Source organism: Bubalus bubalis, chromosome 1 (genome assembly GCF_019923935.1).
Source record: "Bubalus bubalis isolate 160015118507 breed Murrah chromosome 1, NDDB_SH_1, whole genome shotgun sequence".
Classification (NCBI taxonomy): domain Eukaryota; kingdom Metazoa; phylum Chordata; class Mammalia; order Artiodactyla; family Bovidae; genus Bubalus; species Bubalus bubalis.
Genome location: NC_059157.1, coordinates 164,307,905 through 164,377,912, shown reverse-complemented (window position 1 = coordinate 164,377,912; position 70,008 = coordinate 164,307,905). Strand labels below are relative to the sequence as shown.

General features: G+C 38.6%; 1 protein-coding gene across 1 annotated transcript; it reads left to right on the top strand.

The window, feature by feature from the left end:
* The first annotated feature begins 9,527 nt into the window (after positions 1-9,527).
* On the top strand, positions 9,528-41,945 carry CPA3 (carboxypeptidase A3). The gene is made up of 11 exons (XM_006063129.4): positions 9,528-9,665; positions 9,763-9,838; positions 12,899-13,023; positions 21,362-21,464; positions 21,574-21,675; positions 23,036-23,137; positions 25,578-25,688; positions 26,759-26,849; positions 28,207-28,409; positions 30,079-30,163; positions 41,397-41,945. The coding sequence occupies exons 1-11, from the start codon at positions 9,598-9,600 to the stop codon at positions 41,582-41,584; spliced, it is 1,254 nt and encodes a 417-aa protein (XP_006063191.3). The 5' UTR covers positions 9,528-9,597; the 3' UTR covers positions 41,585-41,945.
* The last annotated feature ends 28,063 nt before the right edge of the window (positions 41,946-70,008 follow it).

The following is a 70,008-nucleotide window of genomic DNA, read 5'->3' as shown; positions in this document are numbered from 1 at the left end:
GGTTCATGGAGTCGCAAAGGGTCAGACATGACTGAGCGACTGAACTGAACTATTATGTAATAGCTAGTGATTTAATTTATATTATTGATCTAAAGTAGAGGAGAAATCTCAGGAAGTGCTGAAAACTGTAGAATGATTATCTGGATGAATGGAGTATGATTTCTAGGCACTATTAACTATGCAGAAGCTATAAGAAGAAAGCCAGAAAGGGTGGAACTCAGAGAATTGAGGGAAGATGGGGCAGGTGTAAGGGTTGAGGAGAGAGTTAGGGATCATATCAGGCACGTTTAGAGGTCAGGTTAAGGATTTGGAACACTGGTCTAAGAACAAAGAGAAGCATTTTGGATCCTTAGAAGATGGATCCAAAAAATACTGCTGCAATTTGTGTCAAAGAGTGTGTCTATGATTTCCTCTAGGGGTTTTATAGTATCCAGTCTTACATTTAGGTCTTTAATGCATCTTGAGTTTATTTTTGTATATGTTATTAGAGAACGCTCGAATTTCATTCTTTTACAAGTAGCTGTCCAGTTCTCCCAACACCATTTATTGAAAAGACTGTCTTTTCTTCATTGTATATTCTTGCCTCCTTTGCCATAGATTAAATAAGTAAAGGAGAAAGGAACAAATGGGACCTAGCTAAGCTTAAAAGCTTTTGCACAGCAAAGAAAACCATCAAAAAACAAAAAGACATCCAATGAATGGGGGAAGATATTTGCACATCATTTGACTGATGAGGGGCTAATACTGAACATATATAAAACTCAACAACAAAAAAATAAATAAGTGGGTTAAAAATGGGCAGAAGAATGAAACAGACATTTCTCCAAAGTGGAAATGCAGACAGCCAAGAGAAACATGAAAAGATGCTCAACATCGCTAATCATCAGGCAAATGCAAATGAAAACATGAGATAAACCTCACACATATCAGAATGGCTAACATCAGAAAGAACACAAATAACAAATGCTGGCCAGAATGCGGAGAATAGGGAACACTCCCACACTGCTGGTGGGAATGTACACTGGTGCAGACACTGTGGAAAACAGTATGGAGGTTTCTCAAAAAACTGAAAATTGAACTACCATATGACCCAGCAATTCCATCCCTGGGTATATATCCAAACAAATATAAATGTGAAATGATACATGCTACCTCCGTGTTCACAGCAATACAATTTACACTTGCCAATATACTGTAGTGACCTAAGTGTCCACCAACAGATGGAAAAATAAAGAAGATGTGGTACATATATACAACGGAATAGAGCTCATTCATAAACATTAATGAAATTTTGCCATTTGCACCAACATGGTAGATATGGAGGGCATTATGCTAAGTGAAATAAGTCAGACAGAGAAAGACAAATACTGTCCAATATCACTTATATAAAAAATAAATGAAAAAATACAACAAACTAGTGAATAAAACAAAAAACTCATGAATAAAATAATAAAAATACAACAAACTAGTGAATAAAACAAAAAATAAATGAAAAAATACAACAAACTAGTGAATAAAACAAAAAACTCACAACAGACTCACAACAGAGAACAAACCAGTGGTTACTAGTGGGGAGAGGGGAGCGGGGAGGGGTAATATAAATGTAGGAGGAAAAGGCGGTTATTATGGGATGATATGAAATCATGTGTGTGAAACTTCTGAAACCTGTAAAACAGTATAGAATTTAAAGAATTTTTCATTCAATTAAAAAAGAGCAATAAGTGACTATCCTGGTGGTCCAGTGGTTGAATCCATGCTTCCAATGCAGGTACATGGGTTCAATCCCTGGTTGGAGCACTAAGAACCCACATGTCACAGAGCATGGCCAAAAATTAAAAATATAAATAAAAATTTTAAGAGAACAATGAGCAGCCACTGAAGATGTTAAATTGTAAATGACATGATCAGAGTTTTGGGTTTAAAAAAAAAAAAACACCAGTCAGGCTACAGTGTGGAAAGTAAATTGCAAGTGAAATAAGAAGGTGCCAGGGACCCTGACTGAACCAGTTGGGCCTAAAATAAAAGAGGCAAAAATAATTCTTTGACTTGTATATCAAATATGACTTGAAATTTTCCAGAATTAAAACTGAACATGCTAATAATGGAGAGTATTGTTGTCGTTATTCAGTCACTCAGTCGTGTCTGACTATTTGCAACCCCATGGACTGCAGCACACCAGGCTTCCCTGTCCTTTACTATATCTCAGAGTTTGCCCAAACTCATGTCCATTGAGTCAGTGATGCTATTCAACCATCTCATACTCTGCTGCCCGCTTCTCTCGCCCTCAATCTTTCCTAGCAGCAAAATCTTCTCCAGTGAATCAGCTCTTCTCATCAGGTGACCAAAATATTGGAGCTTCAGCATCAGTCCTTCCAATGAATATTCAGAGTTGATTTCTTTTAGGATTAACTGGTTTGACCTCCTTGCTGCCCAACGGACTCTCAAGAGTTTTCTCCAACACCACAGTTCAAAAGTATCAATCCTTCATCACTCAGCCTTCTTTATAGTCTAATTCTCACATCCATACATGACTACTGGAAAAACCATAACTTGGACTATATGGACTTTAGTCAGCAAAGTGATGTCTCTACTTTTTAATACTCTGTCTAGGTTTTTCATAGGTTTTCGTCCAAGGAGCAAGCATACTGTGCAAAGTTCAAATTTTAAAATATAATAATATGTATTTCGATTTTAACTTGGGGGGGCATTGCTTACTTTAAAATCATAAAGCAAAACATGACCTCATTGTTTTCCATGTGGAGTCAAGGAAAACAGGATTCCATATCTAGCATAATAGACTAAAGTAGCTGTGACAGTGTTCTATTCAAAAACAAAATCCACTAGTCACTTGTTCGGAAGTTGTCAAGCCAAAGAATGATTAATTGCATTAATTGTCCACTAGATGGTAGCAGTGCAGCTGCTATAATTTGTGAGGCAATCCTCTTCAAAATAATTTAATAAGATCAATACTTCATTCATTTTTTAAAAAATAAATCATTTAAGTAGGCATAGCAAAGGAGAGACCCTTAAGTGCAAAAATAGAAGTTCCCACAAAGTTTTAGGCAGTACTGATGCTAACTTTAAAAATAGATGTAATTTAGCGAAATTATCTTTCCCCCATTCTATTTAAGTTCTATCCATGTGAACTGCAAGGATAACTCAACCACAGTTACTGGAGTGGAGTTACCTTGATGGAGGTGTATCATTCAATTCATAGACAGCTCCACAGGACACTCCCTCACCTTACCTTTAGCAGATAGCATCAACCTCTGAGGGATGCTGTGGCCCAAAGTTCAGTGCTTTAAAGCAGAAATTAGGAATCTATATGGGCTTTTCTAAAATTCCAAGGAATTTTTAAGAAGAATAAAGCATAGGAAAGCAAATAAAATCCATGTATCTGAGATTTCCTGCACTTGAGACATTTTGGCTCTGTCTCTTGCAACTGAAAGTTAACAGCTGGCAGGTTAGCAGTGTCACTTGCCTGAGCCTTGTAAAGAAGAGTAAAGACTGAGAGAAAAAGAGAAAGAGAAGTTTCTGCATTAAGCCTTCCCAGTGCAATGGTGCTGTATACCCTCCTGCCTGGCTGACCACAGGCTACTGCTTTGGCAGACCGGATGCTGCCCAGCCTTCCCTACACAGGAGCCCCTGACTGTGACTTACTGTGACTTACTCCCACCTGTGACTTACTCCCACCCTCAGGACCTAGGACAGGCTCCAAGCTCTTCCTTCAGTCCCCAGCTCTTACCTCTCCAAAGCAGCAATTAATCAACAGCATAGGAACAGCTCCCTGGCTCTTTCCTATCTCCGATGGTGTTGCCACAAGACTAGCAAGACTGGTTTTCCAGCCTGGACAATGGGAGTTCTGCTAGAATCACATCTCATGTATTCATCTGCTTTGCCAGATAACCTATATGGATTGATCAAAGAGAGAATTTCAGGTGTAGAAGGAAGACAGGAGGAACCATGACAATTAATAAAGTTATTTGGTGGCTATATGGGGCTGTGAGGAGCCTCTTAGGTCATCTCATTTGAGCAGGTAGTCACCCCCCTCTAGCCTGATCTGCCACTGCCTGAATCACACATCCATGTATCTGTCCAGAAACACTGCCTTTTGTGCAACTAGTAAAGACATGTTTCTCTGCAGCACTCTACAGGGCAGTTTCAGTTCCATGTTAAATATACAATATCCATAACTAAAGGTAGCAATTCGTCCTTTCTGACATTTCCTTTATGAGATATTTAAAGGTGGTGGGTATGCAAACTAGTACAGCCACTATGGAGAACAGTGTGGAGATTCCTTAAAAAACTGGAAATAGAACTGCCTTATGATCCAGCAATCCCACTGCTGGGCATACACACTGAGGAAACCAGAAGGGAAAGAGACACGTGTACCCCAATGTTCATCGCAGCACTGTTTACTATATTTGCATCAGTTTACTATATTTGATTTACAGACAGAAAATTATTTGAAGAATTCTAGTAAATCACATGAGAATGTTCACTTCCATTTTCTAGGACATTTCCTTTATGGTGATAATGTTTGAAAAATATGAAGAAAAGCATACTTTAAAAAATAAAGTGATATTTTTAACTGTGTCTAGACACACAAAAACCCTAGGAGTGCAAAGACCAAGAAAGATGGAAAATTACTGTTGTGTGAAGCATTCAACTTTAGATATCTTTTTATTTTTTATTTTTTTTAATTTTATTTTATTTTTAAACTTTACATAATTGTATTAGTTTTGCCAAATATCAAAATGACTCCGCCACAGGTATACATGTGTTCCCCATCCTGAACCCTCCTCCCTCCTCCCTCCCCATTCCATCCCTCTGGGTCGTCCCAGTGCACCAGCCCCAAGCATCCAGTATCGTGCATCGAACCTGGACTGGCAACTCGTTTCATACATGATATTTTACATGTTTCAATGCCATTCTCCCAAATCTTTCCACCCTCTCCCTCTCTCACAGAGTCCATAAGACTGTTCTATACATCAGTGTCTCTTTTGCTGTCTCATACACAGGGTTATTGTTACCATCTTTCTAAATTCCATATATATGCATTAGTATACTGTATTGGTGTTTTTCTTTCTGGCTTACTTCATTCTGTATAACAGGCTCCAGTTTCATCCACCTCATTAGAACTGATTCAAATGTATTCTTTTTAATGGCTGAGTAATACTCCATTGTGTATATGTACCACGGCTTTCTTATCCATTCATCTGCTGATGGGCATCTAAGTTGCTTCCATGTCCTGGCTATTATAAACAGTGCTGCGATGAACATTGGGGTACACGTGTCTCTTTCCCTTCTGGTTTCCTCAGTGTGTATGCCCAGCAGTGGGATTGCTGGATCATAAGGCAGGTCTATTTCCAGTTTTTTAAGGAATCTCCACACTGTTCTCCATAGTGGCTGTACTAGTTTGCATTCCCACCAACAGTGTAAGAGGGTTCCCTTTTCTCCACACCCTCTCCAGCATTTATTACTTGTAGACTTTTGGATCGCAGCCATTCTGACTGGTGTGAAATGGTACCTCATAGTGGTAGATATCTTTTTAAAGAGGTTAATTTAACCTGTGAAACACCACATCACCTTACACAGTTAATCCTAAAATGATACAGTGTCCAACAACTACTCATCCTACTCCATAAATATGCCAGTTCAGTTCAGTTCAGTCTCTCAGTCATGTCCGACTCTCTGCGACCCCATGAATTGCAGCACGCCAGGCCTCCCGGTCCATCACCAACTCCCGGAGTTCACTCAGACTCACATCCATCGAGTCAGTGATGCCATCCAGCCATCTCTTCCTCTGTCGTCCCCTTCTCCTCCTGCCCCCAATCCCTCCCAGCATCAGAGTCTTTTCCAATGAGTCAATTCTTCGCATGAGGTGGCCAAAGTACTGGAGTTTCAGCTTTAGCATCATTCCTTCCAAAGAAATCCCTGTGGTGGATTCATTTTGATATTTGGCAAAACTAATACAATTATGTAAAGTTTAAAAATAAAATTAAAAAAAATATAAAAAAAAAAAGAAAGAAAGAAATCCCAGGGCTGATCTCCTTCAGAATGGACTGGTTGGATCTCCTTGCAGTCCAAGGGACTCTCAAGAGTCTTCTCCAACACTGCAGTTCAAAAGCATCAATTCTTCAGCACTCAGCTTTCTTCACAGTCCAACACTCACATCCATACATGACCACTGGAAAAACCATAGCCTTGACTAGACGGACCTTTGTTGGCAAAGTAATGTCTCTGCTTTTCAATATGCTATCTAGGTTGGTCATAACTTTCCTTCCAAGGAATAAGCGTCTTTTAATTTCACGGCTGCAATCACCACCTGCAGTGATTTTGGAGCCCAAAAAAATAAAGTCTGACACTGTTTCCACTGTTTCCCCATCTAAATATGCCAAGACCTCTCATAAATCTTGATGTAGCAATATAAGGTTGTACTGAACTATGCCTGCCAAGAAATGAAACTGGTTCTGATAAACAGCTCCAAAATATTCTTAAAATCCATAGATTGGGGAGGAATGGGAGGTCTTAAAGCATCACATACCTATGTCCTACTCCAGAAACAAGGAATTGTCAATATGCAACAGACGTTAAGAAGTCAAAGATTGTTTATCACCAAAGTCTTAAGAAAAACCAGGATTCTTCCAACCTTTACTTAGATCCCCAAATAAAAGTGTCCTTCCTAGTTGACCTGAAAAACATACATAGAAGCCTTTTCTCTATAGTTTTGAAATGAATCAAACAGAAAAAGTTTTTAACATAGAAAATATATCAGAATGCTAGAATTAAGAGTGACTTCTATTTTCTTCTTTCAACTTCTCTGTATTTTGATAAATTATTTTTCCATGTGTATTTATTAATTTTAGAATCCAAATAAAATTCCAAAAAGCAAAAGCATTCCAAATAATTCCAAAATAACAAAAAGCAAAGCTAAAACATAAAATATTTTTTACTTGAAGCAATACACACTAAAACAAATACAGAGATATTTTTGCCTTATTGGACATGGCCACCACTTTAACCTTCCACCTGATATATGCTGATACTCATCAGTTCTTCAGCCTGATAATGGCCAGTATGTCTGTTTATAGAACTTGACAATTGTGTTAATACTTAGAGGATGGGCTTCCCAAGTGGCACTAGTTGTAAACAATCCACCTGCTGATGCAGGAAATGTGAGAGATGTGAGTTTGATCTCTGGGTCAAGAAAATCCCCTGGAGGAGGGCATGGCAACCCACTCCAGCATTCTTGCCTGGAGAATCCCATGGACAGTGGAGCCTGGCGGGCTACAGTCCATGTGATCACAAAGAGTCAGACATGACTGAAGTGACTTCGCAGGCATGCACTTGAAGGACACAGGCATGTTTTTTGTCCCTACCATCTACCAAATCCCTTACATATATATTCATCTCATTTGACCCTCATAACCACTTGTTAGGGTCCCATTTGCATGCCCAGGAAACTAAGGTCTGGAAGGCAGCATGCCCAAGGTAAAGTAGCTAGTGTTTGGGAACCACTCTGAGGTTACATTTGTCTAACTTCAAAGTCAAGTTCTTCCTTTTCCTCTGTTCTCTTGCTAAACACATCCTTAGAATCAATGGAGCAAGAATCTGCTCTGGAATTTTCTAGTGCTGATACACTTCTCCAATATCAACAACATGAAGACATTTGTAATCCCCTCTTCTTCTTTACCTGCAGGATCACGGCAAGGGGACCCTCCTGAGTGACAAGTCATACTGTACATCTCTCAGATGGAGAGGAATGAAGCTGTTGCTGCTGTACGTATAACAGGAGTACCTCCCCAACAGAATTATTTTTATAATAAAAATATAAAACTATGACTCTGAGAAGTTTCATTTATGATTGTCTATACATCTGTCAATGTGAAGAGGGAGTTTTAAAAGGAAATTCTAATAAGCTATCTGATCAGACAAATTCATTCACTATATTACCTTACCTATAATTGTGGGTAAAGCTGCTGCCTTCTCCAATCCATAATTAATTGAATTGTCAACCCAGGGATCAATACCAGATCTCTTGCACTGTATGCGGGCTCTTTACCATCTGAGACACCAGACAAGTCATTTGCTAAACAAGAAAATTTGCAAGTTACAAGTGAATATAATTGGAATATTTTCTTTGAATCTTTAAGATCCAGATTCAATTGTCTGACTCCATCACCTGCAATGATAGTTGCTGTTCAGTCACTAAGTTGTGTCCTACTCTTTGTGGTCTCATGGACTGTAGTGTTCCAGAATTCACTGTCCTTCATTATCTCCTGGAGTTTGCTCAGATTCATGTCCATGAAGTCACTGATGCTATCTAACTCTCTCATCCTCTGCTGCCCTCTTCTATTTTTGCCTTCACTCTTTCCCAGCATCAGGGTCTTTTCCAATGAGCCAGTTCTTTGCATCAGGTGGCCAAATTATTGGAGTTTCTGCTTCAGCATCCATCCTTCCAGTGAATATTCAAGGTTGATTTCTTTAGGACAGGCTGGTTTGATCCCCTTGCAGTCCAAGGGACCCTCAAGAGTCTTCTCCAACACAGCAATTCGAAAGCATCAATTCTTCAGCGCTCAGCCTTCTTTACGGTCCAGCTCTCATATCTGTACATTAAATAGTTCACACATTTAATATTTAATATGTCTCTATAGTGTTATATTATCCCCTAAGCAATATGATACAATTGTTTGATTCCCTAGATTATTTAAAAAAATGTAAATATAAAAAGAAGACTATCAATTGTTTTGAAACATTAAAGTTAAGTCATAAACCTAAAAAATAAATAAATAAATAAATAAATAAAAATAAAATTTAGACAGTGAACATAACGCTTTCCAGATTACTTCTAATATTTTAGTATATTCAAAATAATTTGTAATATAAACATTTTTAATTTAACAACTTACAATGGGGCCTCAAAAGCATAGTTTTTGCCATCAAGGTTCTGTGGCCAGATACCCTAATTCCTCCAAGTTTCCAAGTGCAAATTTAAACCGATTTCTTCCATCCTTTACATCAAGCACATGATAGAGCAGTATTTTAGAACAAAGAATTGGATTCAAAGGTCAACTCTGTGAGCTGACTAACTGCTCCCCTGGGCAAAAGTGAAAGTGTGAGTCACTCAGTCATGCCAGACTCTTTGTGACCTCGTGGACTATAGCCTGCCTGGCTCCTTTGTCCAAGGAATTCTCTAGGCAATCATACTGGAGTGGGTAGCCATTCTCTTCTCCAGGGGATCTTTCCAACCCAGGGATCAATACCAGATCTCCTGCACTGTATGCGGGCTCTTTACCATCTGAGACACCAGACAAGTTATTTGCTAAACAAGGAAATTTGCCTCCCATTCCATCTGTACAATGGGAATTCTTAATTGTAAAAGGTATATGAGTAGCATGGAATTCACCTGTCACAAAGAGGGCAATTAGTGTTAACATTGCCACCCTACTCCCCTCCCCAACTAGAAAATGGTGGGGCGAAGGGGTGGGGGGCACATTCTATCCACCAGAACCCAAAGAGGAAACTAGCTGTTCATCCAGATAAGAGTTGAGACATAAAACCAGCAGAGTGTCTTTGGACAGGCAAAGAAGAACCATGAGGTTCCTCCTGCCTGTGGGTTTGATCGCCGCCACCCTTGCAATTGCTCCTGTCCGCTTTGACGGGTAAATCTCATGACCCTGTGTTCCAGACTGTGTTTGGGAAGAAAATGAGGAAATGCTTCTTTCCAGTTCACGAGTTTCACCTTTTGTGTTCTTACAGGGACAAGGTACTCCGTGTGAAGCTCCAGGATGAAAAACAAGCAAACATCATCAAGGACTTAGCCAAAACCAGCCAGGTAAAGCAAGTAAAGGGCTATCTTTATCTTTTCTATTTCCTAAAACCTTCTTCTTTTGCCTTTTATTTTTAACACCCACAGAGCTACCAAAGACAAAGATTGGGGGAAATGGTGATAATTGGATAACTCAACTCACTGCTAATCCTTTCGTTGTTTCTGTTTATTTTTCTCCAAATTACCACTTCTTTTTCCCATCCAAAAACTTTGCAAACAACAGCATTTTCTAGGTGGAATTGTGAAATAGAGAGACATTCCTGACCTTTATCATGGCCTCTTCTTCAACCTTGACAGTTCCTGCCTACTCCATTCTCCTTACTACCATCTGGATCTATACCAGTGGTCTACTTTCTGTGGCATAATCATAATTATGATTACATCAAGGTACTGCTTAACTGATAACATCAATGCACTGTTTGATAATACCAAGAAGTATCCCTTTCTAAGAGCAGATCCATTTTGAAAGAAAACTCTTAAAGTTAGCTCTGTCTTTTAAAATCCAACGGACTAAAGTAATCATTTTATCATTTGTTCAACTGCTCCTCTGTACAAGACACACTGTTCCAGCCACCTTGTTGTTATTCAGTCACTAAGTCGTGTCCAACTCTTTGCAACTCCATGGTCTGCAGCACACTAGGTTTTTCCTGTCCTTCACTGTCTCCCAGAGTTTGCTCAAATACATCATTTCAAATTCATTAGATTTTCAATGTCTGTGTCCCAATTTAACGTGTTCAAAACAGAAGAATTGAAGTTCAAAGACAGTAAATTGAACGACCAAGATGACAAGTCAAATTTAAACCCAGAATGGAAGCCGAGATCTGTCTAGTCAGACACTCCCTTATTTCCACATCAAATCAATCTGCCTATACTAATGCCCAGATCTTTCTTAAATCCATACTTTCCTCTTCATTCCCCTGTCACTGCAAAATTCATGTCTGCTCTATCTTTTTCAGGGACAACTTCAATAGACAATTACAATTTCTCTTATGTTCAGGGTTCTAGTCTTGCCTCCCACGAAGTCAAGTCCATACTGCAACCTGATTGCTCTAAAATTGGATACCTACATTCCTCTGTTTGAAGGTTTTCAGTGAGAGGTGGCCTAGTGTGGAAAGAGCATGGTCTTCAGAGGTTCAAATCCTAGTTTTACACTAGCTCTGTGTCCTTAGGCAAGTTACTTAACCTCTCTGGGCTTCAATTTCCTCCTCTGTGAAGTGGGGACATAATAATCATACCTACTTCCTAAAGCTACTATAAAGACTAAATGAGCTAATATTGGGGTAATGCTCAGCTGGCCTGGTCATAATAAGTACTGTAGAAGCATCTTCTATTGATATCGATGTGGTATTCCAAGAACTTCATAATCTCCAACCTCTGTACTCCACCCTCTTTCTGACCCTTCAAGCACTATTAATTCCAAACACTCACCCACATTGGCCCTATACACCTTTTCTCGGGAGGAATGTATTTTCCTCTTTACTTGGCTAAATGCCACTTATTCTTCAAGATCCAGCTCAGGCAGTATCTCCTGGAGAAAGTCCTTCTCTGTTCATCAACTCTCATGACCCAGATGGGTTGCTTCTTGTGCTCCTAGAAGCAACCTTGTGCTTGCCCCTGGCATGGGTAAGCATGTTGGAAATGCACAGATGGCTCTGTCTTCCACATTAAGCTTCTTGCTTCTCTTTTATTAACTGCCACAACCCTGGCATCCAGCTCTGCACCTGATGCTTATTTAGTTCATGAAAGTCCACTGAGCCCTAAACTCTTGCACTGTGCCTCCCTCGTGGCTCAGTTGTAAAGCATCCACCTGCCAATGCAGGAGACTCATTTTTGATTCCTGGGTCAGGAAGATCCCCTGGAGAAGGGCATGGCAACCCACTTCAGTATTCTTGCCTGGAGAATCCCTTGGAGAGAGGAGCCTGGCAGGCTAGAGTCCATGGGGTTGCAAAAGAGTCGGACGTGACTTCGCAACTAAACAACAACAACAAATTCATGCACCACATAACCCTGTTAGGATAGAGCAATTGCTATTGTGATGGCCTAACTCACCTTTAAATCATTCTTATACCTCACAGATGTCTACTTTATACTGTAGCCTTTTGATCAAAACAAACCACAAATATTAGTTGGTTCCCAGCAGCCTTATACTGGAACAGGACTGACCTAGAAGTAGAGTGGGATTCATCTACATAACAGCCAAGCAGACTCAGCTATGCCCACAAGTTTGGCACGATGGGTGGAAAGTGAGCATTTTCTCTACATTTCCGAGGTTGGGAAATGATACGTTTTTTGGTTTCATGATTGAGTATGATTTTCAAGAATAAGAACTGGGAACTTCTCAAATTATTTTAATCTGAATTCTATCTTTACAGTCCTATTCACCAAATTTCTGAAATTCTCAGCTAGCAGAAAATAAAGAGAACGGAACCAGCAGTTGCTAAATATTGTGTGGCCCAGTTGTCATAGCTGTCTCATAACCTCCACAACACTCCCAATGGAGGGCTGTTAGCTCCATTTCTCAGGAGGAGGACTGAAACTCAAAGAGTTTTAGTAATCTGCCCAAGGACATACTGCTGGGAAAATGACAGGGCTACAGAATATGTCTTCACTGGACACAATCTTTCCAGGAATTCCAGAGTTTACAGGGACATCTGGTTCTGAGGGAGGCCTGACCCAAGAGCAGGGGCAGGGGAGGGAGAAGCCACATATGAATCCATATTCCCAACCAGAGGCAGATGCTGTGGCTAAATCAGTTCTGAAACAACTCTAGCTGGTGGTAGAAGAAAACAGATTAACCAAAAGCTGATCATTCTTTTTGCATCTGAATATATTATGTCCAAAAAAAATGATCATTACAATAGCTTTTTTTTCCCCACTGCCTAATATTCAACAGTTTTTAAATATATTTGCAAAAACTTCATAGGTTTATTAAGAGAAGAGCTCATACTTCAGGCATGTTGAACCCTAAATTCCTTTCATTGCATATGACACATGGTCATTTATTAATAAATATGTGTTGCATGAGCAAATAAACAACTGTGACTAACACTGAACTCATCTGCACAGCTTGACTTCTGGTACCCAGACACCACCCACCATGTAGCTGCTAACATGACGGTGGACTTCCAAATCAGTGCAAAGGAATCCCAGTTTGTTCAGTCTGCGTTGGATCAAAATCAAATGCACTATGAGTAAGTCCTATGAAAATATTCAAATGTGTTAGATACTCAAAGTCTGCTGCTGCTGCTGCTAAGTCGCTTCAGTCATGTCCAACTCTGTGCAACCCCATAGACGGCAGCCCACCAGGCTTCCCCATACCTGGGATTCTCCTGGCAAGAACACTGGAGTGGGTTGCCATTTCCTTCTCCAATGCATGAAAGTGAAAAGTGAAAGTGAAGTCACTCAGTCGTGTCCGACTCCTAGCAACCCCATGGACTGCAGCCTACCAGGCTCCTCTGTCCATGGGATTTTCCAGGCAAGAGTACTGGAGTGGGGTGACATTGCCTTCTCCGACTCAAAGTCTGAGGAGTCTTGAAATTGAAAGGAGAGTATAATTTTATATTGGGGCCCCTCAAAATGAACACTATCTAAGAAATAACACTTATTGTTGCCTCCAAACAGAGTATGGAGGCCTGCTTATAAAAATGATGAGCTCAAACCAGGTACTCAAGTTCTATCTTATGTTTATTATGATCTGCAAGAATGACAGTTATGGTATCTGCCATCCCTAAAACTCAACCCCTGGTGAGGACAAAGAGCATGTGAGCAGGCATGGATGGTCTGGTCACACTCATTACTCCTGACAGGTAATCAGCCCGGAACTCAGCACTACTGATGACTACCAGCATTGCATTTTTTTTTCATTATTTAAACTCTTTATTTTATACTGGAGTATAGCCAAGTAACAATGTTGTGATAGTTTCAGGTACACAGCAAAGCGACCCAGCCATATACACATATGTATCCATTTTCCCGCAAACTCCCCTCCTATCCAGGCTGCCACTCCTATCCACTGCCACGACATTGAACAGAATTCCTTGTGCCCACACCAGATTCTTATATTCAAATTCTCCTGATACATAAAAAGAGACCCAAAGTACATTGTTTATCTTTGAGTCAGAGATGTGGGAATATAAAATTTATAATAAATAATTCTTTTTTTTATTTTATTTTTAAACTTTACATAATTGTATTAGTTTTGCCAAATATCAAAATGAATCCGCCACAGGTATTACTCAGCCATTAAAAAGAATACATTTGAATCAGTTCTAATGAGGTGGATGAAACTGGAGCCTATTATACAGAGTGAAGTAAGCCAGAAAGAAAAACACCAATACAGTATACTAACGCATATATATGGAATTTAGAAAGATGGTAACAATAACCCTGTGTACGAGACAGCAAAAGAGACACTGATGTATAGAACTCATGTATAATAAATAATTCTTTATGAAAGAAATTCTTCCTCAGAGAAAGCAAAACAACACAGTAAAATAAGACTTAAATCTAAGAGGAGAGAATTCTCAAATGGCCTAAGATGCAGAAATGAGTCACTGTGGTCCCATAGAGAAATAAGAGGAAATTAGAAATTATCGAGCACTAGCCATGGGTCATGCACACACAGTCTGGGCCCTAGGGCAACAAATAAGAAGGGAGCTCAGAGATGAATATCACGAATCAACATATACTAGAGAAAATAAAGTGTGTTTTTATACTTTAAAATATTTAGCAGTTTGGTGTACTGAGCGGTCCTGTTTGAACTCCCCCAGCCCTTGTCATTCCAGCAGCACCCTTTACAGGAACCCCATCACTCAAAATTGCTACACCTTAGTTCTTTCTTTTTGATTTAATATTTCATGCCTCTGCTACCTAACAGTGCTGTTAGCTCAAAAAACCTTCTACTTCTGATTCAAAGATCCTACAGTGTCATATTAGAGAGCGGGATTTATTGCTGCTCATCATGACTTGATTGTATTTATTAAATTGCTACAATATCCCTAACAAATTTAAATACTATTAAAGGAAATGCATACATGGACAAGTAAACAAAAAACATTCTTGCCTATGGCTTAGAGTCACAGGTTATTATGTGTGATTATTGTTGGTCACTATCTTTGTTTTTGCCATTGTTTCAAGAAGGCTGTGAAACAAACGTGTAAGTTCATGTATGGTGAGAATATATTCAAAAGTAAGTTATTCCTTGGGGTTTAATCACTGTCATATCTGACTCTTTTGCAACTCCATGGACTATAGCTTGCCAGGCTCCGCTGTCCATGGGATTTTTCAGGTGAGAATACTGGAGTGGGCTGCCATTTCCTTTTCCAGGGGATCTTTCGGACCCAGGGATTGAACCCATGTCTCCTTCATTGGCAGGAGGATTCTTTCCCACTGAACCACCAGGGAAGTTAATATATTGGGAGAACATATTCAAAATTATTCATCTAAACATTTTTAATTAATACATTGATAAGTTTTTCTATAATTTTATAAACTGTACCATTAAAATTAGAAGCAGACACTTTATAAACGTAAGATCATAGAAACTAGTAGGACATTACGGACTCTGGGCTTATGCTAAGGTTGATATGCTGTCTTGAATATTTCTAAAAGAAATCACCCCTCTACACTATATACTTCCTGGTGACCATCTCGTGAATCACTTGACAGCCAGACTTCTAAACTATGCGCCTCGATTTATACAATCTTCACTTTACTTCATTAATACAAACCTGACCCAGATTCCTTATGATCAACTAATTCTTACAAAGTATCTAGCCCAAGCTAAAATAAATTTTAGCTAACTTTGTATAATTTGATTTGAACAGCAGGTTAAAAATAAAGTAGTATATTTTCCTCAATATCCTGATACTGTAGACAGGAAGCTGACTGCTTGACACTGACTATAGTTAGTGGAATAGATCACTGTGACAGGAGACGCCAAGGCAGGAGGCTGCCAGACATCCATTTTATCAGCCCTTATTCCTCTTTGGCCTTCTCCAAGCTTGGAACAAGTCTGACTCAAACAGACGTCTAAATCCAGATCCTCATAAACAGTGTGCTTTTCGTTTTGTCATATGCCATGTACTTTCTTTCTATTTACATCAAGAAGCAAAGTCTTAAACTACCTATAAAAATTAGTTTTATCTAATTAGGATATGATTTCTAGAAATTGGTCCAAATTAGCCACAGTTGTGGGAAAGCCACATAATCAGATAGTTACCTTCCTCGGAAATATAAATATGTAAAGTGATCTGTGCAGACAAGAACTATTTAAAATCTTGTCTCCGAGTACTAATTATATAGATAATTTTATTTGCATATTAATTACATGTGTTACTTGGTGTCAGTCAGTAACAGAAGTGGGTTCTAAGCACAGAAACATCTGGTTGGGCCAGACACCAGTTTGAATAAAACCACATTAAGAGGCTGGTTTGACACAATGATTTACTTAGACATCCTTCATTAGACAGTGCATAGAAACCACTATTTAGTTTAAAGCATCTGTGTGATATATTTTTTTTAATTTCCAGAAAATTAAATTACCAAGACAGATTTTACCTTAAAGTAGCACGTTTGCTCCCTTTCCCACAGAAAAAGAGCAGCAGGATAACTAGAGACTGTCAGCAGTGGCACACACGTCAGCGGTGGCACCCTTTCCCTCCTGCTGAATAAAAATTAGTGCCTTAAAGTTTATTATCTAACATAGAAATATGCCTCCAATGTTGGGGGAAATCCATGTCCATAAGTGCCGAGTAGGATACAAGGTAATTCAACTAGGGAGTTCCTGGAGAGAATCGAGATTGTGCAGAAACCTGGAATCATGCTTTTTGAGTAGACCTGCCATCTATGGGGTCCCACAGAGTCGGACATGACTGAAGCGACTTAGCAGCAGCAGCAGCACCCTGCAGAAATGTGGGTATCAGGGAGAGGTAGTCCAAACCAATTTATCAGGCAGCATAACATGACTCTACCTCCCTAAAACATCCTTCCCCACTGCACTTACACACACACACACACACAAACACACATACACACACTCCAAAACTCATGGTAACACATACACTGGCCCACAGTTCTCTATTCCTTTTTTTTTTTTTTTATTGAAGTACTTTGAGTACTATATTAGTTTCAGGTGTATAGCACAGTGCTTCCGTATTTTCATAGATTATACTCCTTTAAAATTTATACCAATGGCTGGTTCATGTTGTGGTTTCATAGAAAACAAAATTCTGTAAAGCAATTATCCTTCAATTAAAAAATAAATAAAATTTTTAAAACTTATTACAAAATAATGGTTATAATTCTGTTTTATACAGTATATTCTTACCTGTTCTTATAAAAGTAGTTTGTATCTCTTAATCCCATACCCCTATCTTTTCCCTCTCCCCACTACTTTGCTTTCTAAATCTGTGAATCTCTTTCTATTTTGTGATGTACATGTTCATTAGTTTTATTTTTTTTAGATTCCATAAATAAGTGATATCATACAGTATTTGTCTTTTTCTGTTTGACTTATTTCACGAAGCATATTATTATCTAGATCCATCCACTTTGCTGCAAAAAGATAATCTCATTCTTTTTATGGCTGAGTAATACTCTCATGTATATGTATACCACATCTTCTTTATCCATTTGTCTATTGATGAACTCTTGGTTTGCTTCTATATCCTGGGTGTATCTTTTCAAATTAGTGGGGTTTTTTTTCTGGGTATACACCCAGGAGTGGAATTGCTGAATCACATGGTAGTTCTAGTTTCAGTTTTGGGGGGAAGCTCCATACTGTTTTCCATAGTGTCTGTACCAATTTGCATTGCTACCAACAGTGGGAATGGACTCTCTGGACTCTCTATTATGTTCCATTGATCTATGTGTCTTTTTTTGTACCAGTACTCTACTGTTTTGATGACCTAGCTTTGTAGTATAGTCTGAAATCAGAAAGAGTGATATCTCCAGCTAACCAAATCCAACAATATATAAAAAGGGTCATACATCATGATTAAATGGGATTTATTCAGGGTTGCAAAGATGGTTCAATATTTGCAAATTACTCAATGTGATATACCACATTGACAAAAGGAAAGATAAAAAATCACTTGATCATCTCAATAGAGATAACTAGGTACCTGCAGTCACCTAATCTATGACAAAGGAGACAAGAATATACAGTGGAGAAAAGACAGTTTCCTCAGCATGTGGTGCTACAAAAACTGAACTGCTACATGTGAAAGAATGAAATTAAAACATTGCTTAGTACCATACACAAAAAATAACTCAAAATGGATCAAAGACCTAAATGTAAGGCCAGACACTCTAAAACTTTTAGAGGAAAACATAGAGAGAACATTCTTTGACATAAATTGCAGCAAAATCTTTTTTGACTCACTTCCTAAAATAATGAAAATAAAAACAAAAGTAAATAAATGAGATCTAATACAACTTAAAAGCTTTTGCACAGCAAAGGAAACCATAAACAAAACAAAAAGACAACCCTCAGAATGGGAGAAAATATTTGCAAACAAAGCAACCAGCAAGGAATTAATCTTCAAAATATACACATAGCTCATTCAGCTCAATATCAAAAAATCAAATAACCCAGTCCAAAAAATGGGCAGATCTAAACAGACATTTCCCCGAAGAAGACATACAAATGGCCAAAAAGCACATGAAAAGATGCTCAACATCACTAATTATTAGAGAAATGCAGTCAAAACTACAATGAGGTATCACCTCACACTGGTCAGAATGGCCAGCATCAAAAAATCTATAAACAATAAATGCTGGAGAGGGTGTGGAGAAAAGGTACCCTCTGACACTATTGGTGGGAACGTAAACTGGTACAGACACTATGGAAAATATTCATGGAGGTTCCCTAAAAAACTAAAAATAGAGCTACCATATGACCCAGTAATCCCACTCACGAGCATATACCCAGAGAAAACCATAATTCGAAAAGATATATGCACCTCAACACTCAGTGCAGCATTGTTTACAAAAACGAGGACTTGGAAGTAACCTAAATGTCCATCAACAGAGGAACAGATTAAGAAAAAGTGATACATCTATACAATGGAATACTATTCAACCTTAAAAAAGAACAAAATAATGCCATTTGTAGCAACCTGGATCTACAGATCATTATACTGAGTGAAGTCAGACAGACACAGAAAGACAAGTATCATATGATATCACATGTATGCAGAATCTAAGAGAAAGGGTACAAATGAATATATTTACAAAACATAAGTAGAGTCACAGATATACAAAACAAACTTATGGTTACCAGGGGATAAGGGGCAGGAGGGATAAACTGGGAGACTGGGATTGCCATATACACACTACTGTATATAAAGTAGGTAACTAATAAGAACCTGCTGCATAATGCAGGGAACTCTACTAAGTACTCATAAAGGCCTAATTGGGAAAAGAATCTTTAAAAAACAGTGGGCATATGTATTAATATATGTATAACTGATTCACTCTGCTGTATTCCTGAAATTAACACAACATTGCAAATCAACTATACTCCAATAAAAAAATTTTTTAATTAAATTGGAAGGAGACAGGTAAAATTATCACTATTTGCAGAAGATAAGATACTTTACATAGATAATCCTAAAGTCTCTATCCAAAAACTATTAGAATAAATGAATTCAGCAGTTGCAGGATATAAGATTAATAAGCATTATCTGTTGCTTTTTTATATGCTAACATGAACTATCAGAAAGAGAGTAAAAAAAAAAATTCTGCTTTAAATTGTATCAAAAAGAATAAAATACCTGAGAATAAACTTAACCAAGGTTGTGAAAGACCTATACTCTGAAAACCATAAAATACTGATGAAGGAAACTACAGATCCTATGCCCTTGGATTGGAAGAACTAATATTATTAAGATGCCCATACTACTCAGAGCAATCTACAGATTTAATGCAATCCCTATCAAAATACCCAGGATGTTTTTCACAGAACTAAAACAAATAATCCTAAAATTTTTATGCATCCACAAAAAAAAAAAAAAAAAACATACACACACACACAAATTGCCAAAGCAATCTCCATTCCTACTAAAAGCAGCAGATGGAAGGAGCCATGAAATTGTTAAAATAAGATTCGTTTTGCCTCTTCTCTGAACTAACTTGCTCCCTGATCTTGAGACTCAGGCTTTCTGGAGAGCTGGTCAACTGAGCAAACTTCGTAGAAGCCTCAGTAGACTAAGAGTTTAGATCTGACAGCAATACCCTGGGCTTTCCCTCCATATGATGGATAACTGTTGTATAATGGTTCACAGCTAGAGTATTGAAGTCAGACATTTCTAGGCTCAATTTCAACTTCTGTATTTTAGTTATATCAATGTTGGAAATCTACCTAACATCTATGAAAATGGGAGTTATAATGGTACCAAATTAATAGTGTTGATGTAAAGATTAAGTGATAAAATGTAAATATCATGCTGAACAGAATGTCTGGCGCATAAGAGAGACTCAATAAACACTGGCCATTTACATCATTAAATCCTCAGGGGTGATTATCCTTTCACCTATATTTAGGAATATTTTTTAACAAATTAAGTAAATCTTGGAGCACTAAAATAATATTTAAGAGAAAGTATTTTGGTTCCATCTACTTAAACCTGGCTGCTGGTTAGTGGAAGGCCTCAGGAAAATTACATCTGGACATGGATCTTAATTTCCAGCCTTAGGCTTAATTTCTAGTTCCCATCAGCAGCAATCTGGCACCATTCTGATGTCCTCATGCAGCTGCATATGTGGGAAGGTCGTATTTCAGCTCACACGATTTTCTTTTGCCGCTGTTATCACAAGAGCTAAATTGATATGTGTAAGTCTAAAAATATTCTTAGATACGAGCTTCCTGTGACTAATTAATACTGCCATATGTTACCAATCAACCTCTGAGACCATAAAAAATCTCTCTTTTGCCTGGTTCCTCTGCTTTTAATGCAGGTGGAGCAAAAGCCACAAGCCCTCTTTAGAGTTTAAGACAATTAAATATGGCTGCAGGGACAACCCAAAATATAATCTCCAAACTTCTCAGACTTCATGTGAGTTTTAGTGCACAACAGGCGCCCCTTGATTCCAAATGTGTTGTCAAATTTTTCTTTCTCAAAAATCCCAGATTCATCCTAAGTCAAAAGCCAAGCATACAGAGAGTTAACTATAATATGCATAATAAAGTGCTTGTCAGTGATGTTAATGGGAATCAATATTCATGAGCAGTACATGGTCTCATGTCCTAAATAAACTCTAATTAGGAGTATACCTCACTTCTGTTCTTCCTCTAAACTCAGATCAGTCAATCAGCAAGAACAGCACAGCTCTAGATAAATGGGAAGATAGGAAGCCAGACACATGACATCATGACATATCTAAAAGACACAGTTAAAGAATCATGAAGAAACAGTATAAACTTGATCAAAGACAGAGATGAAGGAAGAGAAGATTTCTGCAAATGAAAGATAACTGTTTTTCTTTCCCCTGTAAGCGTGTATTTTATCATTTCCCCCTGTCAAACAGAATCTTGATTCACGATGTACAAGAAGAGGTTGAAAAACAGTTTGATGTTAAAGAAGATAACCCAGGCAGGCACAGCTATGCAAAATATAATAACTGGAACAAGGTATCGTATAAAACGCCTGCACTTCCAAAGAAAAAAATGTCACCCTCAACATTTGTTGTCACTTAGTTGTCTTTTATTCTAATCTCTCAAAACTGGTTTTGTTCCTAAGATTGTTGCTTGGACTGAAAAAATGGTGCATAAGCATCCTAAAATGGTCTCTCGTATCAAAATTGGAACTACTGTTGAAGATAATCCACTGTATGTTCTCAAGGTAAAAGTAATTCAAGAACTACTGATTCTTACTATTGTCCAAAAATATGAATCGAAGAGTTACTTTGTGACACAACTAGCTAGTTTTTATTTACTTGTTGTTTATTTTTGGCTGTGCTGGGTCTTCATTGCTGCTCCGGCTTTTTCTCCAGCTGGGGTGAGCAGGGGCACTTCTGTGGGTTTTTCATTGCAGGGCTCCCAGGCTCTAGAGCATAGGCTCAATAGGTGTGGCACAGGGGCTTCGTTGCTCCTTGGCACTTGGGATCTTCCTAGACCGGGGATCAAACCCATGTCTCCTGCACTGGCTGGCAGATTCTTATCTACTATGCCACCAGGGATGGCCCTAGCTAATTTTTAGACAATAAAAAGTCTTATTTCTTTGAAGAACATGTAAGCTTTAGACAACCATTCAAGAATAGAAGTGACAGATGGTTTTAGGTGGGACCAAGAAAGTCTATGAATAAACCACTTGACAGACACAGTGGACAAAACCAGACAAGTTTCTTATCCTATATCTTTATTACAAGAGCATATGATGTCCTGGTGTATAAAACAGTTTTTCATCCATTAAAATTCAGGGAAATGGACAGCTAAATGTCAAGCAGAAAAGAAATTTAAGAATCATATAATTGTAGGAGTCCAGTACAGTAAGTGAGGCATTTTAACTGTGTTGATAGGGATTTCTGTCTATGACTGAGTTGACAACTGCCATTCAGCTGCTGCTGGATTTCTGTACATCTGAAGACATTGCTCCCTAAAGCATCCTCTCAGTAACCGAGAAGCCCTTCCCTACTCTGAATTCCCATCCATTCATGCTCTCCAACCACTCAAAACAAATATAAATTCTCCAAATGACAGCCCTTCAAATATCCAGCCCTATTCCTCCTCCCCACCGCAACACAACCACAGAGTCTTTCCCACGTCTTGTTTATGAAGTAAGAAAAACAAAAGAAAATGGCAGAAACAGAAGCAACTTTATAATCTATATCACAGACCAAAGGATGTTAGCAATAAAATAAGAAAAACAATAGATTGTGATTTTAAAATTAATTTATTTAATTTAATTGGAGGCTACTTTACAATATTGTGGTGGTTTTTGCCATCGACATGATTTTTTAAAACTCTAAAAGCCACTCTGACATGAAGAAAAATTTTTGAAAAATATACTGTGAAATAGATGATGCATTATTTTAAAGATACGTACCATGGTCCTCCCCGAGAAAAATAAGTGCACACACAGTGACTTATGCAACAGGAGACAGGTGAAATAATTGCTTTGAGACTATGATTGAGTTCTTGGACAACAAGAGATCAGTGTGTGAGTTCATGTAAAATAACATCTCAAATTTATTTTTTAAAAGATTGCAGGAAAGGATAAAAGAAGAAAGGCTATTTTTATGGACTGTGGCATTCATGCACGAGAATGGATCTCCCCAGCCTTCTGCCAGTGGTTTGTCTATCAGGTAAGCCAACTGGAACATTCACACAATTCTCCTTTGACTGTCAAGTCTCCAGCACTTCACCAGGTGGCAACACCCCTTTACAAATGAGCGCAGGTCCACTTAACTACAAGAGCCCACATTTGGTGCTGTCAGGGAATAAAACACTCTGGATTTTACTCATCGTTAAGGTTTTTTTATAAAATTGACACCTTCCTTCAAACTTCTTGAAATCCAGATGATGGCTTATTAAATTTTTTTTTAAAAATTGGCTATAATATGGTTTATCCTATAGTTAAGTATGGAAAATCTGAAACTATCTTTATACTTAAAATCTACAAAATTGACCTTACTTCAGTGAATTCAAAGCACAGAACACTAGTTCCCACTTAGATATTTAGTTGCTACACACACTTTTAGAAGTTTCATACTTAAATTTCCTTTCCAAGTGAAAAATAACTCACTTTTTAAAAAAGTAAATCCAGTTTATGGGCTTCCCAGGTGGCATAGCAATTAATAATCCACCTGCCAAGCGATGCAGGTTCGATCCCTGGGTTGGGAAGATCCCCTGGAGAAGAAAATGGGAACCCACTCCAGTATTCTTGCCTGAAGAATTCCATGGACAAGAGGAGCCTGGCAGGTTACAGTCCATGGGATAGCAAAAGAGTCAGATACAATCTAGTGACTAAACAACAACAAATCCTGTTTATAAGTTTGTTGTTCCTCTCACTCTATTTCTACTGTATTCTGATTCCCACGATCTTTTAACTCTCTCTTTTCTGCCAACTTTTGCATATAACATGCTGCTGGAATACGGCATCACAACCACTTTCAGGGCAAGTTTATTTCCACTAGGAATGAATCTGCCAATCAAACTGATTTATCCCTGCAGTTGTTTTAGTTCTTCAGCTGAGGGCTCTGCTTACTTAAGCCATAAAGGAACACACAAGATAGGCCTATAAGAAATATCTTTTCTTGGGACTTCCCTGCGACCTAGTGGCTAAGAGTCTCAGCTCCCAGTGCAGGGGTCCCAGGTGCAAACCCTGCTCAGGGAACCAGATCCCACATACCACAACTAAAGATCCTACTTGCTGCAATTAAAACCTGACACAAATAAATAAACTTATTTTTTAATAAAAAGAAACATCTTGGCTCTAGTGCAGATAAACGTGGAAGAGATTGTCCAAGAATAATGAGAGAATTTAGTTAGCCAAAAAAGGCCAAATAATCAGAGAAATTTCCATCTGATGTGAGAAAAGTTGACTGGTCAATCTAAATATTCTAATTTTTTTATTAATAGAGTGTTTTTCTCTTTAATCCTACTTATAATTAATTCATGAATCCTCTCCAGTATTTACATGTTCTTATGCTTACACACTCAACCTCTATTTACCTAAAAATGTGAGGATAAGAATCTACTTAAATTGTACTGCTAATTTTTCAATTGGCCTCCATTCTTTCTATGAAATGTATCTTGCATTCTACGTTTGGAATGCTACTAGTCTTGGTAATTAAATGATCTTTTAAAGAATATCTGGGTTTCCCTTGTGGCTCAGCTGGTAAAGAATTTGCCTGCAAAGTGGGAGACCTGGGTTCTATCCTTGGGTTGGGAAGATCCCCTGGAGAAGGAAAAGGCTACCCACTTCAGTATTCTGGCCTGGAGAATTCCATGGACTGTATAGTCCATGGGGTCACAAAGAGTAGGACATGACTGAGTGACTTTCACTTTAAAGAATATTCAGTCAAAAGTTATGACCAACCTAGACAGCATGTTGAAAAGCAGAGACATTACTTTGCCAACAAAGGTCCATCTAGTCAAGGCTATGGTTTTTCCTGTGGTCATGTATGGATGTGAGAGTTGGACTGTGAAGAAGGCTGAGTGCCGAAGAATTGATGCTTTTGAACTGTGGTGTTGGAGAAGACTCTTGAGGGTCCCTTGGACTGCAAGGAGATCCAATCAGTCCATGCTGAAGGAGATCAGCCCTGGGATTTCTTTGGAAGGAATGATGCTAAAGCTGAAACTCCAGTCCTTTGGCCACCTCATGCGAAGAGTTGACTCATTGGAAAAGACTCTGATGCTGGGAGGGATTGGGGGCAGGAGGAGAAGGGGACGACAGAGGATGAGATGGCTGGATGGCATCACTGACTCAATGGACGTGAGTCTGAGTGAACTCCAGGAGTTGGTGATGGACAGGGAGGCTTGGCGTGCTGCGATTCATGGGGTCTCAAAGAGTCGGACACGACTGAGCAACTGAACTGAACTGAACTGAGTCTGAATAAGTGTCAATTTTTCTGTCATCTATTTGGGTCATTTATCTTTATGCAGTTTAGGTGAAATATGTTTGAAATAATGTGACCGTGGGCAAATGACTTAAGGAGTTGTTGTCATTACAATTATAACCACAGCTCTCCATATGGTAACTAAACTTTATACCAATACCTTAATTTTTTCCTACTCCTCCAGGCAACCAAAACTTACGGTAAAAACAAGATTATGACCAAACTCCTGGACCGGATGAATTTTTATGTTCTTCCTGTATTCAATGTTGATGGATATATTTGGTCATGGACACAGGTACTGATCTGTAATCTCCTGTTTGAATTTAGATAATATATTATTTACTGACTTTCATGCACATTGGGGCTTCCTAGGTAGCACTAGTCGTAAAGAATACATCTGTTAATGCAGAAGACAGAGCCGATGCAGGTTTGATCCCTGGTTCGGGAAGATTCCCTAGAGAAGGGCATGGCAACCCACTCCAGTATTCTTGCCTGGAGAATCCCATGGACAGAGGAGGCTACAGAGGCAGGCTACAGTTCATAGGGTTGCAAAGAGAGGGACACGGCTGAAGTGACTTAGCATGCATGCAAGTTGATTGTTAGACATTAAGTTTAAGGTTTAGCTAACCAATTAATTCCAATTCAAAAACTCAATTTAGACTAAGGACAGCATGATTTCCTGGTTACACAGGAGTCCTTGAAATAATATGAAATTTCTGCTCCTGAAGCTAATAATGGAGAAAAATAAAATAAAGCAGTAATTATAAAGGAAATGTATGTTACACAATATGGTGAAAGTATTTATAGCTAAGAATAAAAGTCACTTAGAGACATTATGAACATACTGACTTCAGAACCAAAGTCACTGTATTCAATCAATTTGGGACAGAATCTGAGGTGAAATAATTATATCAAAAAAATCAATAAAAGAGTGACACAGGTATCTGTCTTTTATGAGAATTCTTTATGCCCTGCTGTTGCTAAGATTAATTTTGAGATTTCAGACTGATACTATCACAAAAAGTTCTTTTCTGAAAATTATGCTCCAACAATCACAATTTGACCTGTATTATATCTGAATCTGTAAATGGTAAAAGGTGTAATGAAGTTAAAATTCAAACTACAGAAAATTTCAGAACATCAAGGATTACTTTTTAATACTCAGAACTAAACAACCGTTTATAATAGTAATATAAAAACAGTGTTTCTGAAAATATTATAAGAAAAATTTATATTTTCTTTAATGAGTCTCAGGCTAACTAGATAAATTTCAAATAAAGCTATAGATACCTGCAGAGAGAATCTGAAATAATCAAACTGAAAAACGTAAACTTGTGTAAACACTTCCATCATTCAATCCTGTAGAACCGCATGTGGAGAAAAAATCGTTCCAGGAACCAAAATTCCAAATGCATTGGAACTGACCTCAACAGGAACTTTAATGTCTCATGGAACTGTAAGTAGCAGGCAAGATCTCAAGGGAAATAGCTATAAAGAGTGTTTAGACACCAAATTTAGTTAAACTATCTACTTATTTTAGGAAAGATAGGTATTCACTAAGCGTTAATTTTCTAATCTAAAAAATGAAAGATACATGTCCATCCCAAACTTCATAACTATCCCATCTCCCCAGCTTTCCCCCCAGCAACCATAAGTTCGCACTGCTGTATTCAAAATGGATAACCAACAAGGACCTACTGTACAACACAGGGAACTCTGTTCAATGTTATGTGCCAGCCTGGATGGGAGGGGAGTTTGGAAGAGAATGAATACATGATATATACACACGGTTGAGTACCTTGCTGTCCACCTGAAATTATCACAACATTGTTAATCACTATCCCAATACAAAGTAAAAAGTTTAAAAATAATAATAATAATTGTAAAAGAAAGCTATAACTAAAAATAAATGAAAGATAATCACCACTACTTTAGAAGTATTATGAATGTTTTGTTGAATGGGAGGAAGTAAGGGGTAGGATTGTTTATAAAACCATCTCTTACTTAATATATCTAGTTTGCTAAAAATCAGGTGCAACCCAGAAATTCATCTGAACAGAGGTCTCAACTCCCTTCCTGCCCTGGTCTGATAAAATTTGACAAATACCAGTGGTCAGAACCAACAAATAGGCAGTTCCTCGAATGTTTAGTGAAAAGAAATATCTGGGGCAAAGAAAGTGGAAAGGTTTCATAGAAAAGCAGAGGCCTGCTACACCAGATGATATACTGCTGCTACACAAATATGATTTTATCTACACAAATATGATTTTATGATTTTACACTCATTCAAGGAGAAACTACCAATACCCCAATTCATAAATTTCTTCTTTATCTAATACTGTTGAAAATATCACCTCAGCATCTAATTATATTCTACCATAATGAATATGATAAAAGCATATATCCCTAAGTGAAAGCTGCCTGTGAAACAGATTAAAGAAACTCAGACTCAAAGAAGGCAATGTACACCAGCCTCCAACAAGTCAAATCTGAGGCTGAACTGGAACTGACTCCAGGCCCCTAGCTACTTCTGATGCATTATTCCCATGACCCTTAGAAACGGAAGGAAAATAAATAAGGCTAAGACTAAGAATAACAAGTGGGCTAAGTCTGTCATACTCTGTGTCATGTGTTCAAAGTACTGTATAGTGTCTGTAGCACCAGGGACACTGGGGAAGCCCTATAAACCTGGAAGACTAAAATGTTAAAAAAAAAAAAAAAAGTGAATCTATATCGAAAGAGGTAGAGGCTGTACTGGGGGGTAGGAGGAGAAGGAGACAGATTTTGATCTCAATCCTCCATGTCCTCTGCAGCTTTCCCTAACACCAATGATCCGTGTCAGGAGATCTATCGGGGTCCTGCACCAGAGTCCGAGAAAGAGACCAAAGCTGTCAGTGACTTCATTCGAAGCCACCTAAAATCAATCAAGGCCTACATTACCTTCCATTCCTACTCCCAGATGCTGTTGTTTCCCTACGGGTATACATCAGAACTGCCACCGAACCACAAGAACCTGGTATGTAGGGAAAAGCCTGCGGTTTATGCATTGGTACCACCACTGCCTTCCAGTCTGCTCATCATTAACAACTTGGGTTATTTTGAAAAAAATTCGCATTTTAATACCAAAGAAGAAACTAGTGAAGTCTACCTTAGAGTTAAAATCAGTCTTTAGTTAGTTTTTCATGTGATAAACATATATAGATAATAAAACCTTTTGATGTGATTTTAAGATAAAGCCACTATGAAGAAAGGTCTAACCTACCAAAGTAGAATTCCATTACTATCCAGATGACTATGTAGTTAAATGTCATAACATAAAACATAAAGAGCAAGAGCCTAAGACAACAGCAAATACATCTTGCTATTCCTATCCCAAGACATCAGATTTAAGGAGAGTCATTGTATTTTTATCTTCTTGGAAATTATATTAATTAATTAATTTTAAGCTTCTGAACCAAAAAATATACTCTCTCCAAAATTTTGATCCACTTGGACTGCAAGGAGATCCAACCAGTCCATCCTAAAGGAGATCAGTCCTGAGTGTTCATTGGAAGGACTAATGTTGAAGCTGAAACTCCAATACTTTGGCCACCTGATACGAAGAGCTGACTCATTTGAAAAGACCCTGATGATGGAAAAGATAAAAGGCAGGAGGAGAAGGGGACAACAGAGGATGAGATGGTTGGATGGCATCACCGACTCAATGGACATGAGTTTGGGTGGACTCCGAGAGTTGGTGATGGACAGGAAGGCCTGGCATGCTGCAGTCCATGGGGTCACAAAGAGTCGGACATGACTGAGCGACTGAACTGAACTGAACTGAAGCATTCTTTTCCTTTCTATGAAAACTAGTTTGACCATGTTAGCTTAAAAAAAAAAAAATTCTGCATATGAGAGATATTAAATATGTCTAACTGCTACAGAAGAAATAAAGCAGAAAACATTCAATGTCCCAGATCCCATGGGGCTAGCAGATATAATATCCAGTAAAAGCTGTAATTATATTCTGCCTCAAAAAAAATTTTTTTAATTTTTTAGAGGTTACAATTGTCCTTCTGACTTCAGTCAACTGTTTTCAACATTTCATTTTGAGTAGGAGCAGAGATTTGAACCAGTAATTAAAACTTTCTGTGTATATACCATAAATCTACAGGTAATATGTGGTCCATATGTGATCTGACTTTGGGAAAGACAAATATCTGATGCCAAAAAAACCTCAGAGGAAAAAGAAAGAATATATTTTTTTAGAAGGAAGGCCAGAAGGCAGAAAGGAAAGAGGAAGGGAGAGAGGAAAGAGAAGTGAGTATAAAAGAAAGACAGAAACAGAAAATGAGAAATGACTTTACTGTATATAACTAATTTCACATTTAGAAGGCCTCACATTAACAACTGGAGAAGGAAATGGCAACCCACTCCCATATTCCTGCCTGAAGAACTCCACGGACAGAGGAACCTGGTGGGCTACAGTTCATGGGGTCACAAACAGTTGGACACAACTGAGCAACTTTAACTCACTCACATTAACAATATTTGTATCTTACTTTAAACAAATTTCTTAGTCATTTGTTTTATTTTTATCTTCAAATGTCAAATAACCAGTAAAACTGACCTTTTTTAATCCCCAGTAAATTAATTGCTTTTACATAGTATCCAGTTACTCTACTCTAACTTCCTTTTCTCTCCAGGCCAAAGTTGCAAAGATCGCCACTGATGTTCTATCAACTCCATATGAAACCCACTACACCTATGGCCCAATAGCATCAACAATTTGTAAGTTTTTCCTATTACTGTGTCATTTCCCCTACTTCTCTTTTACAGATATTAAGGAAAGCTAAAGAATTCATAAAATAGAATTAGAACATATAGAATTGCTAATTTAAACCAGTTTTAACAGGAGATTCTGAATTATATGTGAACTCAGAAGATAGATTCTACCTTTTGAGAGGATAAGATTTTTCTAGAAGCAAATTATACTGAACCTTTACAAGGTGACAAGGTCAACAGGAATAATTACATCAAGACAAATTTACAGTTTAATTCTTCCACCTTCCTATTCTCTACCACCACCACCACCACCACCACCACCAAAGCTGTGGCAGAGTCCACCTTTTTTTTTTTTTTCAATCGTTTAGCTTTGACTGGACTCTTTCTCCCTTGGCCTTGTCCCTATGCAAGCACAGTCTTTCCCCTAGCTCCTAGTGAGTAAATAGGTAGGCCAACAGTTTCGGCCACTTTGATCATGTGAAAACAGTCTCCAGTGGCTCTCATCACAGTTTCCTACTGTGTTCAGCTGAAATCTACACGGTGAATTAAGAAAGGAGGTCCCAAGGTCCTAGTTCTGCTGCCTTTTTTTTTTTAATGTCTCAGAACCACTTCTTATTCTTCACTATTTTTAAACTTTCATTGTCTTTCCATTTTGTTAATTATAGATTTAAATTTCTTACAAGTCAGGCACTGTGCATAGCCCTTGATTTTCACTATCTCGGTTACTCCTCAAAATATTCTATAAGGTATGCAGTACTTGTAGCCAGCTTAATGGGGATACAAGCTCAGGTTTTTAAAAAAAAAAACAAAGTCCATGATCTTAACCACTGTACATATACTCATTTCCCATTTGGTTTTACAGCTAAAATAACTAGGCTTTTCCATTTCCAAGCAATAAAAAGAAATTTATTTGGTTTTCACCAAAGACCCTTAATTCAGATCTTAGGAAGTGAGACCATTTCTTCTTCGATCCCACCGAACTTAGTTTGGAAATTCTTTAGTAAAAACCACCTTTTCTCCAAACTATTCCCAAGCTTCAGTCCTTATGCCCAAACTTTACAAGAAATTTCTAAGAAACTGCTTATATAGTCTTAACTTCCTAACAAAATTTAATTCCTCAAAAGCAAGGATTATACTTCAGAGGTCCTCTCAGATCATATAATCTCTAGTACAGGGCATGGAACAAAAGCAGAATTGATTCTCATAAATTTACTCAATGAAATGGTGTCATAACTTGTCCAAAAGAAGTGAACATGGATTGAAACCACAACAAAACTAGACTTGATATAGAGTGACCTATATTACTCTCTAGAGCCATGATAGCCAACATTTTTAGCACAAAGACTATTGCTTAACTTTTAAACATTTCATGGATCAACTCACCAGCACTAAATACAAATGATTATTTCCAATATACATTTGGAATGTGCGGATTGAAAAAATAAACATGTGCATTCTGTGGGTTCCATGTAATAACTCTACTTGGCCATACATTATAAACCACTTCCCTAGCCCAAGCTGAAAGAATAAACTGTAACTCAAAGTCTATATCCTCAACAATTGCTGTGGAATTTGAAAATGCTGCAGTCATCGCAGCATTTCTAGAGCCCATTTACTGGAGGTTCCCTTGGTGGAATTGGAAAAATGACTTAAAAAGCCAGACAAGTTCCATTCTTAGAGAACATTCATTAGCAATCACATATCAACCAGCTGTGAGCTTAAAAGGGCTGAAGAGAAAACACAGCCAATCGGCAGCATCCAAATAGATCTTGCTGCAACATAACCAGGCCAGGGATTCATTACACATACAAGTGGATAACAAGATTTCAAAACAGGTGATATACCCAGCTATATGAGTGGACAAAAGTAAGCAAAGAACTGAAGGACAGAATCTCAGCCTACTTAGTGGATACTGGGAAATAGCATGGCCAGATAAACCAGCCAGGTATGATGTAAGACTAATTTCTACATCATAATGAGGGAAAACACACAAATATTCTTGGCAGCAAAGAACAAAGGGTTGCGAACAGGAACAAACTTTGCAAATGGCAGCTAGGGCATCAAAGGATTATTACTCTCACACTTTCAATATACATACATGTATACACACACATACATACATACATGTATATACATATGTGTATATGCAAACATATGTGTATGTGATGTGTATTTGCATGTATGAAAATTATGAGCATACTAGAGCTATGCATTTGCATTGCATCACAATCATAATAAGCAAGAATTTATGGAGCCCCTGCCTAATAGCCCAGCACTTGGACCTTTGAGAAATAGATGAAAGACACAACAACTGCAATCAAAGAGTTTCCTTCTAACTGGGAGGAGGAGATGCCTAAAGATAACACAGCTCCATGCTATCAGGTCACTTTAAAAATGGGAGGATAAAGAGGAATTATTATTCTATACAACTGTGTTGTATTTTAAACTTTTTATTATATATTATAAAGATTTTTTAAGCAATTCAGATTTAGAAAGAATTACCTCTTCCATATACGGGCATCAGCAACTTGATAGATGTATAAAACTCTAAGGAGTCACTCCTTTAATAAAGCATTTGATTAAATGTTAATCAAATATTCATGAGAAGCAGGGGTAGCCAAGCAGTTGACTTGGTAAGAATAGAGAAGAGATGCACCCCATGATTAAAGTTTAGTCATTCCAGTATTCTAATTGTCATTTAACATGTTCCAGGATTTGGGGGAAGCAACTAGCATTTACCAGTATTTTTCTCTTTGATTTGATGGAGACAGAAAAAGAAGACTGAGAGAGCATTTTTAAAACCCAAACTGTGGAAAGATCCCTGGCCTCCAGAAGAACATAAATATATCTGCAATTTTAACCTAATAAGCAAATAAGTTCAAACTGTAAAATCTAAAACCAGGAGGATACCTAGATGATCTAATTTATGGTTCTCAAGCCTGACTTCTAATTAACATTATCTGAGGAGCTTTTACAATATGCAGATGATCAGGTCCTGTCCCCAGAGATTCAGATTTCATTAGTCCATGATGAGATCCAGGAATCTGAATTTTCTTAAAGTGGTTGAAGCAATTCTAAGATGAAACTAGGGTGGAGAACCACTGATATAAGCTAAACCCCTCATTCATAAACTATGAAATTGAGATATAGAAAGATTTGATCCCTTAGGGGCAAAATAGGGTAAAAAATAAGCATTCCAGATCACAAACTGTAAACCATGAAGCACACAAAAATTGATATTAAAAGATCATGAAATGCTTATATTTGCATACTGACAGCATAGCCAATCCTTTACCATCTTAGAAATAACTGAACATAGTGCCTGGTTAGCAAGAATACTTCACTGAATTGATGGAAACCAAGAAGTTTGCATCAATAATATCATCTGTCTATGGGTCACATCATGAATTAAAAAGTTAATTTCAAAGTGCCGTTCTTGTTGCCTTCCTACACATCAAAATCTCTAGCTCTGCTCTTGTTTCTCAACTCTAGAGTACTGTTCTCTATACTCTTTCAGTTCAGTTCAGTTGTGTCCGACTCTTTGCGACCCCATGAACAGCAGCATGCCAGGCCTCCCTGTCCATCACCAACCCCGCAGTCTACAAAAACCCATGTCCATTGAGTCCATATTGCCACCCAACCATCTCATCCTCTGTTGTCCCCTTCTCCTCCTGCCCTCAATCTTTCCCAATATCAGGGTCTTTTCAAATGAGTCAGGTCTTTGCATCAGGTGGCCAAAGTACTGGAGTTTAAGCTTCAACATCAGTCCTACCAATGAACACCCAAGATTGATCTCCTTTAGGATGGACTGGTTGGATCTCCTTGCAGTCCAAGGGACTCTCAAGAGTCTTCTCCAACACCACAGTTCAAAAGCAACAATTCTTTGGTGCTCAGCTTTCTTTATAGTCCAAATCTCACATCCATACATGACTACTGGAAAAACCATAGCCTTGACTAGACAGAACTTTGCTGACAAAGTAATGCCTCTGCTTTTTAATATGCTGTCTAGGTAGGCATAACTTTCCTTCCAAGGAGTAAGCGTCTTTTAATTTCATGGCTGCAATCATCATCTGTGATTTTACAGCCCAGAAAAATAAAGTCAGCCACTGTTTCCACTGTTTCCCCCATCTATTTGCCATGAAGTGATGGGACCGGATGCCATGATCTTAGTTTTCTGAATGTTGAGCTTTAAGCCAACTTTTTCACTCTCCTCTTTCACTTTCATCAGGAGGCTTTTTAGTTCCTCTTCACTTTCTGCCATAAGGGTGGTGTCATCTGCATATCTGAGGTTATTGAGATTTCTCCCGGCAATCTTGATTCCAGCTTGTGCTTACTCCAGCCCAGCGTTTCTCATGATGTATTCTGCATATAAGTTAAATAAGTACAGTGACAATATACAGCCTTGACGTATTCCTTTTCCTATTTGGAACCAGTCTGTTGTTCCATGTCCAGTTCTAACTGTTGCTTCCTGACCTGCATACAGGTTTCTCAAGAGGCAGGTCAGATGGTCTGGTATGGCCATCTCTTGAAGAATTTTCCACAGTTTATTGTGATCCACACAGTCAAAGGCTTTGGCATAGTCAATAAAGCAGAAATAGATGTTTTTCTGGAACTCTCTTGCTTTTTCCATGATCCAGAGGAGGTTGGCAATTTGATCTCTTGTTCCTCTGCCTTTTCTAAAACCAGCTTGAACATCTGGAAGTTCATGGTTCACATATTGCTGAAGCCTTGCTTGGAGAATTTTGAGCATTACTTTACTAGAGTGTGAGATGAGTGCAATTGTGCATTAGTCTGAGCATTCTTTGGCATTGCCTTTCTTTGGAATTGGAATGAAAACTGACCTTTTCCAGTCCTGTGGCCACTGCTGAGTTTTCCAAATTTGCTGGCATATTGAGTGTAGCACTTTCACAGCATCATCTTCCAGGATTTGAAATAGCTCAGCTGGAATTCCATCACCTCCACTAGCTTTGTTTGTAGTGATGCTTTCTAAGGCCCACTTGACTTCACATTCCAGGATGTCTTTACCACTCTACATTTTGAAAAGAAGAAAATCAAGACCCCCGAATTTGTAGCTCAACATCCAATATCTATCCACTAAGACATTTGAACTGAAATACAAGGGGCAATAGATGTGGGGAAAGAAGAATTTCAGTCCATGCCCATGCATCTAGAGCTTCAGCTCTTGCTGAAAAAAGAATTTTGACTCTTGTTGACATAAAAGTGCATGTTTTCGTTTAAAGCATATTGATATGTTTTTAAAAACATGCAAGGTAAGCCACCCGTGTCACTGTATGTGGATTTCTTTGGAATGAAACCAGATTGTTAGTTCAGTTCAATTTTATTTTGACTTGTTTTGAGTGTATTACAGTGAGTTCCTTGTGCTTAACATGCCTTGAAAAGAGTAGGAAATTTTCTTCTTATTGTCAATATTTTAAGAAAATGTTGTGAGCAGAACAAAAGATTACCTTTTGGTTAAGAGGACTACAGATTGACATATGGTGGGTAGGACACTACAATGGTTAGTCATACAAACCCTGAAGACGTGCAGCTTGGGTCTGATTCCTCATTCAAGCACTTACTAGCTATGGGTCCTGTTTTGTAATTGAAGTATTTTTTTTTACTTACACTATTAGCATCAGGCTTAAAGTATATTAATTCAGTATTTTTGCAGATTAATGGTTATTACAGGTTATTATAAGATAATAGCTATAATTCCCTGTTATACAGTATATCCTCATCACCTATCTATTTTCTACATCTATGTTGTCTTTGAGTAAACTGCTTAATTTCTCTGTGCCAAAATTTCCTCTTCTATAAAACAGCAATTGGTGCCAAATCATAAGGTTTTGCTAGGAGTTAATGAAATGAGTTACCATACATAAAGCACTTAGAAGGGTGCCCGGTATTTAGCAAGTGTTTGTTATTATATTTTATAAATATATCCACATATTTTAGTGGGTACAGATGGAGATAAATAAAAGGCTAAGCAACATGTTCAACTGAGTTGTATAATAATATATTCTTAACACGTAAAAAGCTTTCAATGTTGTATTTATTTTATGTCTTAATATAGTTTTTGTTTGCAAATTTAAGGTTTCAAAGATACAAAAAGTGGTATCATAAAAGAAAATGTATTACACTCAATAACATCACACAATTCTGAAAAATCACAAATTACATAAACTCTCAATCACCACCATTAATCTTAATGAGAGATGTCACATAAAGTAAATTTGTAAAAATGGAATATCCATATTCTTTAACTCTTTGAAATCACAGCAGTTTACTTAACTGCAAATGGGAGGCTGGTACAGCTAGAAATTGGCCATGTTTATTGAAATGTCTAGCACACATTGGAGAAGGAAATGGCAACCCACTCCAGTGTTCTTGCCTGGAGAATCCCAGAGACGGGGGAGCCTGGAGGGCTGCCATCTGTGGGGTCGCACAGAGTCGGACACGACTGAAGCGACTTAGCAGCGGCAGTAGTAGCACACTCTAAATCATCATGCAAGACACAACCCCTATTTTCCCTACCTCCATTGCTATAGAACTCTTACCTTTATGTTCTTTTTTTTCTAAACTTAAACTCAACTCTAGCTGAAAATGGCAGCCTTCTTGATTACTAAAGCTAGTGTATTTATCTCAGCTAACATGCTCCAAAAACTCCCTGCAACACTGAACCTTGTTGATATACCATTCTTGCCACTCCCTTGGCTTCCTTGACACCAAACTCACCTGGTTTGCCTCTTCCTTCTTCTTTTCTACTCTGTCTCTGCTGACTGCCTCCAAAGCAGCTATTTTCCCCAAAATAGATATTAGGTATTTCACCAGGTTCTCTCTTCAGGCACCCCCTCTTCCTTCTTCTTTCCTAGAGAGGGAAGTGCTCTCTACCCTCACAGGCTGGAGCCTGCATTTGCCACCTAGAGGCTTCAGACGCCCAGCCAGGAGATCACCTTTCACTCATGTAGCAGTTACCTATAGGGATCAGTGGGAGCCCAGCAGCATCAGAGGAACCAACGAGATGAAAACAGCAAGTCAAAGGCTCTGAAAACTATATTAACACTGGAACCAGAAGTCACTAAAGAAGAATAGAGCCTGTATGCTAAACCTAAACAGGGTGACTGCCTGCTAAGATAGATTTCCATTAAGATTTGACATAGTAGCCAAAGTGTCTAAGATACAGTCAAAAAACACTTACCTTGACAAAAATGAAAAAAAAAATCATAGCTCGAATGAAAAAAGACAATCAACAGATGTCAACACTGAGATGATTTCAGTGTTAGAATTATCTGACAAGAATTTCAAAATCATTATCATAAAAATGCTTCAATGAGCAGTTACAGATAGCCATGAAACAAATGATAACATAGAAAACCTCATCAAAGAAATGCAAGATATAAAAAAGAAGCAAATAGAAATTACAGAACTGAAAAACACAATAACTTAAATTTTAACAACTCACTGGAGAGGATCAATAGCAGAATGAATATGATGGAGAGAAGAATCGGTTAACTTGAAGACAGAACAATCTGAAGAGAGAAAATAAGTTGAAAAAAAAAAATAAACAAAGCCTAAGGGACCTGTGGCATAATAACAAATGATCAAGCATTCATGTCATCAATTATCAGAAGGAGAGGAAAAAGAAAAGGTTGGAAAAAATTATTTGAAGAAATAAAGACTGAAATTTCCCAAATTTCCTAAACACATATACCAACATACTTAAGAAACGACTGAACCACAAACAGAATAAGTTCAAAGAAACTCACATCAAGGCACACCATAAGGAAAGTACTGAAAACTAAAGACAAGTAAAAACTCTTGAAAGCAGTGAGACAGAAATAATCTAAGGGAGAGAAACAATTCAAATGACAGCAGATTTCTCATTTGAAACCTAGAAGGTCAAAAGGAACGGATAACATTTTTCAAGTGCTAAAAGAACTATCGATCATAAATTCTATATTCAGCAAAGACATCCTTCAGAAATGAAGAGGAAATAAAGACATTCTCAAAAGAAAACTAAGAGAATGTGTTACCTGCAGACCTACGCTTTAAAGATGGGTAGGGAAAGCTCTTCAAATAAGAAATAAATAATAACAAAAGGCCTGAAACTGTGGAAAGGAAAGAAAAACAACAGATTAGGGAATGAATGAAGGATAAATAGACTATCTTTCTCCTTATGATAGTTGAATCAATATAACTCCATCTGATGTGAAGTTTAATATATGTAGAGAAGTAATTGAAACAATTACATTTTAAAAGTGGTAAGGGGGAAAGAATCTAAAGGCAAATAGGATTTCTATATATTACCAGACATGCTAAAACACTGATACCAGTAGATTGTGATAAATTATGTGTATATATTGTAATATATAGAACAACCACTAAGAAAATTATGCAAACTGATACACTCAAAAACAATATTATAAATACATCAAAATGGAATCCTAAAAATATTCATGTAACCAAGAATAAGGCAATAAAAGAAATAGAGGAATGAAAAATGGAGGGATCAAATAAAAATCAAATAGTAAGATGGTAGATTTAAGGAATATCAATAATTTACCTACATATATTAATTAAAAGGCTGAAATTGGCAGGGTGGGTTCAGAAAAATATGACAATACATGGGCTACAAGAAACCCACGTCATATATAACATAGATTGAAACCAAAAGGCTGAAAAAAGATATATCATGCAAACATTACCCAAAGGAGTGCTATACTATACATCAGATAAAGTAAATTTCAGAACAAAGAAATTTGATAGAAACAAAGAAGAATATTAGTGATAAAAGGATCAATCCACAAAGAAGACATAATGACCCTGAACAAGTGTGTGTAAGCCAATTTCACTTAGGATGCTTCTGCTAATTAATTTCCAAATCCACTTTCCCAGACACCTTCCTTTAAGACAGTAAATCAGAGAAAGGTGGCCACAACCCCTGGCTTTCATCAACCTCCCAAACTTTCCAACTCACATGTCAATGCAGAAGCAAGGCTTCACATATCCTTCTGTGTCAAACACTGTGTATTTGGCAGGTGCTGTGCACAGAACTGAGAGGGAAAAGCACACAAAGCCAACTATTGCCTCAGAGATCCTGCACAAGCCCCGCCCAGGAGTGCCCCTTACCTTCTACCCCAGGGCTAGACAGGGTTCTTACATTTTGTCAAGGCTGGACATCCAATAGTATTTCTCTGGCTGTTTCAGGCCACGCAGCTCCCCAGTGTTCTGCCACCGGTTCCCAGATCCCTAGTAGGAGGAACCTATCCCCTAACTGATGCTAAACATATCCTTTTGTCTTCCTTGCTTTACCCTTTCTTTTCCCCATCACTGCTCTCTCTGAATTTCTGTTCCTGTTAATAGCATGTGGATTTTTTCCAGCTACCCAGATTGAAATATCTATCATTTTCTTCAAATTCTGTGACTCTTCCATTCCGGCTTTCCTTACAACAAGCCCCACCAATTCTGTTCCCTGCGTGGTGACTCTATGCTAGTTCAGGCTTTCACTCCACAATACCTCCTAACTGGTCTCTTTCCAGTGCTGTTGGAAGTACAGCACTGAAATGGCTATAACTGGTTTCCAAACAAAACATTTTTCCTGACTCACCAGGCTTTCTGAACTTTGCCCACAAATTCTTGCTGTTCCGTTTTCTAGTCCAGCTGGATCTCACCCTGGTCCCTAAACCCTTCCATGATTTCCATCCTTGTGGTTCACTGGCTAGAATGCCTTTCTTCAATCCCCATCTAGAAAAATACTAGACTTTCTTCAAGGCTCTCTCCAAATACAATCTCCATCATGAAAGTGGTATTTCAACAGGTATTGACCATGAAATGTCATCCCCTTTACCAGGCCTAATCTCTTTCTTCCTCTGAATCTTCACAAGATACTGTACCTTTTCTATGATTCTTTAATAGTCTGCCACATCTCTGCTGCTGCTGCTAAGTTGCCTCAGTCGTGTCCAACTCTGTGCGACCCCATAGATGGCAGCCCACCAGGATGCCCCATCCCTGGGATTCTCCAGGCAAGAACACTGGAGTGGGTTGCCATTTCCTCCTCCAATGCATGAAAGTGAAAAGTAAAAGTGAAGTCACTCAGACGTGTCCGACTCTTAGCAACCCCATGGACTGCAGCCTACCAGGCTCCTCCGTCTATGGGATTTTCCTACTGATTTGCATATTTGACTTCTTTCCCCACCAACTCTAAGTTCCAAACACACCAATAGTATCTTCTTCATCTCTGTACCCTGTACCACCCACCCTCTACAGTTCCCAGTAAAGTCCATTGCACATATTAAAGGTTTGGTAAATACATATTGAATAACTTTAAAGCCAACCCTACCTCTCTAACAAAATATTCTTTCTCTAGAATGAATTCTCTAGAATTCATCACAACTTTGAATTCTTATCTTTTAAATCTAAAATGTTAGTATCAGTTAAACTCATTACTTTTTCTAAAACATAAGTAATTTTATATACAAAAATATATTTTTTTCTATTATGTAAGTCAAAATGTACAAAAATGTATTTATAGCATTTATATACACTTATATAAAGCTTATATATAACCTCTAGATGTTTATATTTTTGGTCTTTTTAACAAATAATATTCTTAGTAAAATTTCACAAAAACTGACATGGAAATGTTGGATTAGGGGGATTAAACACATTCCTTAAAATAACTGACTTAAACTTTCTCCTAACTAAGAAATATTTTATCCTAGCAACATAAATGGAAACAGACCTGAACTATTAGAAGGAATCTAATTTCTCGAATCTTGTATGTATTGTCCTCCCTGTGGGTTTTCAGTGACCCACCCACTCCTGAGTTAGTCTCCTCAACTGCTTGCATTTGCTCAGACCACCTCCATCTATGACAACATGCACCCAGAAGACGAACTCAATTTAGACTCAAAATGATCCAAGCAAAATGTAATCCTGAATATACAGCACATATTTAAAGCATGTGGTGGATTCTAAAGCCATGATTATTTTTTACTCAGCACTGCAACCTCCTGCACAGAGCAGCCTGGCGGGCTGTCGTCCACAGGGTCACAAAGAGTTCGACACGGCTGAACACACAGGCGTGTACTACACTGTGCAGACCACTGCTCTCGTTCATTACTGCAATTAATTGTATATATAATCATTTTTCATTGCTAATTTTACACCCATGAATTTCTTTTTCAAAAAAATGTTAACATTTGTTTCTAATTAAATATTTACTGCTTATGTTTTACAGACCCAACATCAGGTTCTTCTTTAGACTGGGCTTACAACCTGGGCATCAAACACACATTTGCCTTTGAGCTCCGAGATAAAGGAAGATTTGGTTTTCTCCTTCCAGAATCTCAGATAAAGCCAACATGTAAAGAGACCATGCTAGCTGTCAAATTTATTGTCAAGTATATCCTCAAGCATACTTCATAAAGAATTGCCCTCTGTTTGGAATCAGCCAGTTGATTCTTCTCATGCCTTTCACTAGAAAGTCACGTCTTTGCTTATACCTAGATTGGTTTCCATATCACCTGAACAGATCCTTTCTTGCTCACTGAAGTCCTATGTTATTTCTTTTTGCTTTTATTTACTCTCCATAACATCCTAACAAATAGCTTTAGGTGAAAGTTTAACCAAGTTAAGTTGTAACACAGCATAAAGTATTATTTTGAGTATTTTGAAAGGTAGTAGACTCTGGATCATGAGACGAAAATGAAAACCTTCACGTTCTTCAGAACCACTTTCACCATGTGGCTTCATCGAAATGATGAAATATGTGCCAATATAATAAAAATAAAACATATTCTAAAATTTACCTTCTGTTTTTTATAAATTATGTTCTCTACATTCCTCTATTAGTATTAATAATCATGCATTAATTCTTTCTATGCATTCTGTTAACACAGAAGAATATCTTCAATTTTTAAAAAACATTTTGCCTACATATATTTAATACAAGTAGACCATGTTTATATCTTCACAATAGCAAAAGGATGTTCTAGAAGGAAATAAAGTAGTTTATTTAGAAATGAATCTCAATGCCTTAAACAACCAATCCAGTTCTCATCAACATAATGTATATTAAATTTAAAACAGTTTAAAGTGTCATAATCAGAGGAATTACCTACCAAAACACCTCTTGGCAGTTACAGACAGTCAGAACGTCTGATCAGCTGTAATCCCTATCTAACAATGGACAGAAAAGAAGCCTGGAAATATACTACAAATTGGAAAGAGAAAGTCATGTCGACTAAGGTCAATCGGAATAACTTATTACCTTTATACATCTATAACCATATTGCTTAAGATAGTGCTACAAAATACCTTTTCCCCAACTTTATTCTTCTATATCTCATCATATGATAACACTGGTATCCACATACTGGAAATTCAGAAAGAGATGGTCGACGAGAATTTAAGGGAGATGTAAGTAGAGAGTTCCTTGACTTTCTATAAACTTCTCAAAACAATCTGTATAAAAATTTAGAGGATCTTAAAAGATTCCGAGAAACCAGGTTAACAAATAATCTGAGACATTCCTTATGGCTCCTTTAAGGCCCCACAAAAGAAAGAGTGTCATTAAATCTATAAGGTGATGGTGTATCTGATAGTTAGAAGGTAGGTAAAAGTTTCCCATGCAAAACTGTCTAAAACCTATATGCTGCTGCTGCTGCTAAGTCGCTTCAGTCGTGTCCGACTCTGTGCGACCCCAGAGACGGCAGCCCACCAGGCTCCCCCGTCCCTGGGACTCTCCAGGCAAGAACACTAGAGCGGGTTGCCATTTCCTTCTCCAATGCATGAAAGTGAAAAGTGACAGTGAAGTCGCTCAGTCGTGTCTGACTCTTAGCGACCCCATGGACTGCGGCCCACCAGGGTCCTCCGTCCATGGGATTTTCCAGGCAAGAGTACTGGAGTGGGGTGCCATTGCCTTCTCTGCTAAAACCTATATAGGGAAACCTATATAAAACTAATAAAATTGTTCTACAGATAGAGGAGGAAAATGCTACAGAGACAAAAAAAGATAAAATATAAAGCCCTGATTATAAAACTAAACTGTCCTTTATAAAAAATATAATATCTATACCTAAATATTTAGCATTCAAAACTGGCTCAGAACACAGGAATGTAAATGTGTTCCATTAAATTTGCCATATGAGAATTACACATTCATTCACAATTACTCAACTGATAAAGGACTGAAAGAAATCATAATCTTAAAATGTACCTAAAATATTTCTAATTCTATTAGGCCTTAAGGTAGTAGATATGGAGAAGGCGATGGCACCCCACTCCAGTACTCTTGCCTGGAAAATCCCATGGACGGAGGAGCCTGGTAGGCTGCAGTCCATGGGGTCGCGAAGAGTCAGACACGACTGAGCGACTTCACTTTCACTTTTCACTTTTATGCATTGGAGAAGGAAATGGCAACCCGCTCCAGTGTTCTTGCCCGGAGAGTCCCAGGGACCGCGGAGCCTGGTGGGCTGCCGTCTATGGGGTTGCACAGAGTCGGACACGACTGAAGCAACTTAGCAGCAGGTACTAGAGATAAGAGAGATAATCCCAATTGTTGAATATCATCCAGTGTTCACCCAGTTTATAAAAGGCAAAAAAGTTTTACTCACCATTTTATTTGAGCCTTTATATAGCTTAATATTTCTTTTCTCAATTAGAAAGCATTTGAGTGACAAAAAATAAAAAATCCTTACAAGATCATTCATATCTTAATTAAATACCTTTTGCATGATATCTTAGATATTTGCTTGACTTCATGTGAATTGTGAAAATAAATATGTGAAGAAAATACCTACATTAAATTTTAAAAACTAAAATTTCATTGTATTTATGGAAAAGTTTGAGTAGTCAATAGTTGATTCTTCCCTTGTCATTTCTCATTTATCAGTAAAATGACTGTGTATCCAAGTTACAAGTAGAGCTGTCTCTTCAAGTATTCTTGACAATGTCTCACAAAAAATCTTCTAAATTATCATTCCTATTCTAGTGTTCATACCACCAAATTCACTCAAGAAACATTGTTTTCTATTCTGAACATTTTTATGGCAATGATCTAGTAGCTGAGACATATGTCTTCATTACAAGAGAAAATGAAATATCTTACTGATTATTTTTAGTAGTGCAAATAAACTTTAGTTTCCAATGGGCATTATGACTTCAAACTGATTTTAAAATGCCACATCAGGGACTTCCCTGGTAGTTCAATGGTTAAGAATCCACCTGCCTATGCAGGGGACTCAAGTTCGATCCCTGGTCCAAGAAGATCCCACAAGCTTCTGGGCAACTAAGCCCAAGAACTGCAACTACTGAGCCCCTGTGCCCCAGAGCCCATGATCTGCAACAAGAGAAGCCTCTGCGATGAGAAGCCCATGCACCAATAGAGTAGCCCCGACTCACTGCAACTAGAGAAAGCCTGTGTGTAATCAAAATTAAATAAATAAACTTTAAAAAACAGTTCTAATGAGGTGGATGAAACTGGAGCCTATTATGCAGAGTGAAGTAAGCCAGAAAGAAAAACACCAATACAGTATACTAACACATATATATGGAATTTAGAAAGATGGCAACAATAACCCTGTGTACAAGACAGCAAAAGAGACACTGATGTACAGAACAGTCTTATGCACTCTGTGGGAGAGGGAGAGGGTGGGAATATTTGGGAGAATGGCATTGAAACATGTAAAATATCATGTATGAAACGAGTTGCCAGTCCAGGTTCAATGCACGATACTGGATGCTTGGGGCTGGTGCACTGGGACTACCCAGAGGGATGGTATGGGGAGGGAGGAGGGAGGAGGGTTCAGGATGGGGAGCACATGTATACCTGTGGCGGATTCATTTTGATATTTGGCAAAACTAATACAATTTTGTAAAGTTTAAAAATAAAATAAAATTAAAAAAAAAAAAGAGCCATAACAGAAGTATCTTCCCCACCCCCAACACACTGGATACATTCTATAGCTACATAAGTACTCACTGGCTAAATAAATATGAGACTTACTGACAAGAGTTTGTTTCTCACTTAAAACAAACATGTATGCTTGATTTTCTCTAGATGAAATTCCCAAAGAAACTTGCAGGAGATCACTGAAAATGTACAAGTTCTCTTTATTCTCAGGTTCTGCTGACTTGTTCTTGCTAAGTGTTTAAATTATGCTGGTCATTCAAATGGATGAATGTTGGGTTTCTGCAGACATGGGAAAAGATCAAAGACAGAGAACTTGTTGATTTCACCATGTGGTTCTCAGTACTATAAACTAACCTTTTGCCTTTAACATAGAAAATGTAAATGAAAGTTTTTCTAAAAGAGAACATGCCAAAAACCTACAATGAAATATGGTAGTATTAAATTGATGCTAATTTCCCAGGACACAAATAATAAAAAGCAGTAGCAGTAAACAATCTCAGTTGAATACTCATTTATACAAATGTCTGTAAGAAGTAATAACATCTAGAAACTGTGCCCAAGTTTATAAACTGCTACATGTGAGTTTGTGTGTTCAGTTGCTCAGTCATGTCCAACTCTTTTCAACTCCATGAACTGTAGCATGCCAGGCCGCTCTGTCCATGGGATTTCCCAAACAAAAATACTAGAGCAGGTTGCCATTTCCTCGTCCAGGGGGTCTTCCGAACCCAGGGACAGAACTCGTGTCTCCTGCATTGCAGGAGGATTCTTTACCGCTGTGCCACCAAGGAAGCCCAATTTAAGGGTTATTGATCCTCAAAAGTTTATAAGCACAACTGGAAACAAAATCCAACATAATTTGAAAAACACATGCACACATAATAGTAAAACTTAACTCCAATCCAGGGATCTCAGAGTTGCTATACGCAAGTATAGCAACTTGCGTCTCTTTTGTAGTTGTTTGTTACTATTGATTTTCTCCTTTTTTTTTAAACAATATTCAGAAAAAATACATAAATGTATATTAGATAGCTGGAAAATGTAAAACATTTCCAATTATCAAAAACAAGTAAATTAGATGTCCTGAAATTTTACAAAATAATTATAGCATGCCAATGCATTTGTTATAATAGGTGGCCTGAATGTCTCCCTGCTCTGAAGTGCCACCTACAGCTTCCCTAGTTGTTCTGACCCTAAGCTGGTGCTTGTTCAAATGTAATATATGGAGAGTGAAATTACCAAGATGGCCAAATAAGATGTCCCTCACTAACACGTCCCCCTCAACAACAATAATTTGACATCCATCCGGGGACAAAAGTGCCTCTGTAGGAGCAGCAGAATCCAGCTCCATATGCCAAGGGGAATAGACATACAGACCCCAGTACCAGCTGTGGACCCTGAATGGCCCATGAACTGGCTCTAGCCCCTCTTGGCCACAAACCAGGAGTCCCTATAGAATAGTGACTTGAATAATGAGCTACTTACTTTATGGAAGCCCAGGAGTTCAGTGTAGAAGCTCCAATATACCACCTGCTGCTGCTGCTAAGTCGCTTCAGTCGTGTCCGATTCTGTGCAACCCCATAGACGGCAGCCCGCCAGGCTCAGCCATCCCTGGGATTCTCCAGGCAAGAACACCAGAGTGGGTTGCCATTTCCTTCTCCAATGCATGAAAGTGAAAGGTAAAAGTGAAGTCGCTCAGTCGTGTCTGACTCTTAGCGACCCCATGGACTGCAGCCTACCAGGCTCCTCCATCCATGGGATTTTCCAAGCAAGAGTACTGGAGTGGGGTGCCATTGCCTTCTCCGAATATACCAGAGAGGGGGAAACAAATCCAAGACTGGAGACATTGGAGAGCAAAAGAAACAATCAACAAAATGAAAAGGCAACCTGTGGAAATAGAGAAGATATTTGCAAACCATCTACCATCTATCTGATAATAAGTTAATATCCAAAATATACAAAGAATTATACAACTCAAGAGCCAAAAAAAAAGATTAAATTTAAAAAATGGGCAGAGGACCTGAATAGACCTTTTCAAAGAAGACAACATTTCCATTAGTGATTAGCAACACTAACCATGAGGGAAATGCAAATCAAAATCACAGTGAGATATCACTTCACACCTGTTAGGATGGCCATTATAAAAAAGACCCAGAGGGATGGAATGGGGAGGGAGGAGGGAGGAGGGTTCAGGATGGGGAACACATGTATACCTGTGGCGGATTCATTTTGATATTTGGCAAAACTAATACAGTTATGTAAAGTTTAAAAATAAAATAAAATTAAAAAAAAAAAAGACGAGAGAAAAAAAAGTGTTGGCAAGGATGCAAATAAAAAGGAACTCTTGGACACTATTGTAGGAATGTAAATTGGTGCAGCAACTATGGAAGGCATATGGAGGTTCCTCAAAATATTAAAAAGAGAACGACCATATGATTCCCCTTCTCTGTACATATCCAACATGTGGTGAACCAAGGACCAAAGAGCAGATAAAACCAAGGAGAGTCTTGGAATGCAGGAACAGAAAAAAACAGACACTTATCATCTTTCCCTCCTCCATGTTGTAACTATTAATGGATTTCAGATCCTCCTGGAGAAATATCAATAACCTCAGATACACAGATGACACCACCTTTAGGGCAGAAAGCGAGGAAGAACTAAAGAGCCTCTTGATGAAAGTGAAAGAGGAGAGTGAAAAAGTTGACTTAAAACTCAACATTCAGAAAATTAAGATCATGGCATCTGGTCCCATCACTTCATGGCAAACAGATGGGGAAACAGTGAGAAACTTTAATTGGGAGGGGGTCTCCAAAATCACTGCAGATGGTGACTGAAGCCATGAAATTAAAATACTCTTTCTCCTTGGAAGAAAAGCTATGACCAACCTAGACAGCATATTAAAAAGCAGAGACATCATTTTGCCAACAAAGGTCTGTCTAGTCAAAGCTATGGTTTTTCCAGTAGTCATGTATGGATGTGAGAGTTGGACTATAAAGAAAGCTGAGCACCAAAGAATTGATGCTTTTGAACTGTGGTGTTGGAGAAGACTCCTGAGAGTCCCTTGGACTGCAAAGAGATCTAACCAGTCCATCCTAAAGGAAATCAGTCCTGAATATTCATTGGAAGGACTGATGCTGAAACTGAAACTCCAATACTTTGGTCACCTGATGGGAAGAACTGACTCATTGGAAAAGACCCTGATGCTGGGAAAGATTGAAGGCAGAAGAAGAGGATGACAGAGGATGAGATGGTTGGATGGCATCACTGACTTGATGGACATGAGTTTGAACAAGTTCCAAGAGTTGGTGATGGACATGGAAGCCTGGCGTCCTGCAGTCCATGGGCTCACAAAGAGTTGGACACAACTGAGCGACTGAACTGAACTGAACTGAACAGTATAACCTATCTCCCCTCCTATCCCATAGAGAGAACGTATTTGCCTTACTCTTCCCCTCACCCAGTATATGTGCCTCATCAAATCAGCAAATGACCTGTAAGACCCCTATCCCACTCCTTGTACCCTGGGTATAAAAGTAGACTAAAGACCCTTTCTTAACGTCAGATCTCCCTTGAGTTGGCTGGCTACTTTAACAGCATCTCCCACTCTCCATGAAAGTTTATTTCCCTCTCATTCTGTCTCATGTCAGGAAACTCTTTTCCAACCTGCACCCAGACCATGACGCAAAGAAAAAGAAATCAGGATCTCAAAGAGATATTTGCACCCCCATGTTCATAGCAGCATTATTCACAATAGCCAAGACACTGAAACAACCTAAGAGTCGAGCTATAGATGAATGGATAAAGAATAGTATTATTCAGCCATAAGAAAGAAGGAAATTCTGCCATTTGTAACAACATGTATGGTCTTGAAAGCACTATGGTAAGTGAAATAAGTCAGATAGAGAAAGGCAAATAATATATATCACTTATATGTGAAATATAAAAAGCCAAACTCATAGAAACAGAGTAGAATAATGAATGGTTGCTAGCCATGGGAGGTTGGGGAATGGGGAAATACTGGTCAAAGAGTACAAGCTTTCAGATTTAATATGAATAATTTCTAGAAATCTAACATATAGTATGGTGACAACAGTTAACGAAATTATTTATTATTTTTTTTTATAACTCCACTCGCTCAGCCCGCGGCGACCCCTCAGCTGGCGCTTTGTGGGCACCGAGTGCACCCCAGGGACCCCAAAATTATATTCTATACTTCCAAGCTAAGAGAGTAAACCTTAAACGTTCTCATCACAAAAAAAAGCAATTATGTGAGTGATGAAGGTGTTAACTAACCTATTGTGGTAATCATTTCACAATATATGTATATATCAAATCAACAGGCTACACACCTTAAACTAACATAGTGTTAGGTCAATTATATCTCAGTAAAACCAGAGGGAGAAAAAGAAAAAGTATTTGGTCCTTATAGATGCTGTGATATTTTTAATTGCACATGTTACCATATTATGAGACAACTTTACATACTTTCCCTAAAGGGAAAAAAAAAAAACACTGAAAAGAGAGAAGAAGCAGTATTCTACCACTCCAGGAAGAAAGAACTTAGATAATTTAAGTTCAGATTACCTCTTGTTGCAAAGGATGCCTTCTTTTCATTCCACTAGTGACAAATAGAAAATTATTAGTGAAACTCAAATTAGGAGAAAGAAATATATTCAACCTTCTAAATTAGAAAGTTTTATTATGTAAAACCATTTCAAAAGCAATAAAATTTACCAAATAGCACAGCTAATGAATACATGGCAATTTTTCAGACTATCCTTTATGTTCTTTCTCCTTTTTTCAACACAATTGTATCTCATGATTAAAATACCAAGTCACTTTTCTATAATGAGTAAAAATGAGTCATAATAGCATCTTGAAAATTTCGGCAGCATATAGGCTACTGACAGAAATTCCTTAGGCAAAGCTTTTGGGAGACTTCCTTGCATTTCATTGTCACAAAATCCATTATACCAGGACAGATCTCACCCTGCCTGAGTAACATCTATTTGAGGGTTATAATTTTGTCATAAAAATGTACTCTCACATGAACTTAGCATAAAAGGTCTCCGTCCAGAAAATAGGAATTGAAATGGATATATTATCACTTGAACTGCTTTTCTGCTCACTTATCCTTCAATTACAAGCCTTAAGTTCACTGGTGTCAAGAGAGGTTAAACCAGAAAAATGTAAAACAATTTTTGAAATATGTGAGGGGATTTGACACTTAACGTTCCAAATGCATTATTATTGCCATGGTATCACCTAAGTGTGCTACTGATTCATTTTACATTGTGGATTAAAGGCTTAAAAGACTGTTCATGAAACAAAGAAAAAAATCCATATGTATCATTTCATATATAAAAGAAACTGCAAGAACGCTGGTTTCTTTTCTAATTTGAAAAGTCTCCCTTTTCTTTTTTTTAATCTCTGCTTTGCAAAACAAATTTCAAGAGCAATCAAATTTAATGGGGCAAAGAGGGGGAAGGTGAGAAGGAAAAATCTGGGGTATTGTAATCATACTGGCAGTAATGATCATATGAGAAGTAACATTTGCATAGCATTGGATAATTTAAAAATTGCCCTCACTTGCATGTCTGCATTTGATCACAATTCCTCTATGAGACTGAGTTGAGGAGAAGCTAGGATTATCCCATTTTATGTATTAGAAACAATGGCTCAAAGTATTTAAGTGACTTGCATACAAAAAGTTATCACTTAAAACTAGACCTTCATACTTAAAATTCAAATTCTTTTTCTTAGACCACAACTGTCCTATGGTTATCACGATCTTAGAAGGCAGAGAGAAAAAGAGGTTGTCAAATTTGTGAGTCATCAATTTAGGTTCTAATTCTTGAACCTTGCCAAAGGTATATCATCTTAATGACCCATCAGACACTCTTCTAAATGGTTTAGACTTGAACCTGTACTGAAATCACCTCAGAAGTTTAAAGGACAGACTGCTGGGCCCCTCCTCCACAGTTTCTGAAACTAGATCTGGGTAGAACACAATAATGTTCACTTTTAAGAAATTTCTAGATAATGCTGATGCTGCTGGCCCAGGAATCACACTTTGAAAAACACTCTGCTGCTGCTAAGTCACTTCAGTCGTGTCCGACTCTGTGCGACCCCATAGACGGCAGCCCACCAGGCTCCCCCGTCACTGGGATTCTCCAGGCAAGAACACTGGAATGGGTTGCCATTTCCTTCTCCAATGCATGAAAGTGAAAAGTGAAAGTGAAGACGCTCAGTCGTGTCTGACTCTTAGCGACCCCATGGACTGCAGCCTACCAGGCTCCTCCGCCCATGGGATTTTCCAGGCAAGAGTACTGGAGTGGGGTGCCATTGCCTTCATATAGGGTAATTATAAATGTTCTACAATAAAAATAACTCATCTTTCAATTACTGTTTTTCTCAATAATTATAGTGATCTTTATTGACATGTGCAGTTTATTTACAAAAAGTAATTTAATCACATGTCTTATCTCCAATTAAAATTGTAAAGAAATCAAATAGTTGAAATGGGGGAAATATTTCCATTTCACTTTCTATCTTTCCAAAAAATGTTTGTAAATAAGTATTTGAACAAAGATTTACACATTTCAAATCCATTACACATTAAAACAGTTTAAAATATACATAAATAAAATGTATAATAAAGAGTCCTTCGTTTGAAATTTCATTGATTCTACAGATTTTAAGATAACTGGCATCAATATATTTTTATTACTTATATCATATTTTTATTTATTAACATATTCAATTTTTAAATGTTTAAACGCTTTTATGTTAAAGTCGTGTCCAAATCCATTTTTAGAACATAAAAATAAGACTTCTGCCAAGGCCCAGATTCACTGTGGCTACATCCAACTGAGGAAAACTGGTTTGGTTTGGAGTTAAAAATTCCTTCAGCAATGACAGTAGCTTTCTTAACAGTAAAACTGAGCAAATTCTATGCTCAGTATCTGCAAAAGTCTTTTTGGAGTTAACAGCATTTGTTTCAGGGAAGACTAAGGGGAGGACTCCAGCTGACATGGTTCTTTGGCTGTCACATAAAAAGCTCAGACAGGACGATGGGATAATCTGAGGACTTTCTTATGCCCGGGCATCTCTTGATGTTGCCACTGGACAAAGCTCAATTGAATCTGCTCCAATTAATCTTTTACAAAGACAGAGAAATGAAGAAAGATAAGGAATACATGTCTGGTCATTTTTACAGAAGACTAGGAAAAAAGGGTCAGGAAGAAGAAAAGGAATAAAATCAGATTTTCCCTAGCTATTTCCTCAAACACCCACCCTCTCACGGGATTATTTAAATATTCTGCCTCTAAGTTTCATCTTAACCCAACTGTCCATTTCATTTGGTCTACAAAAAGCAAGCCTCTGAGATGAGTCACCTTTCCGCAGACTGGGGATCAGGGTAGCCTCATGATTCTGGTGTGTCCAGTGTATTTCTATTCACTACTTACTGGTTTTTTATTAAAATAACCTTACGGAAGTTAACGATCTTTTATTCCTTTATCTTATTCTAAACCAAATAGGCTTCTTACATATATTTTGAAAGACTAATAATACAGGAACATTTGGGCATACAACAGATGTAATGGAACTTAGAAGGACTCTGAAGAAGGACTCAAAGGCAGGTCTGAAGAGAGGTTTCACCACTTACTAGCATGGCTCATCTGTGAAATTCAGGTAATGCTACCTGTTATAAAGTTACTGTGAAGATTTCAAAAGAAGTATATAAAGCATGTGAAAGTGTTAGTTGCTCAGTCATGTCCAACTCTTTGTGGCACCATGGACTATAGCCTGCGAGACTCCTCTGTCCATGGAATTCTCCAGGCAATAATACTGGGGTGGGTAGCCATTCTCTTCTCCAGGGGGTCTTCCCAACCCAGGGATCAAACCCAGGTTTCCCATACTACAGGCAAATTCTTTACCATCTGAGCCATGGGTGACCAATTGCTCTTATTTGCTCAAAAGAAAGACATCTCCTGGGATGTGAGCCTTGCATTGCTAAAACCAGGACTGTTCTGGGAAAACTGCGACAGTTGGCCACTTCTCAGGCAAAAGTAAATAAATATTAGGATGCCTTCCCCTGCCTCTCCAATTCTTGAGAAACATTTCACCAGATAAAATCTCTATCAATATTTATCAGTAGTTATCATTTTGCTATTAGGTGTTAACTACTTTACATGAACTGTAACAGTTGTTCTTTAAGTGAACACTTAGAGCGAAATACCATTTTAATTACCATTTTGACAGATGCCAAAATTGAGAGACAGAGCAACTGAATGCCCTACTCAAAGTCACAGAACTAAGAAATGGAACAACAGGCATTCAAGTCCTAGCAGGCACATTTTAAAATGTGCAGGCTGCACACTTCCTACTCAGTGTAGTCCTCAGACCAGTAGCCTTAGCATCACCTAGGAGCTTGTTAAAAATGCAGACTCTCAGCACCACACCCACCCTGGACTAACTGATCCACAATCTGTACTGAAACACTAATGCCTGAGACATTTACAGCTTAAATCATGAGCTTTAGATAACATGAGCAAATTTCTTCATTCCGTGCCCCTAATTTGTGAGGTCACAAATCTGAAGTCTAGAACCTCTAAAAGCCACACAGAGACTTAGCCAAGGAAAGTAAAGTTGAACTAAAGTAGAACTTGCATCTCCGGAAGTAGACAAATACACTAGGCACTCTTGAAACTGAAATAAAGCCAAATAGTGCTTTGTTAAAGCATGGGTTTAGGGAGATTCCCCCAAAAAACACATCTATTTAGAATAGAACCAAAACTAGACCTTTCTTCTGGTATAAGTGCATCAGGAATTGAAGAGAGCAAAGACCAAAATATCAAAGCACTTTGCAAAGGAACTTTGAGCTGATCTACTCTTTGTGCTGTGCAAGTTCTTGGCTTTCACATAAAACTGAAAATAGAAAGAAAATTCATAATTAGGAGTCTAGCTTATGTTTAGCACAGATTTAGACTTTTGAATATAAATATAAATTAACCAGTATTTAATGTTCTTTTCAAAAACAGGAACTCAGCAGAGATAGTCTATCAAGCACTCTTACAGAAAGCTGAAAGCACAGCAATAAAATCTCATTCCAGGCTGAAACCAGACACACAAAGTCAGAAGTGATGAAGTCATTATCATTTGCTAGATTAAAAACATTCAGTCTCAATAACAACTCAGACCCAGTTCAGAGCAACAGCTTCAGTCTATCAGAGTAAATATTTTATGTGCCAGAATATGTTGGGTACACAGTCTGTCCCAAATTATGTTTTTAATTAGCTGCACTTCATCAGATGCCTTTATACCAAGGCCATCTCTTCTGTATGACATACTTCTTCCATATAAAAATGAATAAAATAGTCACTGAAAATAACTGCATTTAGGAAATAAGGCTATAGTTCCACCTTCAAAATTCCTTGGCTTAAATCTAAATATTTTTCTCACAGTGTTTCTTTTTAAAATAATTCATTAAATATCTTAGTTTTTCATTAATTTTAAACTGGACTTTTAAGGCTTTAGCTTCAGGTATCACATATTAGTCTGTATGAGAAAGGAATTGACATTTCTGGAGCTCCATGCCAGGCACTTTATATCATTTGATTTAATCTACCAACAGTGTTATGAGACAGGTATAATTAACCACCATATAAAGAGGAAATCAAGACTCAGAGAATCTAAGAGAATTACCCATGGTTCATGGTTTTCACTGGAGGGGCAGCATTAATATTTGAACCCAAGTCTGAGCCTCAAACACAATGCCTTCCAAAAGTGACCCTAAGTTCTTGTGGTACATCATTCAAGGCCTTTGGAGCTTGCAAGTGAACTGTTTCCTAACCAGTGAGAGTTTACAGACACCACAGGCTCACAAGGAATGAGCAAAGGGAAGGTTTAATGCTCCTCCCAGCCCCCTTAGACCCTCGGCTTCATCCCATGATAGCCATGGAAAAGCAAATGGTTACAGTTTTTTCCTGGAGATGAAGAGCGGGAAGTTTGGCTCCAGAAGGTACAGGTCCACCCAGGAGCTGGTCAGTGTCATCACTGGGCCAGGGACAGCAATTTCCCCAGGAATCTGGCTGTCTCAAAGAGCAGGCTGCCAGGTTCCTGCTCAGATGGGTCCCACTGAATCTACGACCCTTATCCAGACTTTCCATACACAAGTAAGCCACCAAGCCTCTCCAAGGACACTGCTAAATAGGTCAGTCACCAACCTCTTTGGCAAACATACATTCAGACCTACATTCAAACCTCAATCCCACAACCAAGTTGCCTGCTCGTAAGGTGTATAGACTTCAACTAACTTACCAGACAATGTGGTGACCAGAGGGGAATAAGATCGAATTTTAAAATGGCATTTGCTTAGAAGGCCCAGGTTCCAAAAGAATGTGTCCTAGGAGTCTTTATCAACATCACTGCCCCAATTCAAAACCACTGCTCAGATCTGGGCCCCTTACGGAAATTTTCTTAAAGGTTCCAGTCTATATGAGCATCCTCCTTCGCAACTGCTCCCAGAGTTTGACTACCCCTTGTGCAGGGTTACTCCTGAGCATACAGCTATACTCCTGGAAATCAGCTGCTATTGAAGACTTCTTTTTTCTTCCCTGTAGGACCTAACACATCTACGCCATAGTAAAGGAGAAGACCAATGCTGGCTGCTTCAGCAGGGTCTCCAGGGATGGCAATGCCTATGTGGAGGGACCAGAGTTTAGAATCCGACGTGCAGAAGTGTGATGAGGAGTGAAGAGGCTCTGCTAAATGAACGCATGTCAACCAGACTCACTAGGGTCTGACTTCTACAGTGAGATTGCCAAATTATTAATTGACAGTGGGCCAATAGCGGTCTGGAGTGAACTAGAGAATGCAGAGTAGACACACTTCGGAGAGACAGGCAGTATCCATCCTAACCAGGTGATGAAGAGGCAGAAATGTGAACAAAAGCTAGGGGAATACATGTCACAAGATTATGCTAAGTCTCAACCTTATGCATTTTGGCCTAGCAAGTATCACGAAAAAAAACAAAACCAGCAGAGCACCTCCCAGCAGCTATCGCTCTGTCTTCGTCATCATTCTTTCCCTTTCTTTAAAACAATAAGGGTGCTTCTGCTTTTCTCCCTAGAAAAGCCTGGAAACTGGGGTGCAAGGGACAGTAAATATCCCCAGGGGTGACATTAATGCCCCTAGACCACCTGCCTTCAGAGACCACTTTCTAAATATGTTCTCTATGCACCCATGTCCTTGTCTCAGGCTCTGCTTTTAGGGGAACCCAAACTAAAAGGGAAATAAAGGCAGGAGAAATGGCCAAATCATCCAGAAGAGATGAAAGAGCTCATGCAAATAATCCATGCACCACCCAGGATTACCCTTAAGGCCCTAAGGATCAATTTGTCAGAAACTTTGCCGATTGGGAACAGAAGTTGCTTAATTTCTAGCAACATGTGATTCAACTGAGGAAATTAATAAAACTAGTTGTTTATTAGTCAAACAGAAAATGCTAAAGAAACCCCAGTGATGACACTATCACTGATAAAGGTGCTAAAGAGGTTAAGCAGCCTACCATGCAGGCTCCACATAACACTGAGCAGAGTTCCGAGTGCTTTACAGTAGGTCCTTGTCGGTTATCCATTTTAAATATAACAGTGTACATGTCCATCCCAAACTCCCTATCGATAAGGTTGGAGGAGAATGGATACATGTATATGTATGGCTGAGTCCCTTTGCTGTTCACCTGAAACTATCACAACATTATTAATCAGCTGTACACCAAAACAAAATAAAAAGTTTAAAACAAAAAAAGGAACCTAAACCTATAAAGCTATGCATAGTTGCCAATAACTGTATTTGTCATGGGAAGGCAAAGCTGTTGTTATACTTAACTTTTCATAGACTTTATTCTTTAGAGCAAATTTAGATTCACACCAAAATTGTGCAGAAAACACAGAACATTCCTATATAACTCCTGCCCCAACACATGCAGAGCCTCCCTCATCAATACCCTGCACCAGGGTTACATTCATGACCACTAGTGAACCAACACAGATACATCTCTGCCACTCAAAGTCCTTATTTACATTAAGGTTCACTCTTGTTGTTGTACATTCCATTGGTTTCATATTTAATTGCAAACTGCAAAATGATAATGACAAAAATAAGCTCTACCCCCAAAATGTTATGGTATGTGCTCAAGAAACATGAATGGTTTGCCACTGAGCTAGCTCAAAGTCCTCCAAACAGATTTATCCAGAAAATCTACCCAACCCATCAATTAGGTTAGTTCTTGAGACATTGCAGAAATGTGTATTAAGATGGGTAAAGAATAAGCTCATTGAGAAGGACAGAATCTCAGTTACTCCCAGTGGCCTAAATCCTCACAGACCATTCAAGTACTCTTTGAGGATATAATAGAAGATGAGTTGACATAAAATCCAGATTAACTCCAACCAGAATGGCAGAGCAGTTGTTAGCAGCTTGGAAGGAAAAAGACAGGAGATAATGACGGAGCACTCTTTTAAGAAATGATCTGTCACCAATGCTGATGGGTGGAAAAACACAGATACTGGGGCCTCTAAATGGATAAAAATGATTCACAAGAGCAAAATTCTGAATATGAGGTTATTTCAGGAATAACAGCAAATTGACAGTGCTCATATTTGCATCTTTATGTATGTACAACTGCGATATATGTTTTTTAGCACACATGTTTTTGAGAGCTGTCCAAATAAGTCTAATAATCTTTTTTCCAAAGTGTAGAATAAAAATCCTCAGAATTAAAAAATTTTAGCTTTTTAATGGTAGCTTTTTTCTTTCTTAGTGACACCATGGATGGCATCTTAACGTCAGTAAAATATAATAAGTGCTTACAAAATCAGGGAAACCACCGCTGCTTTCAGAAGTGAGAAGACTTAGCATCATGGAAAAACCTCTGCTGATGGCCCATCTCAGCTGCCCCCAGCACCAAAGCAAGTGATTGGGAAAAGTAGCCGGAATTCAAAGTAAATTCATGCTCTTTGCCCTTTACCTGCCCACCTGCTGACAGACAATGTCCTCTAATTTTCAACATTGCATATCCCAATTAAGTGTTTCTCATTAACAGAATCTGACCCAGTAGGCTAGGGGTTTCAGAAAATATTGCTCTTGGGTACTATGGTCTGAAATGTGTCCCCCCACAATTCACATGTTGACAGCCTACCCCCCAAATGTGATGATATCTAGAGACAGTCCCTTTAGGAAATAATTAGATTTAATAAACAAGGTCATTAGGGTGGGCCCCCCATAATGGAATTGGTGTTCCTATAAGAAGACACCAGAAAGCTTGCTCCCTCTCTCTACCCACCACATAAGGTCACTGTGAAAAGGCAGCAAGCCAAGCAGAGAGCTCTTACCAGAACTCAACCATGCTGGCACCCTGATCTCAGGTTCCCAGCCTCAAGAACTGTGAGAAATAAATGTCTGTTGTTTAAGATGGCCAGTCTATGGTATTTGGTTATGGCAGCCAAAGCCAATTAATATGAGAAGCTTCTCCCCCGAAATGCAGTGCAATTGGTACCTTTAATATAAGGGCCAGGGATGAAGGTGAGTTAACAATAGACAATCTACACAGCTGCTTTGAGGCTCATGATATACAAGATTATTACTCTCAATTCTTCACTCACTTCCTAATAAAGTTACACATCCTCACTCTTTGCCATGTGACTTTTCACTGCCTCCCACTGCAGGCAGAGTATATATCCCAGCCCACTACAGTTGGGCTTGGCCAAGTGATTTGTATAGGACAACAGAATGTGAGCAAATGTGATGCAAGCAGAAGTTTTAAATAAGTCTGTGTGGTTTGGCCTGCTGACTTACATTTCTGTGGTCTGCAATGAGAATAGCATGCCCCAGACAGCCACTGGTACTGGTGAAGCAGACGAGACCCCAATCCACAGACTTGAACCAACCTAAGCAACAGAAAACCTAGGGAGAAAAGAAATATTTATTATTGTAAATCCCCAAATCTTTGACATTGTTATGCAGCAAAAAGTAATGCAGGGGTTAACACAGAGAATCTAAATTAGTGCTTACCACATAGTAACCATAATTATTTCAGGAATCCTATAAATTATACTGAACAATAAAAATGTAAGCAAGATATTCAAAGTCTCTGTTTAAAGAAAATAGCAGGTGTGAGTAGCAGGCCTTCACCGTGTAAAAATGGTACCTTTTTGCATTTTTCTAGATCAAATTAAATCTAGTTTGAGTACCAGGCTTCAGAGTTGGAAAGAAGCCTAACAGCTGTTCTTTTCAATTCCCAGCCGTTTCTTACATGACACAAAACCCCAGGACTTATATGGTTCTAAACAGAGGGGGAGAGTCATAATTTCAGACAACTTCTGGAAGTAACACTGACTGCAAAATATATTTTCTACATTTCTGGGAGATCTAAGACTTCAAACTATATGAGTAATACGTGCTCTCTATATTGGTAGAATCTGAGGGAGTAAACATCACCCATTGCCTTAATTTATATTTATATTCCTAATTACTTAAATTAGAATTAGAATTAAGAGGATTTTACAGGGCTATTTGGAAGTAATAGTGGTTTAAAAAAAAGAGAGAAGATGGTCTATCACCATTTTAATTTAATGTATCCTTAAAAATGTAATCAGAATAGTGTAAAAAAGACAGAAGAGGATTTGTCTTAAGTGATATACAACAAGTCTGTGCATATGCAATTAAGTATACATCAGAATAAGTGTATAGAAAACCATTCAAAGAATAGCATCATTCTTTGAAGGGCAATTTGGCAATATTTATCAAGAGCCATAAAGCTTTTACATCCATGGACCTTGTAATCTCATTCTAAAAATAAATCTAAACCAATAAATCAAAAGAAAAAGATATATTTTTAAAGATGTTATACTTATCTCTAGTAGTAAGAAGTAAAAATAACCTAAATACACTCAAAAAATAATCTAATCATAACACAGCTTTAATAAATTTTAGTATATAATTTTTAGAATATTATGTACCATATTAAGAATAAACACTAGAGCCATTAAAATAAAAAGAACAAAGCAAAAGAAGTACACTCAATTTAATAATATTAAAAGCTTGCAGGATAAAAAAATGTTATTGTATATGGTTAAAGATGGGGGATGGAACACAAATAAAGAGCTTTGATATAGTATTTGATATTCTATGTTTATATTCTAAACACTTTGTAAAAATAAAATCATGAGACAAAATTATATGTTACTTTGTGCTGGGGGAAAAAAAAAAATTTTGGCCCCTAAAAACAAAAGCAAAGGGTGGTGGATCCATTTCCAGGTCCTACTAGGAAAGTGAGCAGGTAGTTATTGGATCTCACACCCAAGATCAACCAAAGACACCAAAAAAGATATAAGAAATCCTTGAAATAAAAGACAGAAGGCTGTTCTGAATTACTGCAAGACAGAAGGAGTGGCTTCAGCCAGCACAAGGAGCAGCCCAGTATAATGTAGAAAAATGTACTCTTGGGACAGGGAATGCCTACCCTACTTCTACAGCAACTCAGACTTGGTCCAAGTGTTCCTCCCCATCAAGGCAAAATCAAAGGTAGAAGCCGCTGTGACATGGTGCAAAAAAAAAAAAAAAAAAAGAGTAAGGTAATGACTTTTAGAAGTTGTTACATTTAAGAAAGATCCCCACTAAAACAGAGGCAAAGAGCAAAACCCTGCTTTCTTTTTTTAGAGTGAGGAGTGACAGACTCAGTTTTTCACTGCCTGGACCTCTCCACACTAGGACTCATGCATATACCCTACTTTAACACCCTGAGCTGGTTGCAGTGGTAGAGACAGGGGTCTGGCCTTCCCATACATGCATGGCTTGATAAAGTGAAACATACCTCCAGGAAATACAAGCCCACTAACCAAGAAGATAAGATATTTAAGGAGTACAGTTATCTGTATTCTAGATTCCATCAGAAGCAAAAGGATTTAAACTTAATAATTTTAAATCACATTAATGAAATATGTTTTTAAAAAAGAAGAATGTATCAATATGGTAAAAGAAAAATACATTATAAAAATAGTCAAGCAGATACTTTAAAGATAAGATTACTGTAGAAACAAAGAACAGAAAGATAAGATACATTTTTAAAAGGACTATGCTGAGAAAAGAAAGAAAATGCAGAGAAATTAGAAATAAAAAGAAGTCTATAGGTATAAAAAATAGACATAGAAGTGCTAAAATCCAAATAATATAAATCACAGAAAGAAACCTTGGACCACTGGACAAAACCCCGAGAGGGATTGTCAGAAGATCCTCTGACCAATCCTGAGGAAATCTGGTACACTGATGGAAGCAGATTTGTCTTGGATGGAAAAAGAAGAGCCGGGTATGCAGTAGTCTCCAATTTTGAGACCATAGAAGCTAAGCCTCTGCCACCAGGTACTTCAGCCCAATTAGCTGAGCTCATAGCCCTGACTCGAGCTTTAGAGCTGGGAAAAGGAAAAAGAATAGCCATTTACACTGACTCCAAGTATGCCTTTCTGGTGCTACATGTACATGCGGCTGTTTGGAAAGAAAGGGGCCACTTGACCACCCGAGGGTCCCCAATCAAATATGGTGATCAGATTCTTCGACTCTTGGAGGCGGTCCATCTGCCTATTGAGGTCTCAGTCTCCCACTGTAAAGGACACCAAAAAGGGAACACGGAAGTGGCACGAGGGAACCAAGCAGCTGATCAGGCAGCTAGGAGAGCAGCATTACAGAACCATGACCTAATAGGGATTGCCACCTTAGTTCCACAGACTAATTTGCCAGAAACTCCTTCATATACTGAAGGTGAGACTCTTAAAGCTAAGAGCGAGGGCTTCCAAGAAGATCATATGGGGTGGTTCCAAAAGGAGGGACTCCTTTTTCTGCCTGGAAACCTCCAATGGAAGTTAGTTAACTCCTTACATGCCACTACTCATTTAGGAGAAAAGGCCCTCCAAAGATTACTAGAAAGGTCCTTCCGAGGAACAGGCCTCCAAACAACTATAAGACAGGTGGTCTCCTCTTGTCCCACTTGCCAATTAAACAACCCCCAAGGAGCTCGAAGACCCCAGCTGGCCCAGCCCGTCCAACGACGTGGGGCCTACCCAGGAGAGGACTGGCAGATGGACTTCACCCAGATGCCAGTTTCTCAAGGGTATAAATACCTATTAGTTATGACAGATACATTCACAGGATGGATTGAAAGCTTTCCCACCCAGACCGAGAAAGCTGAGGAGGTAGTTAAAAAACTGCTCCATGAAAGCATTCCAAGATTTGGTCTGCCCAGGTCATTACAAAGTGACAATGGGACATCATTTACTTCTAAGGTCACCCAAGGAGTCTCGAAAGCATTGGGCATTACTTATTATCTCCATTGTGCCTGGAGGCCTCAATCTTCAGGAAAAGTAGAAAGAGCCAATCACTTCTTAAAATCAGCAATAAAAAAGATAACCCAGGAGACCTCCCTGGGATGTAAGGCAGCTTTACCAATAGCTCTCCTCCGCACCTGCATTGCCCCTAAGGAACAGGTTGGTCTTAGTCCTTATGAGATGCTATATGGGAGACCTTTTGTTTATGTCAATGACCTCTTCCTAGATCCAGAGGTTCAGACCCTGCAGTCTTATACCATGGCCATTGGGCAATTCCAACAGGATATATGCTTGTGGGGTATGAACCAGGACCCAAAAGATTCTAAGGAGTCACCACTATATGCTCCAGGGACTCAAGTCCTAATTAAAGTCTGGAAAGATGGGTCCCCAAAGGCTCAACTCCAGCCCACATGGAAGGGCCCCTACCCTGTAATACTTTCTACCCCCACAGCAGTCAAGGTACCAGGACATGACTCCTGGATTCACTACTCACGAGACAAGCCATGGAAGAAAACAGAAGAGGACACTCAATACACCTGTGAGCCCCTGGGAGATCTCAGATACCTATTCAGGACTACCAATGAGTGCCATTCTAATGAACACCCCCAAAATCTGGCTTCTGGGGATAAGATTTCTCAGGATAACTCTAAGGAACCAACAGAGCTTGACAGAGACTGTACTCCAAGACAGACAGGAGATAGATCTTCTGATCCCTGAACAAGGAGGGACTTGAGCTATCCTGGCGATGTGAATTTAAAAATGACTAATGTCCCTGCTAGTCCTTGTTATGCTATATTGATGATGCTTATGATTATTCAATGTACTGTCAATTGTCTAACCTGTTTTGTCTCTGCCCAGGTCAACCAGCTACAACATGCAGTGCCAGTTCAACAAAGATATAGAACTACAGCTGACCACGGAAAATATCACACAACCTTGGACACCGCTATAAGGACTCTGAGGATTGAGACTAGCAAGAGGGGGAGGCCCAATACCCATCGCTGTCCCAGTTGAGCAGGAAGTAGCCAGAAAGACCTCGACGCCCCTATTCCCAAAGAATTGGGCCTCCCATCTCTTAAGGGGGGAATGTTAGGTAGGTAGTATAGGGAAAAGGAGTCCAAAATGGCGGTGGCTAAAAGACAAGGAAGGTCAAAGGAAGGTCTGAGGACCAGAGTGAAAACTTCAGGCAGAACAAACAGCACTCCTGGCTAAGCCCAATTTGCATAGGGCAGGCCCAGGTGGAGGAAAAAACATATAAAAGGAGCCAAAGCGCTTTCTCTTGGACTCTCTCTCCCTTGTGCGTGCGCGCACTCTCTCGCTCTCGCGCTCTCTCTCTCTCTCTCTCTCTCTGGCTCTCTCTCTCCTGTGTGTGCGCTCTCTCCCCACCCCACCACCACGCACTCCTCCACTCTCTTCTCTTCAAGTCTTGGATTCTCCTGCTATCTTCTAAATAAAATGGAGCTGTAACACTGAAAAAAAAAAAAGAAAAGAAAATTTTTAAAGAGGGGTAAATATTTGAGGAAATAATGTAGATAAATATCCCAGATTTTTTAAAAGATAACAAGACTAAGATTGAAAACCCCTACAGAGTGCCAAAGAGGCGAAAGAAAAATTTACACATGATACTAAAATTTAAGAATAAGAAAGAGAAAATTCTAAAAGCTAATAACAACAACAACAACAACAACAAAATGTATGTGTTAGTCGCTCAGTCCGTGTCTAGCTCTTTGTGACCCCATGGACTGTAGCCTGCCAAGCTCCTCTGTCCATGGGGCGTCTACAGGCAAGAATACTGGAGTGGGTTGCCATTTCTTTCTCCAGGGTATCTTCCTGACCCAAGGATCGATCCAGGTCTCCTATACTGCAGGCAGATTCTTTACCATCTGAGCCAGCAGGTATTCTTCAAGAAAAGCAACATTGACTGCAAGAAGACTATAGGAGTAAAATTTACAAAATATTGAAGGAAAATAACTTAGAAATTTGCATTTCGTATCCAGCCCAACATAAATCAAATGTAAAGGCTTGATAAACACGCTATGTCTGTTCTCTCAAAAAAGAGAGCAAACAAATACAAGAGATGCTGTGATGTATGAATAAAAGATACCCAATATCGGCTATGACCTTAAAGTTGGTTGCTATTTTAAGGAGAGGGCAAGAAAGAATTTTATTTTCAAAGTAAAAAAGAAACATATTCATAACAACCCATATTTAAAAGCTTAGATACTATCAGGATGTTGAAGGTTGGGCTCTCACAAAGGATGTGAATACACACTAAATGTTCTTTCTCAAAACGTAGTCCACCAAGCTGGTCTGTGAACTGTTCAGCAGTTCTTAACAAGAGAAACGAAGAAGGCAATGGCAACCCACTCCAGTACCCATGCATGGAAAATCCCATGGACGGAGGAGCCTGGTGGGCTGCAGTCCATGGGGTCGCACAGAGTCGGACACGACTGAAGCAGCAGCAACAAGAGAAAGATTTTGCATCAGACTATACACGAACCATGTCACCAACCACACTGCTCTGTTCAGAGCACATGATTTTCACATACTTTCTCAATGAAGGGAACAGTGCTTTAATTTACATTCAGATATGAGGTCCTTACCTTGCTAGATCAGTAACAAACAATTCCTGGATCAGCATTTTGAGTAGATAGAGCTATCAGTTTAAAGATGGGAGAGAAATGAAACAGGTGAAAAGAAATAGAAATGAAAGAGAAAACAGAAATAATAAGCCGAGATATTTAAAATTGGTCCGAGTATATTGGTAATTAGCATAAATAAATACCAATTAAAACTTTAATAGATAAAAATCACAATTTGGATTTTATAAAATTTAAAATAGGCTATTTATAAAAGATATACCTAAACCATAGGAAAACACAAAGGGTAAAAGTAAAACGATAGAAAATGAAATATAAAGCAAATACAACTAAACAAAGTTGCTGGAACTATATTAATAACAGATAAAATAAATAAAGTATATTACTAGGGACAGATAATTCAATTCACTACTTAATTCAATTTTCCAAAAAGATGAAGTAATTCTAAATACACAGTTACTAATAAAATTGCCTTAAAGCATATAAAGTTAATTTTATTGGAACTGCAGGGATAGAGTAATAAATCTACCATCATAGTAAGAGATTTCAGCATACCTCTCTCAACTTTTGAGAAGTCAAATAGACCAAAAAAAAAATCAGCAAGGATATACAAGATCTGAAGGACAGAACTAAAAATCTTAATGAACATACAGTGAATTCTGCATCCACAAAATAGAATCAAAATGTTGTTTTCCATAAGACTGTTCTATACATCAGTGTCTCTTTTGCTGTCTTGTACACAGGGTTATTGTTACCATCTTTCTAAATTCCATATATATGCGTTAGTATACTGTATCGGTGTTTGGGGTGGGAAGATTTGGAAGAATGGCATTGAAACATGTATAATATCATGTATGAAATGAGTTGCCAGTCCAGGTTCGATGCAGGATACTGGATGCTTGGGGCTGGTGCACTGGGACGACCCAGAGGGATGGTATGGGGAGGGAGGAGGGAAAAGGGTTCAGGATGGGGAAGACATGTATACTTGTGGCGGATTCATTTCGATATTTGGCAAAACTAATACAATATTGTAAAGTTTAAAAATAAAATAAAATTTTAAAAAAATGTTGCTTTCAAGTACATATGACTATTAATAAAATTTATCATGAATTCAGTTCAGTTCAGTAGCTCAGTTGTGTCCGACTCTTTGTGACCCCATGAACCGCAGTGCTCCAGGCCTCCCTGTCCATCACCAACTCCCAGAGTTGACCCAAACCCATGTCCATTGAATCGGTGATGCCATCCAACCATCTCATCCTCTGTTGTCCCCTTCTCCTTCTATACCCAATCCCTCCCAGCATCAGAGTCTTTTCCAATGAGTCAACTCTTCACATGAGGCGGCCAAAGTACTGGAGTTTCAGCTTCAGCATCATTCCTTCCAATGAACACCCAGGACTGATCTCCTTTAGAATGGACTGGTTGTGTCTCCTTGCAGTCCAAGGGACTCTCAAGAGTCTTCTCCAACACCACAGTTCAAAAGCATCAATTCTTCGGCGCTCAGCCTTCTTCACAGTCCAACTCTCACATCCATACATGACCAATGGAAAAACCATAGCCTTAACTAGATGGACCTTTGTTAACAAAGTGATGTCTCTGCTTTTCAATATGCTATCTAACTTTCCTTCCAAGGAGTAAGCGTCTTTTAATTTCATGGCCGCAGTCACCATCTGCAGTGATTTTGGAGCCCAGAAAAATAAAGTCAGCCACTGTTTCCACTGTTTCCCCATCTATTTGCCATGAAGTGATGGGACCGGATGCCATGATCTTCATTTTCTGAATGTTGAGCTTTAAGCCAACTTTTTCACTCTCCTCTTTCACTTTCATCAAGAGGCTTTTTTAGTTCCTCTTCACTTTCTGCCATAAGTGTGGTGTCATCTGCATATCTGAGGTTATTGATATTTCTCCTGGCAATCTTGATTCCAGCTTGTGTTTCTTCCAGCCCAGCGTTTCTCATGATGTACTCTGCATAGAAGTTAAATCAGCAGGGTGACAATATACAGCCTTGACGTACTCCTTTTCCTATTTGGAACCAGTCTGTTGTTCTATGTCCAGTTCTAACTGTTGCTTCCTGACCTGCATACAGGTTTCTGAAGAGGCAGGTCAGGTGGTCTGGTATTCCCTCTCTTTCAGAATTTTCCACAGTTTATTGTGATCCACACAGTCAAAGGCTTTGGCATAGTCAATAAAGAAAGCCTCAATGATTTTATAAAGATAAGTATGCAACTAGGTTAGACATTAATAATACAAATTTTTGATCCCCACTTATTTGAAACTTTATTTTAAACCCTGATCAATAACTCAAGGTTATAAAGAGGTCATAATGAGAATTTTTAAATATCTGGAATTGATTTAAAAGCTTTTAAACTATATAGCAAAATTCATGTGTTACAGTAAGAGAAGTAAACTGAGGGAAATTTATAGCCTCAAATATGAACATTAAAGGAAAAGATGAAAGCCCCCTAAGTAACAAATTAATTGCCCAAATTAAGAGGTTGGAAAAATAACAGGATAAAAACTAGAGAAAACACAAGACAAGGGATAAAAGAAAACAAAGATAAAATAGAGAAGACTAACAAGGCAAAAAAAAAAAAGATGGCTATTTAGAAAAACTAACAAAATTAAGCTTTAGCAAAATTAAGTAGAGAGACAACACACACAAATGATTTTATAATAAAAGCTAAGACAATTACTACAGAAAAAGAGGGGCTAGAATTATTTTAAAACACTCTACTTTCAAACAAGATGGGGAGTCAGGAACCAGACTGACTCACTTGCCAAAAACAACCCAAAAAAAAAGCCCAAAATAAAGAACAGTAACTTATATATTGGTTATTAGACAACAATTGCCACTGAGTAATGCCCGATAGGGGAAAATTTGAGGGAGCCCCATAATTACCCCAGCTTACTGCCTGGAGAAAGTTTTCAAGGTGCTGCTCAGTAAGGATCTGTAGTATCGCTAACACATTATTAGTGGTAACATTAAATTTCTGAGACCACTATAAAAAAGAATTTAGCATTATTTTCTATAATTTAAGATTTACATAATCTGTAGCCTAACAATTCCACTCCTAGATCTATTTCAAGAGAAACTTTAGCACATGTAAGACAGGATGCATGTAAAAGATTGCTCACACCATCATTACTCACACTGGAAACATCACAAATACCCATCCACAGGCTACTGGATGAATAACACAGTATATATACACAGCAGGCAGATCTAATAAACTACACTGGGATATGCTGCCTTCTGGACGACTCCCAACAGTATGATATTAACATGAAAAAAAGTCCCTGAAGAATAAGTTCAGCATGAGACTCTTTCTGTAAAGTTAAAAATAAGTAAAATAAATTCTAAGTAAGTAGAGATACAAATAATCTATATAAAAAGAAAAGCAGCTTCCACTTCCAGGAAGATAGACTAGATGTATTTTTACCAAATCTTCCTATTAAGTACAACTACAAACCTTGGATATAATACACAAGACTAATATCATGCTGTATGTTACATGCCCACGACCTTTAATTTATGACTGGAGGCTTTTTACCTTTTGACCCCTCACCCATTTCAGCCACCTCCTCCCGCATCCAGAATATGTCTGGTGTATTGATGACCCCTGCAGCACCCAATGGTGTCCACCTGCTCACCCCAAAGAGACTGGTATAGAATTTTCACTGCTCAATCATATCTACTTACACAAGCTGTCTGGAAGTCAATAATGAAGACTGGTTTGCAAGTGCATCCACATTTTGTTGTATGGTGGACAAGTTGGCCATCCCTTCATCTCTGCTGGCTTTCAGGTACAGGGTGGGTATCCAAATGCAGATGGGGCCACGGTGGAGGCAGAAGCCTGGAACAGGGCAGTGGAGCCTCCAGGGGGCAAAAGGGGAGGGGAGCAGGAATGGAGGGGACCTATGGCCCGGCCACCTGTCACCCCATTCCACAAGGTATGCTACAGCAGAGAAGCCCACGAGAAGGCATAGCGTCAGGAAAAGGCAGGCCCAGAGGTGGTCACAAGTAGTTTGGCCACACATGCCGGCCAGTGGCCAGGGATCAAAAAGTTACCAGTTTCAGCCTAACAGAGCCAGAATACAGCCCAGGGGCCAGGCAAACTGGATAGGCAGCCAGGAAGGGATTCACGTCTTCAATGCTGACTCCAAACTCAGTGATGGCCAAGGCCACCTGTGTGGGGCGTGGTCCCCTCCAGCTCTCGGTTCACCTCTACGTGTTTGGAGATTAGAGGCAGCTCTACCAGATGGCCCTGGGCAGGGCCAATCCATGGCTGGTCTCTGGCTGGTGCTGGGCTTGGGTGCGGCTGCAGCTGGAATAGGTAGACAGCCAGGTCGATCAGGGCTGGGGTCCCCTGGGGCAGAGACACAACCAGGCACACCTGGCAGCTGGAACTGACCCGGACAGAAACCCTCAGAGCTTTCCCAGGCTCACCAAGACCACACGCAGCCGTGCCTTCCTTGCTCCACGCATGCATGCCTAGGGATCCTGCTCCTCTCCCTGGTTGCCCATCACAGGGCAGGGCAGGGTGGCACGGTCCTGGTTTGTGGCTGCGATTCCTGGAGGGCAGTACTTCCTCTGCCTCCTCCCACGTCTGCTCAGAAGAGTCTGAGCGCTCCAACTTCTTCCACAGAGAGTAGTACCCCACTCATGCCATGGACCACTTGTGTGCCTTGTTGCCCTTGATTGTATGGAAGCACTGGGGATTCACAGAAGCCATATTCAAGTTAAGCCTGCAAGGGACCTCAAGCATTGAAACCGCAATTCACCAGCACATCCCGCGCCTGTTTGCTCTCTTTCACTTTTTCTCCCTCTGGGAACTGAGACACAGCCTTCTCATTTCATCACTGGTTCGCCGCCAGGTGCAGTAACTTCTGTCTTGGGGAAGATATTTGGGTCCCAGAGCAGCTGGTCTTGGTTCTCAGAGATCGTCTCACCTTAACGGTTCA

Bases quoted from the DNA above. Each gene is read 5' to 3' on its own strand.
- CPA3 (XM_006063129.4), top strand. From the start codon at position 9,598: ATGAGGTTCCTCCTGCCTGTGGGTTTGATCGCCGCCACCCTTGCAATT. The intron at 26,850-28,206 runs GTAAGTAGCAGG...TGTCCTCTGCAG, and splicing joins CTTTAATGTCTCATGGAACT to CTTTCCCTAACACCAATGAT. The intron at 30,164-41,396 runs GTAAGTTTTTCC...TATGTTTTACAG, and splicing joins CCCAATAGCATCAACAATTT to ACCCAACATCAGGTTCTTCT.